Here is a 72,089-nt window from a genome sequence, read left to right as displayed (position 1 = left end):
TGATTTGACAGAAGCAAAAAGCTACTCAATGTAGATTTTGGACAAATTTCAATTGATCTATTGCACTGAATATCTGTTGATGCACAATTAAAAAGAGCTTTGGTCTATCAATACTACAGTATAGTATTTGGAGATTAAAACAGTGGAGAATTTTATCCTGACACCAAATGCTGTCCTGATCTTACATTTGTCAGTATTATGAGCAACAAGATGAGAAATTTCACTGATAATGCAAAATTTTCTTTTCCCAAGATTAGCTCATTTCCCCCCCACACCCCCCCCCCACACACTTTATAATATATAAACAAAGGAAAAACAAAACTTTTCATAGATTTTTTTTTTAATGTTTAAAGGTTTTCCTCTGCTCCTTGAAATGACATCGATTATATTTAAGAGCAACTTGGAAAAGTTTTGTTTTGTTCCATTTATTTATTTAATGCTATTTAGCTCCTGTGTCTTTAAAAGCTGTAGCCTTTATGATATTGATAGATTGGTGTTGCCAATATTATCTTAGACCACAGTGACCTGTATCAGTGGCTAAAGTATCAGAAATAGCAGGGCGAGAATCACTATGAGGACTATCACTAGGTTTGGAGACTCCAGGAGCACACAAGGAACAACATCAATGACCGCAACATCATTCACAAGTTATCAATCATCTCTTTATTACAAGCCTTATTATGCAGATTATATCTGTGGCATTGATTGATACATCAATTAAGATGGAGAGAAATCAAAGTGTCCAGCATTCATGTTTTCATACTCACATGAGTGAGTGAGGGTACCATAGAGATGGGTGGATCTCCCAACAGGTGGCCATCTGTGGAGGGTCTCCTGATGGGTTCTTCCTCCCTTATTCATGCTAGGGAAACCCCTTTTATCCTGTGTTACATTCACACCCATAACCCTTATGCATATGCTTGAGTGTTCCAACCCCTTTTTCCTTATCTGGGCTGCCATATCCCATAAATGTTCGGTTTATTTTCATAGGCTATCCTCTTAGTTCCCCCCTTACTACTTTCATTAACATTCATATCAACAAGTCCCCATGGTAACTTGCAGTCATTGTAACATCACAGGAAATTCTGCAGTCAGGAATCTTGCAGCAGGGACAGACATACACTTTCCCAAACATCAACCATTAACACATATTTACTGATATAGGGTTAACCCTCTTTACACTAGTCATGTCAACTTCTTTCAGACCTAAGGCCTGCTAAGGTTAAGCTGAAATTTGACAGGCCTCAGGCTGGTGGACCTTGCTTTAGATCCTTATCTTACTTATATAAGTAACACGCTTACCAATAATATATACTTATCAACCCTTTACCCCATAATACTATCGCCTACATATTCCTACACTAATGCTTACAACTTAAATCTATTCATCACACATTCATTGTGTATGGGTTAATCACAATAGATAATTAAATTTATATATGATTAGCTACAAAGCTTTTAAAAAAAAAAAAAAGAAGAAGAGCAGTGGAGAGCTCTCCTTAATTCCCTAATTTGGGAGCCTTCAGATAACTGGGCTTGTTGGACAAATAAAGGACTTCGTTTGGTTGAAAGAAAAATGATAAAATGCATTCAGTTCTACCCCCAGTCTAGGGGCCTCACTATGCTCCCATTAACAACAAGGAGTCTGGTGGCACCTTAAAGACTAAGGCTAGGTCTACACTACAGCGGGGGTCCGACCTAAGATACGCAACTTCAGCTACGTGAATACCGTAGCTGAAGTTGCGTATTTTAGGTCGGCTTACCTGGCGGTGAGGACGCGGGAAAGTCGACCGCTGCCGCGGCCTCCGCTGCCGCCTCCTGCCGAGGTGGATTTCCGGAGTCGACGGCAGAGCGATCAGGGATCGATTTTACCGCGTCTTCACTAGACGCGGTAAGTCGATCCCCGATAGACCGATTGCTACCCGCCGGATCGGCGGGTAGTGAAGACAAAGCCTAACAGATTTATTTGGGCATAAGCTTTCGTGGGTAAAAACCTCACTTCTTCGGATGCATATGCTCCCATTAAGTCAGTCGCAAAGTCCAGATGACTTCAATGGCTGCAGGAGCAGTCCTTTAACAGGCTTGCAATCCAATGCATCCGCAAATAAATTCTGGAGTGCAGCTATTATACAATCAGATTAAACAATGGTTCAAATATGGGGCCATATATCCAGTAAGAAGTTTCTCTCTGATGGTGTATGTAGTCATCAGAACGCCAAGACGTTGAATGTGGGGTTACACAACAACCCTTTATTATTATTATTTTTTAATATCACAAGGTTCTATATTTCTATTTCCATATAGGTTTTTATGTCATGCTCATCACCATAGCAATCTGACCTACATCTAAGCCCTACATGTAATATTGCTCCCTATCACCCACTCTCATCATGGCTGCCTCCATCAATCCTCACCATACCACTTTCAAGCAGTCCCACTGAAATCAAGGCCTATTATGAAGATCTGCAGAATTTGCTATGAGTGATACCCTATTCAGTTGTCATAAATGACTGGAGCATCTTATTTGCCCCCCACATCCCACCCCTCTCCTGCTGCAATTCAACCTGTCTATACAACTTTCATTATTTGAACGCCCCTATGAAGTCTCCTTTTATTTATTCCCTCTCCAGGTCAAACACTCCCAATATTCTTCAAAACAGAATTTTTTCCATGCCACTAATTTTTTTGCTGTTCCCTTAACGCCTCCACTATCTCTCCTCCATCACTTATGAGATAAACTGATTGGAGCTGCACACAGCATTCCAAGTGGGGGCAGGGACAGCAGGGATTTATATAATGGTGCTTCAGGTATTATTTTATTTCCTATCCTATTCCTTCTGCACCCTAATATTTTGTTCACTTTTTAATGACACTCAGGTGTTTTTCCTAAGTAGCTAAAATTAATTTCTAAATTAACAATGTATATAAACAATTAGGATTAATCCTTCCAATGTTAATAAATGCAAGCTAATGAACAATCAGTTTAATCTGTCATCTGCTGCCCATTTCATCTTGTTTTTCTAGATTCCTCTGAAATGCCTTGGTATTTTCTAGATTTTTATTATTTGTATTACAATAGTGCCTTTAAGCCCCAGTCACGAATCAGGATGCTGTTGTACTAGGCACTGTACAGACACAAAACAAACTCTAGTTTGTTGAAACATACTCATGTGAAAGATGAATGCAAAAATATGACACTGTGAGGAAGAAATTGGAAAGCAAGGGAAAGCAGATAAAAGGTCTGCAACAAAGCAGAAGCAAGACTTCAAGCAGTTGCAGCACTGAAAAGAAAGTGCTTGACAAAACTCAAGGCCATGGGAAGGGCGGGGGGGATTATGTTTTTACAATAAAGGAAGAGTGAAAAGATGCTAAGCCAGCAGAGACTGAGGGGAAGTAATACCTAGTGGCAAAAAGACAAAGGAAAAATTAAACTGCTATTGGTTGTGCATTGATAGTACAGCTAGCACAGCAAGTGTGACACGCTTTCAAGGGGTACCCAGGGTTACAAGGCACATCGCTACCACCTGCCCTTAGCATGAGGGAGCCTTGTCTGTGCCTGCCTGGGGTCAGCTCCCAACTCCACTGGTCATGGGCAACACAAGCACTCCCCTCTAGGCCTCACAGACCCTGCTGTCACTGTACAAGGTTAGCAATAGACACACTCCAACCCTAGGGCCCTCCAGGTGTCTCCCTGGAGTGCCCAGTCCCGGTTCCAAAGCAGCAGTACACGCCAGCAGTTCCCCCTCAGATCACCACTCCACTTTACACGGGGCACTTGATTTCACTATAAAGTATAAAAGTTTATTTAATTAAAAGCACAGAGATTAAAATAACAGCAAGTCCTGGAAACAAATGGTTATATACAAAATTAAATCATAACACACATTCCAGAACCTAGACTTAATTATCTAGATACTCTTATGCCCTGTAGAGTAGTGCTCACCCAAAGCCCTTGCAGCTTTTTATAGCCAGGCTTGACTGTGATCCTCCTTTCATGAAGAAGAAGAAAAAAAAAAAAAAAAAAAGACACTGTCAGCATGTCTCCTCGGTGAAGGACCCAGTGTATTCTTTTGTCCCCCAAGATAGGAGTTCTCAATCTTTTTCCTTTCTGAGCCCCCCCCACTATAAAAACTCCATGGCCCACCTGTGCCACAACTGTTTTTTTGTATATAAAACCAGGGCTGGTGTTAGGGGTACCAACCATGGCAATTGCCTATTGCCCCACGCCACAGGGAGCCCCACAAAGCTAACTTGCTCGGGCTTCAGTCCCGCTGCCGCTTTGGCTCTCTGCCCTGGACCCCCATGAGTCTAATGCCAGCCCTGTTTGGCAGACCCCCCTGAAACCTGTTCATGGTCCCCCCAGGGGGCTTATAGACCCTCAGTTGAGAACCATTGCCCCAAGACAGAGTCCTATCTTTTGCCTTCATTCATAAATATGACAAAACATGCTGTTGTGAAATCTACAGGAGATGACAAAATCTTTCAACTGACACGTGGCTTAGTATACAAATGGGCCTCCATTGAGAGGCAGACAAACTGTTGGCTACTGCAGCTCCACTAATAAAACGGTATTAATCCTGTTCCGGGGGGGGGGGGGGGTACAGAGTTACCTTTTACAAAGCCACACTCACCTGCCTATTTATAAATACAGTGGCAAGGCACCTCCCTTGCCTCCACATTTCTCTCTCTCTGGCAATGGGGGGAGACCTAGAGTGAATCAATCCCACTCTGGAGCCTATTCAATCTTTTCACTCTGATTTATTTTTCAGTATTTATACAGTTAAGCCCAGTAGTTCTCTTAAGCCAAACAAAACCCAAACTTATAAAAAGAAATGCCTCACCCTGTCCCCTCTCTGGGGTGTTGCCTTATAGTACTGGCTTCTGGTTGCCAGCCCTTCCCTAAACAGCAGTTAACTTGGATGTTTTCACTGTAGGGAACAAAGCAGCCTTCCATCCAGGAGAAGCCTTTTCTACCACTAACCCTGCTGCAGTTTGTTTCTTACCCCTCCTCTCTGGGGAGGTCACTGGCAGGCCTTAATTGGCCTCAGGTGTCTCTCATTAAGCTGAAAGGCAGTTATCTCAGGTTATAGGGAACACAGCCCTCACCATTCCAGGGCAGATATATCTGTGTTCCACTACACCCCTAAAGTTGTCAGGTCTGACTTTGTCACAGTGTATGTTAGATCAAGCCAGCTATATTTGTGAGACCACACATAAACACCCCAAGCAACACTAGGATTTCACAAGCATGAATACTCCTGATAAGTGCAATGAAGTGGATCACTGCATATATATTCCCTGCTTTGGTAACTATCTGGCCATCTGACACATGCATTCTTGGTGTCCGTATTCCACAGAGAAGGCATAGAACACAGCTGCTCTTTCAGCATTATGTGAGCTTGTGTCTCTTTTGTTGAAGATTTTTCAAATGAGGAAACTGGTAGCAGCGGGCGGGGGGGGGGGGAGGAATCAATGCCGCTATTAAGCAGCTTGTGGCTTCTTCATTTCTTTAGATGCTGTTGTGCTACTCACTTCATAAAAACATTTAAGGTTTTTGTTTTTGGAAGAGTCCAACTCTTTTGTGACTAAATTTTATCATTTTCATTACTAAACTAACCCGAGAACCACTTTCCTAGCAAGTTCTTGAAACTTAGGAGTTTTGTGATCTTTTCTTTCCCAAAAGCACTGGACCTCCCTCCCTCTTTGCAATCATGAAACATCTCTGTGGCAATGACTATCGCTTAGGTGGAAAAGTAGAATTAGGAACATTTTTCATGTATCCTTAACGGTCTCTTAAATGCAGTTCAACAGATGGAAATAAGGCAAAAGAGCCAGCACAACAGACCTGGTGGCCCGGAGAGAGCTGGCTAGAAGTCCACAAACTACAGATTGGGACCTCTGTGCTAGAGAATATTGACACTTACCCCAAGTGGTGTAGTTAGGTTCCCATGCATCTTACATATGTCAGAGAGCAACCATTACAGTATTTGACTGACTGTCTTGAGCAGAGGACAAATAATCTTTGCCCTAATACAGAGGTGATGAACAGATCCCCTAAAATAGACATTTGTGAAAGCTGTCTGAAGAGCAACAACAACAACAAAGAAAAGAAAAAAAAATCCTTGACTCCAATCTCTCAAAATGTCCATTTTGCCATTAGAATCTCAAGAGGTTCATTGAAATTCAATTGTCTGGCAAAGAGCAGATATGCTGAATAGATTCTGTCATTCTTACCACATCTAATGTCCTTTTGGAAAAGAAGCTGAAAAATAGATAGGCAAAAAATCCAAATGGTGATGGGAACAGATGTCCTTTACATTTTTAGTCTGCATACATTTATTCTTTGAGGACAGATCCCACCAGCCAGCCAACAGCTCACTCTGCCAGGCAGACATCCAGAAGAGATCTAGGGGTGTTTGTAGGGAATTATCAAGGATTATCTCCCTCCTCCTCAATTCCCAGGCCACTCTGCATCACTACAACCTCAGGGCTGCAGGCCCCAGACTCCCGTCTCTTCCCCATGACAGAGGAATGGTCAGTGGATCCATATAGCAGTGGATTCACGAGCCTCCCCCTGCTGACAACCCTGAAACACATATGCTCAGGCACAACCCCAAAGTCACGTTCTCCCAAAATCTCCCCTTTCCCCCCCCCCCCGCCCACCACCCATACAGCAAAATGAGTCTTGGACTTTTTTAGGGGATTTATCCCCTATGTACAGCTCACAAGAGACAAAAATGACAGCTCATTTACATTTATCCACTCATAATTCAGGAGTTGGGTGTTACACACCCGATTCAATGAATATTCCATTATTTCTAATATGAACATATCAGTCACAGACCCTTATAGGGTGCATGGTAGAAGGAGCACGCAAAGGGGATGCCCCTCTCCCCCTGTGCATGACCTTTGCAGTGGAGTACAAGGACTGCTCTTTTGATGCAGCCCCAGTGCACTTAGTGCCCTAAGTGGGGAGGGAGGGCCCAGCCCTGTTTTTCACACCATGGGGCAAGCTAGTTGCACTGGGGGAACGGATAGGCTGCAGCATCATAAAAGAAGGTTTAGTATGTGCAGTCCCTTTGCCTATCAGGCCACTCAGGTACAGTACAAAATCCCTTCTCAAGCATACTGTGTCCTACTCTCGCCACTGGCAGAAATCTGCAGTTTGGCCCTGATTTAAAATTATGTTGCACAGTAAATGACGTGGTAGAGAATTGTTAGAATAGAACACCATTAGGTACATTAGTACTATGGGCTTGTCTACATGAACAATTAGACTGTGGCAAACTAGGAATCTACCTGAACTAGGCTGCCACATTTTAACTGTCCACATGCACCCTGCTAATGTGTGTTAACAAGTTGGTTAGGACACTTTGATCTAGTCCTGTTTCAAGGTCAAAGCACTCTAACGCACATCAGTAAGGTGCAAATGGACAGTTGGTCCGTGGCAGGCTCCTGTGGGGTAGAGTCACACCCCAGCGTGCCACAGTCTATACTCCTGAGGGAATTCTGTACACAATATTTTAAAATTCTGTAAACTGCATATTTTATTTTTAATTATTTGCTGACAAGTATTTTGAAATAAATTACCAAAATAATTGAAAATGTAGAGATGGTATTACTGTGTTATTTTAACAAATAAAATATGCAAAACTTCGCAGAATTTTAATTTTTTAATTTTTTTGGCACAGAATTCCCTCAAGAGTACTAGGATTCTATGTGGCATAATCTGGGTGCGGGCAGCTTGGTTGTAGGTCTGGGTGCAGGGGGGAAATCTGGATGCATAGGAGCTCGGTGTGGGGTTCTGGGTACAGGGGAGTCCAGGTGAAGGTGGTTAGGGCTCAAGGGGGGGGTCTGGGTGTGGGGAGCTCCCAATGAAGGGGGTGAGGTTCAGCAGAGGAGGTTTTGGGGGGGGGCTCGGTGGGGAGGTTCTGGGTGCGGGGAGGGCAGTCACTGCATGGGGAACTGCCCGCCCCCCTGTCCACCCAACCCCTGTGCATCCAGGACCGCCCTGCATCCAACCTCACACCCTCCCCCCACCCCCAAGCCTCAGCCCCTGCACCCGGAACCCCACCCTGAGCCTCACCCTCCCCTGCACCCAGACACCACCCCAGGGCCGGCTCTAGGATTTTTGCCGCCCAAAGCAAAAACAATTTTGGCCGCCCCCCCCCCCGTTTTTTAATTACCCCACCCCCGGCCCCGCCTCAACTCCGCCCCTTCCCCAAATCCCCAGCCCTGCCTCCTCCCCCCAGGCTCTCAGGCCTGGGAGGGAGGGGGAGCAGCGGCGCGCGAAACAGGTGTTTCGCGCACCGCGGCCGCTCAGGATCTCCCCCTCCCTCCCAGGTTTGAGAGCCTGGGAGGGAGGGGGAGACTCCGAGTGGCCGCGGCGCGGGCGCCGCTTCTCCCCCTCCCTCCCAGGCTCTCAAGCCTGGGAGGGAGGGGGAGCAGCGGTGCGCGAGCGGCAGCGGAGGTGAGCTAGGGCGACCGGGGCACATTTTTAGGGGCGGCATTCTGGCGCCGGCCATGCCGCCCCTAAAAATGTGCCGCCCCAAGCACCAGCTTGTTTTGCTGGTGCCTAGAGCCGGCCCTGCACCACCCCCTGCCAGCCCACTCCCCAAATGGTGCAGAGCTTCCTGCAGCCTGGGGAAGTTTCTGGGGGTTGATCTGACCCAGCCCTAGCTGCTCTGTGCAGGGAAGGGAAGGGAAAGAGGGAAACTAACATCCCTGGATGGCTGGGGAATCCCCAGACCCCCCACCCCTTCTCCTCAGTGATTTACCTCTCCCCCGGCTGCCTGAACAGATGCATCTGAGCTGCCAGGGAGGGGTGAGTTAGCACTGGTGCAGCTTCTCTTTGCTTCCCCACAGAAACCATTTTCTGCAGAAAAGTAAAGAGAATCTGCCCTGGGGGGGGGAGAGGGGGGGCATTGTCTGTTGTACCACAAAATTCCAACCCAGGAGTAAGTCTAATTGTTTATGTAGACAATCTATAGTAGGGTTACCATATTTAAAAAATAAAAAAGAGGACACTCCACGGGTCCTGGCCCCGCCCCTTTCCCACCCCGGCCCCGCCCCAGCTCTGCCCTTTCCCCCGCCCCTTCCCCAAAGTCCCCGCCCTAACTCCCCCTCCTCCCTCCCAGCCACGCGAAAAGGGCTGCCCGAGCGCTACCGGCTTTACGGTTTGCCGGGCAGCCTCCAGACCCTGCGCCCCCGGCCAGCGCTTCCCCAGCGCAGCTGGAGCCCGGGAGGGGAAGCGCCCAGCCGGGGGCGCAGGGTCTGGAGGCTGCCCGGCAAACCATGAAGCCGGTAGCGCTTGGGCTTCGGGCAGCCCCCTTGCCTCCGGACCCTGCGCCCCCGGCCGGGCACTTCTCCTCCCCAGCTCCAGCTGCTCTGCTCCTCCCCGGACTCAGACTTCGGCTCTGTTTAAGAGCCAAGCTGCCCGAGCCAGCGCTACCGGCTTCGGGCAGCCCCCCTTGCCTCCGGACCCCAGCCGCCGGCCGGGCACTTCTCCTCCCCGGCTCCAGCTGCCTCTGTTCCTCCCCTCTCAGACTTCGGCTCTGTTTAAGAGCCAAGCTGCCCGAGCCAGTGCTACCGGCTTCGGGCAGCCCCCTTGCCTCTGGACCCCAGCTGCCGGCCGGGCACTTCCCTTCCCGGGCTCCAGCTGCCTCTGTTCCTCCCCGGACTCAGACTTCGGCTCTGTTTAAGAGCCAAGCTGCCCGAGCCTGCGCTACCGGCTTCGGGCAGCCCCCTTGCCTCCGGACCCCAGCCGCCGGAGCAGAGCAGCTGGAGCCCGGGAAGGGAAGTGCCCGGCTGGCGGCTGGGGTCCGGAGGCAAGGGGGGCTGCCCGAAGCCAGTAGCGCTGGCTTGGGCAGCTTGGCTCTTAAACAGAGCCGAAGTCTGAGAGGGGAGGAGCAGAGCAGCTGGAGCCGGGGAGGAGAAGTGCCTGGCCGGCAGCTGGGGTCCGGAGGCAAGGGGGCTGCCCGAAGCCGGTAGCACTGGCTCGGGCAGCTTGGCTCTTAAACAGAGCCGAAGTCTGAGTCAGGGGAGGAGCAGAGCAGCCGCGGGAGAGGAAGTGCCCGGCCGGTATTTTTCCCGGACATGTTCGGCTTTTTGGCAATTCCCCCTGGACGGGGGTTTGATTGCCGAAAAGCCGGACATGTCCGGGAAAAAACGGACGTATGGTAACCCTAAATAGGAGTGCATTATCTGCTGAAAAACTCCCTGTACACATCCTCTTCTATTTAGGTTTTATACCACACCCATCATCATGGGATCAGAGTGCCTTCCAGCTTACACAGAAAATAAAATCCAGACAATTTGAATATGATGGCTTTATGGACTTAATTCTGCTATCAGTTCTTAGGATAACTAGTGAATTCAACGGAGGACATGTGCATGAATCTAGGTATCATAGGTACTTATATGACCCCATAACTGTAGTATCTGAGCACTTCATAATCTTTTCATTTTATTTATCTTCAAACCTCCCTCTCCCCAATAAAGTATCATCCCCATTTTACAGATGGGGAACTGAGGCACAGGGAGACTAAGTGACTCATCCAGTGTCACACAGCAAGTCTGGGACAGGAAGAAATAGGACCTGTGTCTCAAGTCCCAGGACAGCACCCTAACCATGGAACTATACTGCCTCTCAATGGTGGAGCCCTTAAAATTGTAACACTGGAAAAAGAGTGGAAATCTGAAACAGATGCTTTTCCAAGTGTTCTAAGGCAGTGATTTTCAAAGCCGGTCCGCCGCTTGTTCAGGGAAAGCCCATGGCGGGCCAGGCCGGTTTGTTTACCAGCCACGTCCGCAGGGTCGGCTGATCGCGGCTCCCACTGGTCGCGGTTCGCCGCTCCAGGCCAATGGGGGCTGCGGGAAGGGTGGCCAGCACATCCCTCGGCCCGCGCCGCTTCCCGCTGCCCCCATTGGCCTGGAGCGGAAGGTAAACAAACCGGCCTGGCCCGCCAGGGTCTTTCCCCGAACAAGTGGCGGACCAGTTTTGAGAACCACCGTTCTAAGGGTATGGCTGTTTGGTTAAAATCATGTCCAGGGTACACAGAAAAACAAATCACATGGACACAGTTAATATTATACAGCAATAAGAGAATCGTAAAGAAAATATTCTGACAAATAAAACCCACATACAAAGAAGAGATAGTAACATCATAAATCACTGGAGTACAAGAAATATCCATATTCACATCACCACATGATCGGACCTAACTTAACGATTGAGGTTTACTCAGAGTGCACAAAATCACCCATTGAAAAACTACAATAGGGTAGGATGAGACCAACAAAATGATCTTACATGAGCAAGAAAACTGATCATCTGGGAGGTGTCAGCAGAAACCTGTCTGCCTTAACAGACCCTTGAGTCAGTTGGTAATAGAAGCAAGTTGCCTGTCAAACTGATTCCCAATTTGCAGCTGCTGGTTTTTGTAACAGATGCCTCGAGAGAAACTCCTGCTAAAAATATATCTGTTAGAGATGCACCAGTGTTGTCTGGAGCATCAAAAACAGCCGGTTTGGTTAACTCACTTTTAGGCTTCACAGCTGAGAGGCACAAGACCTATGAGTAAGGCTACGATTCTGTCATGGATTCTGTGATTTTAAGAGATGGCTGAGAGTTTCTGAAAATTCCATTAAAAGCATTGGTTTTGAGAAAAACGAGAGATCGGTTATTTCCTTTAAAATCTGCAGTACATGTGTCGAAAGTACCGTTAGGTGCACCATTGTTGCTTAGCCAATAAGATTTGTTGTAATTGAGCAGTCAAGTATGAGGAGCATGCGTGAGGTTTAGTTAAAGAGTGAGGAAAAAATGGCAATTCCAAGAACACTGAGGAGCAAACTGGCAGACACCACTGCTAACCAGAGGAGGAAACATTTCATGAACATAGTGGATTGATGTTTTGTACAGCATGTAATGTTCCTGTGTAGTTTACAATCCAAAAGCAAACTGCGACAAATGTATAGAAAGTGCTTTGCATAAATGAGAGGCACAAGGCCCTGAATAGAGTGTGAGCGAGAAAGCTAAAGTACAAAAAAAGGCAAGTGAGCTGTTTACTGAAAAGACCGAGGAACAGAGAATCGCAGGACAGAAGTTTACCAATTTTCAGTCTTTCTGCACCACTAACGTTTCACTACATGTCCTAGAACATCCCTGATATGTTATACCTACCTCGGATCATCTCTGAAAAACATACCGCAAAAACTTTTTGAAAGCCATGTAAGTGACCTGAAAGACCTGCTGAATCAATGTTTTGGAATTAGTCTCATAGCAGATGAAACTACTGATGCTGAAGGGTGCAACATACTGAATATCCTGGCAGTGCCTGGTTTGTCTTGTACAGACATTTCAAGCTGACAAGGGGAAGGTAGTTTGGAATTTAAGTCTTTGCTGATGGAGTGTGTATGTTTGGAGACTGTTAACTTTAAAACAGTGAGTCACGCAGTGGTGGAAACAGTTTGGGAATATGGAATTCCTTTTGATAAAGTCACTGCTTTTGTCACTGACAATGCTGCATAAATGAACAAAACCTGGAAATGAAATCTCAAAGTGCGTTTTCTGAATGCAGTGCATGTAACATGCACTGCGCTTCTTCACAATTTAGTGGGCGATACCTGGAGAAAAACATTTGAAAAAGTAAATGAACTTGACATTGCTGTAAAATGTGCATTCACTGCCTGCCCTGCCCGCAAAGCATAGTTCCATCAATCATGGGGGGGAGAGGGGAGGAGGAGTGCCTGCAATTCCAGCTTCACTGGTAATCAGCTGGGGGGAACAGCTGGTTTGAAGCTGTCCATTTTCATACCAGTCACCTGCAGGATTGTGTGGATTTAAAAAAAAAAAAAGAGAGTAGTGGGAGCGAAGCTGTAGTTCATCTATTGAAGGTGTAGTCACTTTAAGTAAATCAAGAGAAATAAAAGCAGATGTTGCAGCAGTAGAAGCATTTGCACCAAGAATAATGGCAACTGTCACTGCTTACAAAAAAAACCAGAAATCAGATCGCATAAAGTGGCAAATGAGTTGGCCGATCTTGCCAGTTGAACAAAATCCTCAGTGGCACAACTGACAACCTGTTAGCTAAAAAAGTCCTTTGCGAAAACAGCAACAAATATTGAAGCCTACATGACTGAGTCTGAATGGTTTTGTTAATACTGCCAGTTTTTTGAAAGCCTGCTGAGTGTTTGATTCCAATCAGGCCAAACTTCTTGACCTTGCATCACTAAATATATTTGAGTCTATTCCAGGGGTGGGCAAATTTTTTGGCCTGTGGGCCACATCGGGGTTCCAAAACTGTATGGAGGGCCGGGTAGGGAAGGCTGTGCCCCCCCAAACCCTAACCCTATCTGCCCCGTCCCACTTCCCACCCCCTGACTGCCCCCCTCAGAATCCCCTGACCCATCCAACCCTCACTACTCCTTGTCCCCTGACCACCCCCTCTAAAGCCCCTTTCAGAATGTGGCTCTGCGAACATGGGCGGAGGACTCAGGAGGAGCAGGGGCAGCCGCACAGCTGGAGAGAAGCGGTGGTTTCCCCTTCAAAGCGCAGCTTCTCTCCGGCCAGCTGCGCGGCTGCCCGGTGCTCTTCCTGAGTCCCCCACCTGCATTTGCTGTGCTCCCGCCACCCGCACCACCCACCTGCTCCCCTGAGGCTGCAGGTGAGCCTCCCTTCCTGCTCTCCCCTGCAGTGCAGCCCCCTCCCGTGCTGGCGTCGCGTCACACTTAGGCTGCAGGGGGGGGGGGGTCGAGCCTCCCCAGCTGGGAGCTCAAGGGCCAGGCAGGATGGTCCCGCAGGCTGTATGTGGCCCGCGGGCCGTAGTTTGCCCACCTCTGGTCTATTCTCATGCTTGAAGTCAATGCATTGGCAAAAGCTGAGTTTTGTAGCTACAGCAGTACAGTTTTGAAAGGGAGTGCCTTGACTTCGTGGAATTTGGGTGCAATTTAAAAGATCACTTTCCAAGTCTGGCCATAATAACTCTGATGTGTTTATCAGTGCCCGTTAACAGTCTGGACGGCAAGAGATCATTTTCATCTTACAAAAATATCTTATGAGATGACAGACACTCAATGAAAGATGACAACCTGGCAATGTACAACATGCTGTTTCAGAATTGTGGAAAGCTCTAACTGTAAGTACATGACCTTTTTACACTCTAACAATTAATCTTGTCAGTAGTCAAAATTATATTATAAGGTTTAATTGGCAATTTAAAAGCTTCTGTATTGATTTAGTGAAAACTGCATTATGTGTGTACATTTCCGTGATTTATTGTTTATTGCCTGCATCCTGTCCGTGACTTTTATTAAAAATACTCATGGCAAAATTGTAGCCTTACTTATGGGATGTTAATTCCCAAAAGTGAGTGATTTTAAAGCATTATTCATTGTTATATGTTCAGTTACACAGCAATAGAGCTGAAGCAACTTGAAGAATCCTTCACCCAAAGGAAAAAAAAATCACCTTGCACATATGTATAGCTCTAAGATGAAGTGTAGGAAAGGCTGGGAAACAGTTAAAGGAGAACTTCTGGACAAGCACACTGACTAAAAGGTACTCAAGCATAGATTTAGACACAGCAAGTCCTGCTTTTATCTGGGGAATCTCTTTAAAGGCATCACTGCTGCAAAATATGGCATATTCAGTAGCTGTAGGGTACACAGATATTAAAACACTATTGGAAAGGGTTTTCCATCAGAGAGAAAATGGTTAAGGTAAAGCCCAAGTCAGATTATTATTATTTATATTGCAGTGGTGTTTAGAAGCCAGGTTGGGGCTCCATTATGCACAAATTCACAGTAAAGGACAGTCCTTACCCCAAAGAGCTTACAATTTAAAGCATCTGACATCAGATATAAAATAAGGGGACTAAAGACCAGAAGATGGAGATGTGAACTTTTTCAAGTTGGAATGGCATTGAGTGGAGCACTTCAGACAGAGTATTGAAAACATGATATCCAAGTTTGCCCATGAACAAAAGATCAACAAGGTTGTATGACTTGAAGGAGGTTGAAGAAAAGAAATCTGTTACAGCAATGACTCTAATTTAAGGCTTTCAAAAAATTAGTTACCCGGGGACTGATGATGATCCCGAAAGCAGGTGCCATCACTGCTCCCCACAGGAAACAAAAATAGAAGAGAGGGGAGGGAGGAAGGAGAAGGGAAAAAAAACAAGAAAGTTAGAGCATTGCATCATGCTATGTAGGGTGGGAGTTAGGAGAGGCACACGGTCATCACATATTCTTCATATCCGAGCAAAATATCAGATGCTGACTGCATTTTTTGTAGTTGATGGAACAAGTTCACATTAGAAAGGAAGGCCACAGCATAATTTAAAGCAAAATAGTGGGCTCCATCTCACTGGTCTTGACTCAGGTAGGAATTAAATGGAAGCTTTGTCTGAACCAAAACTGCAGAATCAGTCCTTATTGGTATGTCTACACTGCATTTAGACACCCAAAGCTGGCTTGTGCCAGATGACACAGGCTCACAGGGCTCAGGCTCATGGGCTGTTTAATTGTGGTGTAGACATTCAGGCTTGGGCTGCAGTCCAAGCTCTGGGATCCTCCTCCTTCACAGGGTCCTAGAGCCCAGGCTCCAATCTGAGCCTAAACATCTACACCACAATAAAACAGCCCCTTAACTTGTTTCAGCTGGCTCGGGCCAGGCATAGGTTTTTAATCACTGTATAGACATACTCTATGTTTCCCTCCCCTGCCCTTTAAAAAAAAAAAAAAAGAGGGTGGGGGACACTTTTCCTCTCCATTATGGTGACACTTTCAGTGACTTGTTAACTTTGGCCACATGTATTTTGTTCATCATCTAATCATTCCACTCTGTCTTTGGGGGATTTTTCTTCAGTCCGACTTCTTACTCACCATACCTCTATAGTCCCTCCTCCTTCCCAAACAAATGCATCATGGTGGATCTGATCCTGCATTCCTACACATTACAAATTCCCTCTGTTGTCAGTGGGGGTCCTTGGGGATGCAAAGAAAACGGTATTTTGGGCCTACGTTTTTTCTTGAAATAACATATGTTTGTCACTCCACTAGCTTCCCCTTGAAACAGAAGATTCAATGGATGTAAAAGCAGCAAAGAGTCCTGTGGCACCTTATAGACTAACCGACGTATAGGAGCATGAGCTTTCATGGGTGAATACCCACTTCTTCGGATGCATGTAGTGGAAATTTCCAGGGGCAGGTATAAATATGCAAGCAAGAGTGAGTAAGGCTAGAGATAACAAAGTTAGTTCAATCAGGGAGGATGAGGCCCTCTTCTAGCAGTTGAGGTGTGAACACCAAGGGAGGAGAAACTGCTTTTGTAGTTGGCTAGCCATTCACAGTCTTTATTTAATCCTGAGCTGATGGTGTCAAATTTGCAGATGAACTGAAGCTCAGCAGTTTCTCTTTGAAGTCTGGTCCTGACTTTTTTTTTTTTTTTTTGCTGCAGGATGGCTACCTTTAAATCTGCTATTGTGTGTCCAGGGAGGTTGAAGTGTTCTCCTACAGGTTTTTGTATATTACCATTCCTAATATCTGATTTGTGTCCATTTATCCTTTTACGTAGGGACTGTCCAGTTTGGCCGATGTACAGAGCAGAGGGGCATTGCTGGCATATGATGGCGTATATTACATTGGTGGACGTGGAGGTGAATGAACCGGTGATGGTGTGGCTGATCTGGTTAGGTCCTGTGATGGTGTCGCTGGTGTAGATGTGGGCAGAGTTGGCATCGAGGTTTGTTGCATGGATTGGTTCCTGAGCTAGAGTTACTATGGTGCAGTGTGTAGTTACTGGTGAGAATATGCTTCAGGTTGGCGGGTTGTCTGTGGGTGAGGACTGGCCTGCCACCCAAGGCCTGTGAAAGTGAGGGATCGTTGTCCAGGATGGGTTGTAGATCACTGATGATACGTTGGAGAGGTTTTAGCTGGGGACTGTATGTGATGGCCAGTGGAGTTCTGTTGGTTTCTTTCTTGGGCTTGTCTTGCAGTAGGAGGCTTCTGTGTACACGTCTGGCTCTGTTGATCTGTTTCCTTATTTCCTCATGCGGGTATCATAGTTTTGAGAATGCTTGGTGAAGATTTTGTAGGTGTTGGTCTCTGTCTGAGGGGTTGGAGCAGATACGGTTGTATCTCAGTGCTTGGCTGTAGACAATGGATCATGTGGTGTGTCCGGGATTGAAGCTGGAGGCATGAAGGTAGGCATAGCAGTCGGTGGGTTTTCGGTATAGGGTGGTGTTAACGTGACCGTCACTTATTTGCACTATGGTGTCTAGGAAGTGGACCTCCCGTGTAGATTGGTCCAGGCTGAGGTTGATGGTGGGGTGGAAGCTGTTGAAATCGTGGTGAAATTTTTCCAGAGTCTCCTTCCCATGGGTCTAGATGATGAAGATGTCATCAATGTAGCGTAGGTAGAGAAGGGGTATGAGTGGACGAGAGCTGAGGAAGCGTTGTTCCAGGTCAGCCATAAAAATGTTGGCATATTGTGGGGCCATGCGGGTGCCCATAGCGGTGCCACTGGTCTGGAGGTATATATTGTCATCAAATTTGAAATAGTTGTGTGTGAGGATAAAGTCACAGAGCTCAGCAACCAGTTGTGCTGTGGCATCATCAGGGATACTGTTCCTGACAGCTTGTATTCTATCTGTGTGTGGGATGTTTGTGTAGAGAGCCTCTACATCCATGGTGGCTAGGATGGTGTTTTCTGGAAGGTCACCAATGCATTGTAGTTTTCTCAGGAAATCAGTGGTGTCACGGAGATAGCTGGGAGTGCTGGTGGCGTAGGGTCTGAGTAGGGAGTCCACATATCCAGACAGTCCTTCAGTGAGAGTGCCAATGCCCAAGATGATGGGGCGTCCAGGATTTCCAGGTTTGTGGATCTTGGGTAGTAGATAGAATAACCCCGGTCGGGGCTCTAAGGGTATGTTGATTTGTTCCTGTGTTAGTGATGGGAGTGTCCTGAGTAGATGGTGCAGTGTCTTAGTGTATTCCTCAGTGAGATCTGAGGGAAGTGGCCTGTAGAATTTGGTATTGGAGAGTTGTCTGGCAGCCTCCTTTTGGTAGTCAGACCTGTTCATGGTGACAACAGCACCTCCTTTATCAGCCTCTTTGATGATAATGTCAGGGTGGTTTCTGAGGCTGTGGATGGCATTGCATTCCGCACAACTTAGGTTATGTATGTACATAACCTCTGCTATGTACATCGGCCAAACTGGACAGTCCCTACGTAAAAGGATAAATGGACACAAATCAGATATTAGGAATGGCAGTATACAAAAACCTGTAGGAGAACACTTCAACCTCCCTGGACACACAATAGCAGATTTAAAGGTAGCCATCCTGCAGCAAAAAAAAAAACGTCAGGACCAGACTTCAAAGAGAAACTGCTGAGCTTCAGTTCATCTGCAAATTTGACACCTTCAGCTCAGGATTAAATAAAGACTGTGAATGGCTAGCCAACTACAAAAGCAGTTTCTCCTCCCTTGGTGTTCACACCTCAACTGCTAGAAGAGGGCCTCATCCTCCCTGATTGAACTAACCTCGTTATCTCTAGCCTTACTCACTCTTGCTTGCATATTTATACCTGCCCCTGGAAATTTCCACTACATGCATCCGAAGAAGTGGGTATTCACCCACGAAAGCTCATGCTTCTATACGTCGGTTAGTCTATAAGGTGCCACAGGACTCTTTGCTGCTTTTACAGATCCAGACTAACACGGCTACCCCTTTGATACTTGATTCCATGGATGTGTTATCCTTCCTCAGAAATGTCTCTGGCTCAATTCCTTGTTTCTTCTTACTTTCTTCATTTTTATCTTAGGGTGTCCCTAGGTTATGATCCCCCCCCTTTTTTTTTATTAAAGAAAAAGTATCAACTTTATGTTTAAAAAAAATATTTGAATTACTTCTGAAAAACAAAAAGTTCAGAATCATTACTAAATTACAGTTTTCAAAAAATCCCCAGCATCTTGCAGTGGTATAATCCTAAGGAGCATACACACACACACACACACACACACACACACACCATAAACCCTTGGAAGGGAGAACTTACATTGGAAAAATTGTAAGTCACCATAAAGGGTCTCAATGTGCAAATGAGGAGATGGTACAAGGAGATTTATTAGTCACTGTTGGGCTTATTGGAAAGGGATGCCTATGCATAAGGGATGGGCTCCTCATTAACCAGAATGTACCTATCGTCACCATAGCAAATTAACAAGGTTTGGGTGATTATTTAAACTAAGAGCAGCAGGAAAGCCAGTAGGGGAGCACTTTAGCCAAAGACCTGGTAGGGCTATCAGTAACTAAAAGGCAACTATCTGGCAAAAAAGAAAAGGACCAAAATTACTGCCAACACGGAAGGAGAGAGTGAGATCAGAAGCACATTCTGGAAAGTAATATGGTGTCAGTCAAAGAAGCTAAATACAAATAGGCACACAGCCAAAACTAAAAGCTGTATCTGTATATCACAGAAAGCAACTAGAAGACAAAAGTGGGTGGAACTAAGAAACCTGGCATTGAAACATAATAAACATTACTAAAACATGTTGAAATGACAAAAATCAATAGTGTACTCTAGCTCCTGGATTTAAATGATACAGGAAGTCATATACAGCAGATGTGGCAAAGTAGTACTGTACCTAAGATTTCACTGACTCTAATAAGATCAAATTCCTGAATGTAGGAACCACACAACAGAATCTGCAGATACACAACTTCCAGGTCATAAGAATACAAATAAACTAGAATGATTATGCTGCTGACCTTCAGATCAGGAAACAGTATGTACAGCATGGAAGATGAAAAAGAAACAAAGTGTAATAAAACAGCAATAATGGACTACAAGGCTACTTACGCAGACGTTAATAGAATCCCAGAAGGCAAGCATGCCCATCACCAAAAAAGGAAGCAATAAGGCAAGAAATAATACTATGGCTAAATGGCAAGGTTCAAGAGGATTTTCAAGCCAAGTAGTCATCCATCAGAATATGGAAATCCAGCCTAAGTGAAGCTAATAGAAAGAAACAAGCTTTAACAGTACAACATAACAGAAATTCAGAAAGAATTTGAAGAGCAAGTAGCCAGAAAAGAACAATATGGAATTTCTTTAAAAGTCTACCAGGGCTCTTCTGGAATACCAAGGAGCGAAGGGAACAATTGAGAAACTAAATAATTTCTTTACATGATTTCAGCACAGAGGATGTTGGGGAGATACCTACTCTTTTCAGGCAATAAAGATGAAGCATTGGCAGAGACCAAGTTTGTGGAATATTAGTGTTAATCTCATCTATATCACTACTGTCAGTGATCCTATTTGATATTAAGATAATTATAAAAATGTGAACAGTTTAAATTCAGATGCAAGATAGAGAGCAATTTGGATCCAGGTTAACACCTTTACCCAGGACAATTAGCCTGTAAAAGCACAATCCACTTGAACAATTTACCAAGGGCTATGCAGGAAGTCAGACTAGATTATCACAATAGTAACTTCTGACTTTGAAATCTATGGGGAAAAAAAGTCTTTAGATTAATGCAGTGGATCTCAACCTTTCCCATACCATGACCATGTGTTACAACTGAAAAGTTTCAGGACCCTCCATCCAGCTAAAAATGAAGAAGGGGATGTTGATTGTGATCCTCCAAACCCATATGCACTCTCACCTCAGTCATGGCTCTTACGGTGAGAGCACATAGACTAGAACAAAAAGCAGAAGGCCCTTGGACTAGAAGATGCATATCTGGAAACAAAACAGGATAGGGCTCTGAAAAACACATTTCTGTGTTTCAGTAGAACTTTCCAAACTGTAAAATTGGCACAAGGAAAAACAGGACTGGAACTATTTATCCAAAGCAATACATACATTCCTGAATGGATATGGGATACGAGCAAAGGACACATTACAACGGAGGTGTTCAGCTTTTCAAAAGTCTGCAATACTAATCAACACTTTTTTCTGTATTTTGAGACAATAAAACTTATTCTTGGCATTTCAGTGAGAGTAGCATCTAGGCTGTAAAGTATGCAGATTTCACGCCCAAAGATGGGGGAGCATCAAAAAGCTCCCCAGAATAGACATTTCTACCAATATTGCTCTAGTGAACTGTGACTAGATAACACATAACTTTGAATACTGTAAATATAAATTTTTCAGTCCAACGTTTTCTTCTTGTGATATGCACAGGCGAAATCACAGTTCAGTAAGACATGAGATAATGGACAATACAACACATGTACCATCATCTTTATTAATCATCTTACTTAGCATTTTGATTAAAGATACACGTGCAAGTATTTACTAGCTCATTTTTCCCCATTAATTGGCTATTCCTGTGCTGTACAGAGGGTAGGAAAATATTATAGCTGACTCCACTGCAGGGCGTCACTGAATGCTGTGGTACCCCAGACCCCACTAGACAGCTTGCTAGCATGCACTGTGTACCAGGAGGTTGAAGGGAAGTGCTTTACGTGCTCCAAGCTCTGAGTGCAATAGGCTCTAGCCCTTCAGGGGTTCCCATAAATACACTTTCACATAGAAGATTATTTTACCAGGGCTACCAATAAATAAACAGAGCAAATAAAGGGTACACAGTGACTTCCAGTTACTATGGAAGTTCAGAATACACCTCTACCCCAATATAACGCTGTCCTCAGGAGCCAAAAAAAATCTTACCACGTTATAGGTGAAACCGCGTTATATCGAACTTGCTTTGATCCACCAGAGTGCGCAGCCCTGCCCCACACCCGGGAGCGCTGCTTTACCGCGTTATATCTGAATTCATGTTATATCAGGTCGCGTTATATCGAGGTAGAGGTGTAGTTCTTATTCCAGCTCTCTGAGGCAGTCCAGTACAGATCCCATGAAACTCCTCAAGCCTAGTGACTAGGGTACTTCCCACTAGTCCATCCCTCTCCCATTCAAGCCCTGGCCTACAGACTGCACCAGCCAGAGCTCAGCTCCTTTGCCCGTGATTTTGTTGGGCCCCTTCTGGTGTCACACCAGCAGTTGTCCCATGCCTCCTTTTTGAAGGTGTTTCCCTGTATCCAGCTGCTGTTGCTGGCCCTTCTACCAGAAACAAGCTGGTTCTCTGCCCAACTCTTGGCTTTCCACTCGCAGCTCAGGCTGTCTGCTGCCTGAAGCTTACTGCTCCATGTCACACACATGCCTTCCTCTCTCCCAAGTCTGATCCCATCTGTCCTAAGGAGGTACCTTTTCCTGTATTGTAGGATAGGGGGGCAGGGAAGGTCTCAACCTGAGGGTCACAACCAACTTGTCCTTCCTGTGTTGCTAAATGTGGGGGAGAGGGTTCCTACCATGGAAAACGTTGAGAACCATTATTCTGGGGATTATGAAGCCCCTATTGACTAAATGTTTAACTGGGTAACAGCCCCCCTCTCCTCATTAGATTGTTTCCCTTCAACTCATTCCAGTTGGGGGAAAGTCCACAGTAATGAAGCAGCCAGTTCATTAAAAAAAAAAAAAAAAGTAGAAAAGGCCCTGAAAAACTGCAGAGGGAGGAGAGCTGCGATACTCCCCTTCCCTCAGAAACTGCAGAAGTCTCTCCACTGACTGTGGGGCTGTTGTGTGCAACATTTCTGGGCAGGCAGAAGTTTGGACAGAAATCTGTCCTGAGGTCAAAGCTGACACTTGGTACCCCACACAGGCACAAGATGCAGGCATAGAGTGGTCTTGTCAGCACTGGCACAGCTTCCCAAGAGAGCCATCCTACAGAGATGGTGGGGAGAGGGCAGCCATGCCCTCCTCAAGCACAGCTTGTGATCCTGCATGGTAATGGTATCACCTTTACTGTCACAACAGGCCCTTAGGAACTGTGGAGCTTGCAAGCCCTACCCCTATCCTCCTCTTTAATCTCCCAGACAGAGAAACAGGCAAAAATTAGATGGAGTAAATTCAAAGGGTTTTTTCCCTCCTCTCACAGGTTTTTGTCCCAGGAGAGCAGCATGGAGGTTTGTGCTCCCCCTGTTACTTCTGTTAATTTTACTTTGGTTTGTCCATCATGCCATGTATGCTGCTTATTTATCTCTGGAGAGTCACATATTCACCTTAAACAATGACCTGATTTTGTGTCTCCCCAGCCCCTCTCCCCATTTTGTTTTGTTAACAGCCCAAGGTAAGAGTGGATGGATAACAGGCAGAAGTCTCAAAAAAAAAGCACCCCTCCCACACAAACACTTAAGAATATGGTCATTTTGGAGATAAATAGATTTGAACGATGTTCCACCACCCACAGCCATTGTGAGGCAAGAATTACATTAATTTTAAACTACATTTCTTGCCTGGCTGGTTTAAATTTTTATAAAAATACAGTATGCTACAAAATGTTAAAAATACAGTATGCTACAACACTCTCCAGATAAGCACTTTCCATTTCTACAATGAGCTGGTCTTTTTACATAATGATAAACTGTCACAGATCAAATTGCTTTCAAAACTCAAAATAAAGGAAATAATGGTAGGCTGCTGTCAATCACAGCTTCCTTTTTTACATAACCACACCTTTGACCAACTATACTTCAAATGTGTTTATCTACAGGTCTGACGCACACAGAGGTGTTCATGCACTCAGACTGGTACTTTTGTAAAACTGCACAGATTAAAGGGGAAAAAAATCCTACCATTTAGGGAAATCACACACACACACTTTGAATAGCAGATGGTTGGTTATAGTTACAATCGAGCTAAATAAAGTCAGTTTGCAAAATTGTGCAGCATTCAATAACTGGCAGAAGTGAAGGCTTACCGGCCTTTGCAAAGAGCCAGCACAAGGGCTAGGCACACTTAAGCTGTCAAATTAGATCTTAACTATGATTTAAGTAATGCATAGCTAGCTAGCCCCATTGAACTCTTTCTCAGTAGGACCAATACCTGCTACAAGAGTGGAATATTTAAGGCAAAAACTGCCAGCTCATGACAGTAAAGTAATAGACCATAAATTCAGTGTAACTGGAATGGATGAAGATTCATCTCTTTCACATAAAAGGAAAAATAAGAACTCCAGGACCAGCAAGAAAACAGAAGGAACTTACATTTGCTTTGTGTGTGGTGGTCTTCACCAAAGTACAAGTCAAAGTTGTAAATGTAATTCCCATGTGTGGGAGCATTCCAAATAATTTGGCTCTGACTCAATGCCATGAATTCATTTTTATTACACTGGTAGAGAGAACACTAAACAGAGATGCCTTTGGCAACATTCACATCTTGGATTTAGCCAGTGTGTGTAGAATATCAAGAAACTATCTGTCAAAAGGGGGAAATAATCCTGTTTTCAAAGTTTATTAACTCAATATTGGATATAAGAATCATTTGAAGAGATCCAACTCTAATCATGCATCAGAATTAATTTTTGGACTAAATCTTTATCAGCTATTTACTTTGATCCAGGACAGGAATCCTAATGGCAAAGATATTTTCTATCAAAGTCTCATTGAGAATGATTCACTGAAACAGGTAATTTCAGCCCCCAAAAGTATTCCCTTAAGAAGATGATGATATTTTCCTCTATTTCCTCTACAGCTGGGTGATTACTGCATAAAGTAGTAGGTGTGAACATTTGAATAAAAGCTGGAAAATTCACTTAGTAACTCCCCTCTCCCACTTTTCACAAATATGCACCTGAGGGAGAATTTGTTCACAGAAATGTCCAAGGAAAGGAGAAGTGTGACTAGTAATCCTGTGAACAGGGTTTCAGATCAAATATCTCCAACACAATCATGTGTGCAGTTTGAGGGTTTGGGAGTCATCAAGTCAGGGAGCAAAAATACCGTATTTCTTCAATAACCAACCACACAGCTAGCTATGCCAAAAGCAATAGTCAAAGCAGAGAGAACATGATCAGATTAATGTCAGAACTCATCTCTGTTTATTGCACCTTATGGTAGTGTGTCTGCCCCACCCCCATGCTAGAGGGGGCTGCAGCAGGCCAGTATGCCTGTGCAGCCCAGCAGCCAATAAGAGAAGGGCTTATTGGGAGCCAATCAGGGCCTGGATTGGAGACAGCCAATCAGGGCCAGGCTCAGCCCTATAAAAAGGCTGCTCTGAGAGAGTAGAGTCAGTCTGTCCCAGACCTTCAGGGAGGAAGGCCCGTCTCCTGAGCAGGAGACCAGCACCCAGGGCAGGGCAGGCTCAGGGAAGCAGAGTGGAGCTTCAGCCTGATACCTGCCAGACTGCTGGCCCTGAGTAGAAGGGCCTAGAGGGTGCAATGGGGTCAGAGGGGAAGTGACCCAGGGAAGGCTGAAGGCAAGGGGAGAGAAGGAGGGCCAAGAGGCTGCCGTTAGAGGGCCCCTGGGTCGGGACCCAGAGTAGCGGGCGGGCCTGGGTCCCCTCCTTTCCCCCTTGTGCTGCACCGGGCCGTGGAGCAGTGGCCGAGTCAGGCTGCAACCTGCCCCCTGATGTAAGAGGGGCTAGTCTTGGGGGTTGTGGCAGGCCGCTGAGGACTCCTGTTAGTCCATCCACACCCCCTTCCCGGGGGGGGGGGGGGGGCTAAGGGGCACTGCCAGAGGGCAGTGGTCCGGAAGCGGACGTCGTAAGCTGGAGAGCGATGTGGGTCCACACTCCAACCGAGGGTGAGACAACGGATGGGACACCACCAGGAGGGGGTGCTCCACTGGACAGAGCTAATTCCTGAGACAACCAGTAGGAGGCACCAGGGGGTGAGTCCCAACCCCGTCACACACCTGTATTGGTGGGGAGTCTGCCAGCATGCTGGGCCCTCCATTGTATAGTGTAGTTTCAGTTCATGATGGCTGCACACTGTGCTCTTTCATGAAGACTTTACACTTGCTCCTTGGTTTTGTTGTTTTCTTTAATATTGCAATGAATTGGCTGAGCAGTGAATCGCTGATTTTTCTCCCCTTTCTTGAGATACTCAGCTGGTCATAGGTCAGGCGGGGAGGAATTCACTTTGGGGGAATCCAGCAGCAGCCTGAGAGTTGGAACAAAGAGGCTGGGAGAGAGGCTGTTGGCATGTTGTCAGCAGCAGCTGGATACAGGGCCGGCTTTAGACCGATTCAGCCGATTCGGCTGAATTGGGCCCCGCGCCAAGAGGGCCCTGCGCCACAGCTCTCCACCCCGCCCCCAGCTCACTTCCCCCTCCTCCCCTTCCCTGAATGCTCCGCCCCCTGCTCCTCCCCCGCCCCTGCTTCCCGCGAATCAGAGGTTTGCGGGAAGTCTGAAAAGAAGCAGGGGCGGGCAGGCAGCACCTGGTAAGCTGAGTCAGGGGTGTGGGAGGGGGACGTGAGAAGCGCTCCGGGGAGGCGCGGCGTGGCCCAGTCCGGCCCCGGCCGAGCGGCGCCGGCCCCGGTTCTGGCCGAGCGTGCCGGCCCCCGCGGCTCGGCTCGGGCCCGGCCCCCGCGGCTCGGCTCGGGCCCGGCCCCCGCGGCTCGGCTCGGGCCCGGCCCGTGTCCGGCCCCCCGGCTCGGGCCCGGCCCCCCGGCTCAGCTCCAGCCCGGCTCCGGCCAGAGGCTTGCGGCAAGCCATGCCCCCAGGAATCGGGCCCCGCTCTTGCTAAAGGCGGCCCTGGCTGGATATAAGGGAGGTGGCCTGTAAGCAAGTGGTATGGAGTAATAAGCATGGCTGGATGACAGGAGAACAATCCTGAGGGCCCCAATGAGACTAAAGATGATGGCATTGAATCCTGGTGGAACCTACAGGCCAATATTTAATTGCCCATCACCTTCCTCTGATAAATCCTTCTCACCACCTGCCTCTGCTGGGAGCCTAGTATTGATTAGCCTGGTGGCCATTTTCAGCTACTACAACTGTGGCAACTAGCATAAACTCTGACACCACTCTTTTATGCAAAGACACCCATCTATTACTATTACCTCTCCCATACTCCACCACCATTTGCAATGTCTTTATCCACCTATTGAGTCTTGTCATAATTAGAACAAGTTGAAATGTTTCATGCACTAAATTTTCCCCTAAGATACAATTTCCTCAAACAACAAGTGTAGGCCGGTGGGGCCATTCCTCCACATCTGCATCTAAGGGGGGTGGGAGGGCATGCCTCCCCGCAAGTTGGTCTGTGACAGCCTTCTCTAAGCACAACAAGAGTGGGGGATTTAGCAACTTACATGGGGTCCCTGGGGACCTAGAGTGAGGCAGGGCTGGGGAAAGTCCTTGGGGGCAGGGAAGCCCTAGGCCAGCAACTCCCCAGGCTGCAGGGCCTGGTCCTAGGCCCACATAGGTATTGGGGCTGCAGAGGGGCGGTAAAGGCAGCCAGTCCAAACCCCTTGTTGCCTGTGATGATTGGCTGATAGACTGCAGTCTGCCCCAGGACGTGGGGGCTAGATGGTGACTGGCAGTAGCCATGACTGAGGTGATGTGGGGGTTCCCCTGGGTGGGGAGACCCAGAGAGAGTGGGGTACTGCCAGGTGGGCAGCACCCAAGCCAGGGGCACCAGGGTCCGGGAGGGACACGGGAGCCAAAAACAGGTGGGCCACCTAGCCTGCAGAGGGTGCTCGGATGACTGGTGAGCTAATTCCCCGAGATGACCAGCAGGAGGCGCCGCAGGGGTGAGTCTGTGCCTGATTACAAGGAACCATGACTTGACTGTGGTATTGCAAGTACTGGCATTTTTTATATCATCCCCAGAGAAGTTGCCCCTGAAAATTATACCTCTAGAAATAAACCTGATTCTCCTCTCTTGCACAGCAACACAACATATACTGAGTTTGCAGATACACCATTTGTACATTCACTAGAAGGTAGAAGATATTATCCCTAATAAATAATTATTGACATTTTAGACAATATAATCCATGAATCAAAATACAGCAGTAAGAAACCCTTAATTCATATTCTATCCAATATTTCCATGAATGCAAGAGACCAATTTTGGACTATTAGGCTCTTCAGAATTACATCCAGACACTTCCCTGAGCCAGTCTTGACAACTCAGTGGGAGGGCTACTCTTAATGAGCATCAGCCAGTCAGATAAAATATTCAAGAGGGCTTGTTGAGTAATTGGCTGGAAAAACTCTAGGGAGAATTCAAGTGATTGTGATTTAGTAAGTGAAACTATTTCCTTCAAGTCATTAATGAACCAGTGCCACAGCATGGTGTGGGTCAGGGGCAGAAGGGAATGGTGTTCAATTTTGACCAGAGGCAGGCTAGAGCCTGTAATGGCCATGGCCTCCCCTTCCTGGTCCAACCGTGCAGAACACAATTAAAAACACATGGGGGGAGATTGTCTTGAAGTTTCTCTCAATGAATCTCATGATGCAGCCCTCCCTTCCATAACAGCCCTGTGTTACACGCAGCAATTTGCTTCCATGGGAAAGTAATATTAGGAAATTATTCATTGTATTCATTGATTTAAATGCAATTCAACAGCTGGCAATGAGGAGCTAGTGCCATGTGACTAGCCAGATCTCCACAGACTAACAGCAAGGACTCCATGGACCACCAGTTTGTGAACCAAGATCTTGACTGGGAGCTTTCCATCATAAAACCCATTCACATCCCAATCTGTTTTGAATTTGCTTCTGAAGTCTAATGTACTGATTTAAAGCAAATGGTCCAGGTAAAAAAATAAATAAATTAGGTCAGGAATCTTTAAGTGCTTTTATAAAATGTTTCCATGAGCAGATATACATAATGACACTCCTACTGAGATCATTCTTCAGTTATTCATTTTTTTAAACCTTTCAGTGTGTATTTTTTGGACAAAAGTGGGAGGCCTTTATATGTTGGGCCTAGGTTATGTGAATCTGCGTTTTTACAGTGGCTGCACACTACCATTCTGCCTCCCAATGGGCTGGAGCGACAGGGGATGTCTACACCACAAAGAAAAACCCCATTGTGCCGAGTCTCAGAGCTGGGTCGGTTGACTCGGGTTTGCAGGGCTAAAAATAGCTGTGTAGACATTCCTGCTCAGACTGAACCTGTGCACCAAGGCCCTCCCCCATCACCAAGCCTCAGAGCCTGGGCTCCAGCCCAAGTGGGAGCATCTACACTATTTTTAGCCCTCCAGCCTGAACCCCACAAACCAGTCAATTGACCCAAGCTCTGGGACTAAGTGATGTGGCTTTTCTTTGCAGGGTAGATATATCCTCAGAGACCTGAGGGAACAACCACTAGGGATTTTGGAAGTGTGGAATTATCTGTTTTAGGGTTTGCCTTCTAGAATAATATTTTGTTTCTTTCCTTTGTCCCTTTCTCTATAAATGTAATGCCCTAAAGTTTCCCAATAGGAGTTCTTGCAGAATACAGATAAGCATTCACTAGTGCATTGACTCCTTACAGTAAATTACAATATGTTGCCTATTCTATATACATCCCCATTAGGGCTGGAGCCACTGAAAGCACAACTAACTGATTATCTGAGATCCTATAGCCTATTAATAGACAATATTACAGTCAAGGTCAGTACCATAATGACATGATCCTGACGCTTTTCTACATATCAGCAAGAGCCATGTAATGGAATAAGAATTACACAGGTTTCATTTCTATAGTTTAAAAGTCACCATTTATGTTGCATTTAAATTTTAAAAAATCCTCTCATTTTAAAACACCCCTTATTCATTCTCTCTTATTCCCTGCCCATCATTCTTGTCTCCTTTCTTTGAAGTTACACCTGATCCTTCATTATGTATGGACATTAAATTTACACCTACCTTTTTTCATTTTCAGTCCATAAATACAGCAAACTTAGAGTTATCTACATTTCTAAAGCTTCAGCCATTGAAAACATTAAGATACGTATTAGATGACTCAGTCTTAGTACTTCAGACAGGACTGGTGTATTTAATCTGCTTGCTTGAATCTTAAAATAGCACTGCTCCCTTGATCAGTATCTGTTAGATCACAGAGCTACTTCTTTCATGTACCATAGACATCAGAAGAATAAGCAAAAAACATTTTGTTCTGATTTTTTTTGTCCTATACAGTTAAATCACCCTCCTTTAAAACATAATAAAGCTTCAGAAGTCCTAAGCAGCATGATGACGAGGTGTGCTTTTTCAGTTACGTATTCCCTACAGAATGTGTAATTATTTTCACAAAGTCTTATGTTTAAAAACCTGAATTTTAAATTGGGGGAGAGGGGAATGGTTACATTTTTCCTGGTCAAGGAAAATGGCTCTATTGCATGTGAAATTCTGAACTCACATGGGTGAAAATGGGACATTAAATAGAAGTTTGCAAATAAAAGATGTTGTTTGAGTCATTGCAGAGGGCCAAGAAACTCTTTCAGTCTGATAAAGATATACCCAGTATTGAGGATGGGGGAAGATCCTAAAATTAGTTAATCTTAGAGCCAAGAGACACGTAGTCTCTTACCTCACTTTGATTTAAGCTTCCCAATGGAAGGAGATAAGGGTTTAAAAAGGGAAATCCCTGGTGTAGCTCTACCTTTTCTTCATGGCATCCAGACCTCTAGAGCCTAGGGACCATACCCTGGCCCCAGCAGATCAAAGGTACCTCTGCATTGTCACTGGTGAGAATTCCCCTTGTGTGAAGGAATCCCCCCAGGCATAGGAACAGTAACCCCCTTGGTATGAGGAAGAATGGGCTCAAGGCACACAGTATTCGAGCTTACCCCAACTGGAGGACAGCTCTTTGGGCTCTAAGCTCCATTGATGTCAAAGCCAGTATTAGGTCAGCCAAGGACTGGGGAGCTTCCCCATGCTCTGTCACATCCAGAGACTGAGCAGAGGAAGAGATCTGGGCCACAGAGTGCTAGAGAAGATCTCAAAGATAATGGACAGTAAGTTTTAATAACTCACTCTACCTTGTCCTTCACAGAAGGATTTCTTCCATATTATAAAAGCCTGCAACTACTTTTCCCCAACACAATTTCTGTCTAATCTACTTTTAGATTCCTGTTTCCTCTTGATTTTAAATTTCTTGTACATAGTAATCAATACCAAACCTGATTTTGATTTCACACAAGTGAGAATCAACAGTAGCTCCATGTAAATAGTGGAGTTATACTGGGAAACTAGCATAAAATCTGACTCAAGCCCTAATATTAATAATCTTCTCTACACAGCATTACCATACAGGCAAATCTGTCCAATCCTCATTAGTTGAGACAGACAGGAATCTGACTATCAGACCCAGTGCCTAAGCAAAGCTCATGTTTTACATTGGCAAGAAGCCAGAGAATTTTCTCCACTATGGTGTAATCCAAGAAGTCTTACAGTTTTCCAGTCATTTCACAAGGGTGAGGATGGAATAAGTTGTGGTGACTAGAGGAGAACTAACACTGAGTTCAAGTAATATGAACTTGAACTCCTGTTAAGTGCTATTGTAGCCAATGAAGATACAATAAGGCTAAAAAGCAACTCTCAAATAATAGCCAAATGGTTGCGGTTGTGAAATAAAGAGCTTGGTGTCAAAGGTATTTCTTCTAGCAATGAAAATCTTGATCTTATAACAAAGGAGAGAAGATGTGGGATTTTAAATATCTTAGTACTGTATTGCAATAAATCAAGCTTTTTTTCAACATTAATTGAGGTGTAGTACTTCATAGGCTTGGAACTTTGTAGCATGATATAATTGGGTGCTAGCAGTTGAAAAGTTAGTACTCATTTCATAGAACCTTTTAATTTTTTTCTTCTTTCAAGCCTTTGTGAACAGTAATTCCGCAGTGTGACAAAGACAGTTACAATATTTAAAGACACAGACAACCCTTATCAAGGTTATGTACTTTCATGGTAACTCTGCTTCACATGTTGATGGCGGAATGTAACTCAAATTTCAAAAAATATGTGATAGAAAATTCAAAAGAACCACAGTAGCATTACAGCACTGACTCCAATGCTGCAAAAATGCAAATTAAAATGCACAAACTTCAGTGTGCATGTGATTCCATCAGTGTGACTTGGATGTATGCTGGCATTAAGTTAACCTGTATGAAAAACACAAAACATTTTATTAGATGAAGGGGAATGATATTTAGGTTTCTTTTGTCATGCTAATGGCTGTGAAAGAAACAAAATGAAGCTATTAACCTCTTAGTGGAAAGTTCAGATTTTTATTACAGACATCTTAGAAGCATCATTACCTTCAAAATCTGTTATATTAACCTTTCAGAATTCTTTTGATTTTTGTAGTTTAAAAATGTCTTCTCAAAACAGTACTTTAAAGCACTATATGGCTTCATTTCAGAAAGCAGAAGTACTGTATCTATCACCAATGATAGAGGCAAGAAACATGGTTACAGCCATGTCTTCCTCCAATGGCAGTTATAATTCAAGGTAATGAGTCGCTAAGCCAACTAATATAGTCTTAGATTCACGCAGCGCACAGTCAACTTGTGGAACTCCTTACCTGAGGAGGTTGTGAAGGCTAGGACTATAACAATGTTTAAAAGGGGACTGGATAAATTCATGGTGGCTAAGTCCATAAATGGCTATTAGCCAGGATGGGTAAGAATGGTGTCCCTAGCCTCTGTTCGTCAGAGGATGGAGATGGATGGCAGGAGAGAGATCACTTGATCATTGCCTGTTAGGTTCACTCCCTCTGGGGCACCTGGCATTGGCCACTGTCGGTAGACAGATACTGGGCTAGATGGACCTTTGGTCTGACCCAGTACGGCCTTTCTTATGTTCTTATGTTCTTATTAGGTAATACAAAAGACAAAATAAGATGAGACAGTAGAATATGTATATGTGACCATACAGCGGGAAAATGACTAGCCACATTACACACGACTGCTTGAAAAAAAATGCTCCAAAAATGTCTTATTTTCTAAGTTCTGTATTATAATAAACCAAAAGTCTGCAACAGATGCTGTTTATCCTCATCATATGACAAAGAATAAGATTTTCAGTTTACTCAAAGTTTCTTTAAGAAAAATAGAGTAATTTGGTATTTATAGAGTGAATGTCTGACACTAGCTAGTGACAATTAGAAGCAAATTTTCAGTGGCTGGCACCACCTGCCATGAATCAGGGATGCAAATCTTAGCACTTTATAGGGCTGGATGAACAATTGAGTTTTCAATTAAACTAAGTTTTTCAGAGAAAGTATCTGCTTTCCACAGAAAATTTCAACTGTTTGCTAAAACCAGACAGCTAGAAACCAGAATGTTTCTAGCCAAACCCAGAAATATATAAATTTTGAAGTGCCTCATGGGAGTTGTAGTTCAGATACCTCACATGTCCCCATTCTCTCTTTAGGCCAGGCTCCCCAGGCTGACTTCCATTTCCTAGGATGCACCACAATAACTCTTCAAGGGGGGGAGCCCATGGTGCATTATGGGACATGGAGTACAGCCAGAGAGCATGCTCTATAGAGACAAATAGTGGCATGAGGCACACATGCTACACATCCCATGATGCACCACAGAGGCACTTCCTAATTGAAGTATTTCATCTTGGGTTTTGGCTGAAATATTTCATTTTTTTTTGTTCTTCGCTGAAAAAGCTGAAATGCCCTCCCCCGCCCCTTCCTTCTTCCATTTTTCTTGAAACTTTCCGATGAGCTTTTGGAGCAGTGTTTATATCTTTTACTACCTGACAGCAGGCACAACTCAAGTAATTAGAGGTGTAACTAAGGTACGTGCCCCCATTAATTGTGGGTGCAAATTGCACTAGCAATCAGGGACATAGAGCCTCAGGACATCTAAGAAATTAGCACAAACAGTGCAGGCAGATACTAGACAAAATTCCTGATACAGCTGCATTAATACAATTCAGCCATAACAACTCCTTTTCTAGTTCTAATAATCTGTGGTGGCAGCTTCACCCACCATGCTGAATTATGTCATTTGTGAACTGGATCAGTAATTAAGCCTCTCTTCTTGCTCTATGAATTTACATTCTCCACAAGGCTTGTTGAAATTTTGCCTCCCTCAGTGAGCTATTTTCTAGCGCATCAGCTTCCTGCAAAGTAGTCCCTTGCAGCAAAAGATTACTTTTGAATTCTGGACAGGGTGGAACATTCATTTTACAGCTTTAATCTATTTAGCATGGTAAATCCCCAACCTGTTTAATAATCTTGAGTTGATGCATAGAAATTGGAATTTCTTCTTGCTCACTTAAAATATTCTTGACCCATATTTCTTCTTTAAAATGTAATGTATAAACTGAAAATAGGGTGCATCTTTTAACATCTTAATTATCAAATTGGCAGGTTTTTAAATCTTTTGGTACACTGATTTGTGCATGTGAAATATATCATTCGCCATGGGGTAGACAGGATCGTTAGAGCTCTTGGCAGAAGCCGCACTGGGCTCAAGGAAAGAAAATGTAAATATTGTTCCACTGTATTCATACACATACACCAAACTTATATGAAAACAAAAGGCAAACCAGAAACCCCCTATAAATCAATTAGATTATCAAACTAGCCTTAAAGTAAATTTCTACAGGGCCTTCTTCAAACAAAGTCTCCACAACACTGATTTCTTATAGTAAGACAGGTCTTTATACCCTCAAGATGCTTCCGATCATGTCTTACTCTTAAAGGAAGAGCCCTCTTCCATGGGCTGTTCATACAGCCTTCCCCAATGCAGTACAATGAAGAGCAGAGCAGAACACAGCACAATAGAAATCAATGAGCCACCATGTTTAAAAACAAAGAAAAAACAGTACAATAAATGGAGGTAATTGCAATTGCCAGAACAAACAGAGCCAGCTATTCACCTCCACTGATTGAATCAGAGGAGAGCCTAGAAGGCTGATCCAATCATATCCCTGAAACAATCCCTTCCCTTACTGGGGAGGGGGGGAGGAATTGGAAAAAGTAATCTATTACGGTCATTTTATCACATGCTAGGTTGACTGTCCGAGCGACACAAAATCTTGTTCTCCACAGAACCGGCACAGCAACCGCAGTGTCACGAGTGAGCTGCTGGAGGCAGAACACTAGTGATTCTTTCAGCCTTGCTAGTTGTGATGAGATAATGGGCATGACTCAACAAAGGAGAAATAGCCATCATCTCAGGACTGCTAAAATATGTGTCCACCATAACTGCTCTCAGTGGCCATTCCAGGAGCTGGGGATCACCAGAGCATAGCAGCACATCAGCCATACTGCTGTGTTCAAGGGGAGATGGACTATAGGGGATAGGCTACATTACCTATGGATTCCCAGAGTAGCACAAGGCATCTTGCAGCATGGGCTGGAATCTGGCCAATGGAAACAAATTATGCATCAGCTACGTCGCTATGTAACTTCTACTCACCTTTAATGGGAATTCCAATGTATCTGTGTAACAGAGCTGATTTTTGTCCAATAATGCACTCTTGAGTGTCAGAGGCCACCCAGCTGTTAGGCTACTCACTGAAAAATTACAGTAATTTATTCTTACTCCTTTTACCATAAAAGCTTTCACAACTTTGGCTGCCAAGAGGTGTGAACTTTTGTTCCTTTCTCTGTATCGTAACAGAGAGGAGAGAGTAATGTGGGTTACTTTCATAAACAAACACCAAAGGAGAAGGTAGCTAGCAACTAAAATCTAGACTTCTCATGTACTGCATCCGTGAACCATAAGTGAAGCTTCCTGAAGGATAATGATACTTGCACTATAATATACACTGATCATCTAATCCCATGTGTAGCCAGCACTGTGACCCTGCACACCCCTGTATTCACACCCTACACAAACTGGATAAATTCATGGTGGTTAAGTCCATTAATGGCTATTAGCCACGATGGGTAAGGAATGGTGTCCCTAGCCTCTGTTTGTCAGAGGATGGAGATGGATGGCAGGAGAGAGATCACTTGATCATTGCCTGTTAGGTCCACTCCCTCTGGGGCACCTGGCATTGCCCACTGTCGGTAGACAGGATACTGGGCTAGGTGGACCTTCGGTTTGACCTGGTACGGCCGTTCTTATGTTCTATGTTCACACTACTGCAATATTTGTATAAAGTATGCCTTATGGGGTATCATTTTAAGACTAATATCACACTGGTCAATAACATTATGAAATGTATATGACAATTCTGGATATGAAGTTATGAATACTCACTGATATTACGCTTTCAAGTCTGTGACTAAAAGGTATTTAAAGCAGGCATGTCAGGGGAAGCTGATAAACAGGTTTTCCCCAAAGGAAAGAGGCCAACACTTCAAACCAGAAGTGGTCAAATTCAGTGGGATTTGTACTAAAGATGCAGGGAAAGAACAGTAACTTTGTAAAATTGCAGCAGGAAGCATCACATTGGAAGATACCAGAGGACACTTTAATCCAAATGGAGTCAGCCCTCTAGAGGATAAAGGAGACTGAACCCCAGGGAATCAATTTTCCCTTGAAACAAAGGCATTTTTTGAGATATAAGGGGACACAGAAAGACTTTGGATTACTCTTCACTTGAAAAGACAAGGAAAACCTGCACCTTGGACTCTGTGGGGATCCTGGCTAAAAGAGCCAGCTATTGCTGGGAAAGGAAGATCGGTGAAGAAACTACTTTGCACAAAGACTGCAGTTTGTTACGTTAGATCTTAGCCATTAGAACAAATGTAAAAATACACTTTCTATCTTTATTCCTTTTACTTGGCATCATTTACCCCATGTTGTTTTGCTAATAAACTTGTTTTATTTTACTGTAAACCAACTCAATGCTGTGTTTGAAGGGAAGGGTGTGTTTACCCCAATTAAGTTAATGTAATGAACTGACTCTTTAGAAGAACAGCAAACTTAATATCTTCTGTGAATGTACAGTGATAGAAGCTGCACATTTCAGAGAAATATCTCTGAGGCGGCCAGGGGCTGGAGTTCACTTATTGTTACCTACTAGGCAAGGTTTGGGCTGGGAGAGCCTCGGAGTTTGTTGGTGAGGAAGACAAACTGGTGTGGTAGGGACTGACACACAGTTTTGTCTCCAGCAAAGCTCACTCTTGCTGAGGTGGAGAAGTAACATAGTGGCTCACAGCTCTGGGTGTTTCCAGCAGTGTGTTACAATGACAAATCTGCAGATCACCATTAGAAAGGGTTCATCTTAGCATGGTGGGATTCCTACACTCTTCCAAAGCACAATTAAACAGTACATGTGATTTAAAATTCCTTTGCTTTTATTAACACAAAAACCTCTAGCCCAACCTTTCGCCCAAAGTTTGACTGTTCTAGGGTTCCTCCCTCAGGATTGCCCAACCTCAGACTCTAGATCCCTCTTTTCAGATGGCAACTCCCCCACCTCCCTTTTATCCAGAGGAGTTAGTCTACATCTGGCAGTGAGTCATCATGAACCAATCAGCATCTCCCAGCAGGGTTGCAACACCTGCCAATCCCAGGTCACCAGGAGAACCCAGCCAAGTTGTTACTGAACCAATTTTCCCAGATACCTGGGAATCAACACAAGAACCCAAGTGAGCAGACATTTCTTTAGATAACAAGTCAGAAGGGCAAGATTGCTAGACATCCCTGGCAATGAATGTCTATTTTGACTTCCCACACTTAGGAAAAGTCTTTTCACGTAAGGGCCAGATTCCAGAATAAATAGAAAAATTAGCTTCTGCCTTTACCTTCCTTCCTGCAAACCGAGTTTGTGTGTCCAGTCAACCTAGAGAGAAGATGTAACGATCTCTGCAGAGTGCTCCAGCAGAACTAAACAAACAGGGGCTATGTGAGATGGCCATCTTTCATCTGAACACATGCAGAGGCTTTCTAGCCCTCAACAACCTTTTTTGCCTCCTGAAAGCATAGGTAACAAGTTCTACTCAGAAGAGGCTTGTGTTTGTTTGGAAACCCATTAGCTATTCTAGTTCATCCTTTTCAGAACATTGGACAGCAGCCAATCCTCACACAGGTGTGCCTTTCATGCTTGAAACACCACTCCCCCACAGAAAACATTTCAAGTTCTGAATGAGAACAAGGTCAGTTATGACACTTTATGGGTCACTGAGACAGAGAACTGTCCACATGTTGAAATCACAATTAAAAATAATTGAGTAGCTAAGTACGTTAACAAATAGCGTTCATGTTACTCTGAAGACTTAAAGGTCTGATTTTTTTAAAATAAAATCTATTGGAACATTACACATTTTAATATAAAGCTTTTAAATATATATTTATATCCTTATATTCAGGTTTATTCTGATAAATAAGAATATGGGCCAAATTCATTCCTGCAATTACATCACAATGAATTTGACCTACTGAATTTATCTTAAAACATCCCAAGGTTTTGACCATTGTGCAATATTCCAATAATATTTATCTGTATAAATGAAAGTTTATAAACTAATAGAACACGCACCTCTGTGCTTTTGCCCACACTGCCTCACATTTGGAAGGAGCGCTCCATAAACACCCACAAAACCACAGATTTGTCCTGCTTCAAATTCCTCCTTTAAACTCTCCTTTGATGTGATGCCTACAAAACATATGACAACCGTTCAGCAGCTGGTGTGCTGAGACCACAGCCTACCATACTGATAAATACTGACTTACTGTTTTCTTGTGCTCTAAAGCTATACTTAGAATGTATATTCCTTTCGGCAGGGACCAGCTTTTTGTTCTGTGTTTGCACAACACATAGCACAATGGGGCTCCTAGGTGCTACCATAATACAAATAAATAAAATAAGATGCAATGAGCAGAGCTAGTCAGGAAAAAAGGTAATTCCCTGCATTTAAAAAAAAATCTGTAGTTGGTTCAAAAAAATGGGGAGGGGGGCACAGAGGGGACAATTGAAGTGATTGGGTTTTTTTAAATTTCAAAACATTCAAAATATTATTGAAATTTTGAAGTACAAAATATTTCCACTGGTTGTATCAATACCCTTTCCTAGGACTGCACCTTGATGTGATGGGAAAACTTGTATGTTCCAATGACCCTATGAGCTATGCTGGTGGGAGTTTTAACTCCTCATAGGGCCACCCAAGCCAGAGAGGCCAAAAGGCAGGGACCGGGTGAAAAGCAGTCCATCGGTCATCTAGGTTGGGGTTGAGCAATAGATCCAACCACCTATCCTCACAGAAAAGTTATAAAAAACATAAGGTAGCCATTCTGGCAAACAGCATGGCAGACAGGAATGGAGGACCCTCATTTGTGCTCTAAGCAACCTCTAACAGCTCAGAAAGGATTTGGATTGAATTAATGAGGCAAATCCTATGATGATAGTGGATTACACCCATCAAAGTGTTAGATATGATCTAGGTAAACCATTAACTTTAAAAAAAATGAATTTAAGTGCTCATGAAAGGTGGTGGCTTGACAATTTGCGAGGAAGAAGTTATCTGTTTCAACACAGATCAGGAATGGCATAGGCAGTAGCTAGGCAAGTTTCCCCACACATCACTACAGTGATCCAATCCTGTTTTGCTCTGACCATCACTGGGGGTAGGGGAAGAAGCTTAGTCTAGTCTTCATGCCTATTTAACCCTTGGCCTCTGTGAGGAGACTGGCAATAAGGGTGCCAATATATAGTGATAATTTTCCATGTGTGGGTACTTTTTCACTTGAACATAAATTGACACCAAACACTCACTTCAGATTAGTCAACAATTATCTGAATCTTGACATATCAAAGAAGGTTCAAAATTGAAATAAAACTTGAAAAAAATCACTTTTTTTATTTAAACAGGAATTTTTTTGGTCAACAATTTTCACAACTCCTTCCTAGCCCACCACCCTTTTTAGGGGGGCGGAGGGACAGGTCTAACATTACAGCTAACAAAAAGTTACTAATTACCTACCTATAGTTACAGACACTTTCAGACATAGAAGTACAAACAATGAACGCACACCGATGGATGACTAACATAAGCATTAGAGAACAGCACGGGGCCTGGTCCTTAAACTGTGTATCACAAAGGAAGAGAGTGGAACAGAATACTTTTCCACATTCATTCCACTCCAGCAGATTAGTTACCTTGGCTTGTCACTATGCAAACAGCCTGCTACTGTTTAAGCCAAGATTTGAAAGAATAACAATGGTCTTTCCACTTACTGAACAAAAAAGGCACCTCACCAGTTGTTCATCCCACACTCCCACTCAGGCTTTTTCTCATAATACAATTTTTAAAACCCAAGTACGTTACCAGTTTGTAGCACTAGGCTAAGTAGCCTTGACTCATCAAAATGCTGTTCTACGTCTGAATTATTCAACAGTACATTTTTACTGTTTTCCTTTTTGATTTATATAGAATTTAATTCCACTTTTCAGCTACTCAAGTGTCCCCACACCCACCCATTATTCTTATACTCCTTGCTATCTTACCAGGGATCGTATCAGCACAGAGAGATCCACACACAGAGGGAGCCCTTCATGCAGAGATCTCCCATGTTCTGCAGGTAGTGGGAGGGGCTGTGGTAGTGCATCCCTCCACAGTTCCCTGAGGATGCCTCTCTCTGGTGAGGCACCATAAATACTGGGGGCAGGGCTGGGAGTTTGTGGACAAGGGAAGAGGCTGCTTTCTGTGGCACCATCACTTGCTCTGTCTCCAGATTCGATGCAGAAATCCAGGCTTGAGGTAGTCCAGTACAGAGTTGTATTGCTTCTATCTGAGTACTCTACAGAAGCTATTCATTAGCTGGAGAGGAGACGCTGCCAGAGACAGTGCTGTTATGGAGGATGGGACCCAGAAAGGCAGCAGATGACTTGAGTCTCTGTATGGTGGTAGGGCAGTTTCCTTTAAAGCAGATCCCCTATATCTCTGAGTGGGAGTAGAGCCTCAAAAATTCACAGCCCTCAAGCCATTCTCAGAGGGGAATGGTTCTGGGGAAACTGCATGAAGGGAACTTCACAATTTCTTACCCTCTGGGCACCATACTATTCTCTGTGTGGGTGGGGGTAAGCTAGGTCACTGTCTGGTATAAACCTCTAAGTGGCATAGATTTGAAATATAGGAGGTCCTATTGTAAAGTTACTGCACAACAGCACTTGTTTTTATTCCAATGGTTCCCACTGCACTTTATGGTTATGATTCTCAAATATGTTTTAAAGTGAGCATAAGTGTTCTCTGATTACACAAAGTCATTACAAAATATACCTGAACTAGTTTGCATACAAGATTCTAAGAAAGAGCTGGGTTTGGCAAGGCAAAGAACAAAACCAATCATATTCTGTAATTTGTGTTACTCTTGATCATTGACCATAGTCTGGACCAATAAACAGAAGTAAATTTACAAAAATATTCAGTGAATGATGTTCAATAAAGAAAGAAAGTAAGTAAGTTGAAGATGCCAAAGGTCTGGCTTTTGTGTTTTTTAAACACAGGTCTGTATGGATGCACAGGAGAAGAAAATAAAAATCTAGGATCCCTTTAGTTGAATCAAATCATTTTTACAAGTTCAGAGTTCAGCTGACTTTTCCCCTCAATTACTTTTATTTCAGCACTACCCTCCATTCCTTTTGTAGCAGGAGCTGGAAGCAGAGTTACCAAAAGGGAGATTTTCCTTTCACAGTACTTCCAAGCTGGATCAGAAAGTAGGCATATGAGATTTCCTAGCAGTTTTACAGGCTGAGGGAGTTTGGATAGTCCTGATGACTATGCTATACTATTAGAGGGTGGATTACTACAAAATGAGTGCATAACTGGTCAAAAGACTGTACTCAAAGAGTAGTTATCAATGGTTTGTTGTCAAACTGGAACTATCTAGTAGGGTCCCAGGAGTCACTTCCCCGGGAGCCAAGTCAATGTTTTCACTAATGATTTGGATAATGGAATGGAGAGCATGCTTATAAAATTTGCAGATGACACCAAGCTGGGAGGGGTTGCAAGCACTTTGGAGGACAGGATTAGATTCAAATGATCTTGACAAATTAGAGGTTGGAGCTGAGTTCAACAAGATGAAATTCAATAAAGACAAGTGCAATGTACTACACTGAGGAAGGGAAAAATCAAATGCACAACTAAAAAATGAGCAATAAATGGCTAGGTGGTAGTATTTTAGAAAAGTATCTGTGGATTACAGTGGATCACAAATTAAATCTGAGTCAACAAAGTGAGGTAGTTATGAAAAAGGCTCATATTCTTGTGTGTATTAATAGGAGCAGGGCCGGCTTTAACAGGTGCGGGGCCCCACGCCGGGATGCGAATTGTCTCGCCGCCCCAGCTCCGCCCTGGCCCCGCCCTCTCACTGGCCCATTGGATCCCTCCCCAAATCCCCACCCTGGCCCCGCCTCTTCCCCAAGCACGCCGCATTCCTCCTCCTCACCCCTCCCTCCCAGGCTTGCGCTGATCAGCTGTATGGCGGCACAAGCGCTGGAGGGAGGGGGGAGAAGCAGGACGCGGCTTTCTTTTTTTTTTTTTTCGCTCCACCGACAGCCCCGGACATTGCGGGGCCCTATTAGGCGGGGGGCCCCATTCCGAGGAATTGGCCGAATCGGCTTAAAGCCGGCCCTGAATAGGAGTGTCATATGTAAGACATGGGAGATAACTGTCCAACTCTAATTAGCACTGGTGAGACCTCAGCTGGAGTACTGTGCCCAGTTGTGGGCACACACTTTAGGAAAGATGTGGACAAATTGGAGAGAGTCCAGAGGAGAACAAAAATTATAAAAGGTTTAGAAAATCTGACCTATGAGGAAAGGTTAAAGGGACTGGGTATATTTAGTCCTGAGGAAAAAATATTGAGTGAGGCCCTGATAACAGTCTTCAAATATGTTAAGGATTGGTATAAGGAGGACAGTGATCCCTTGTTGTCCATGTCCACTGAAGGCAGGACAAGAAGTTATTGGCTTAATCTGCAGCAAGGAAGATTTAGATTAGATATTAGGAAAAGCTATCTAACTCTAAGGGTAGTTAAGCACTGGAACAGGCTTCCAAGAGAGGTTGTGGAATCCCCATCATTGGAGGTTTTTAAGAGTAGGTTTGACACACACCTGTCAGGGATGGTTTAGGTTTATTTGGTCCTGCTTCAGTGCAGGGGGCTGGACTAGATGACCTCTCAAGTTCCCTTCCAGCCCTACATTTTTATGAGCATTTAAACTTTAGTCCCTTACTCGTCCCTCTGAACTGCAAAGTTCTTTCCTCACTAGCGTCAAGTTTACAAAGAAAATATTTTCAGGGGACCGACAGTGTTTCCATTTAAGTCAATGGCAAGACTCCCATGCACTTCCATGGGAACTGTGTACAGAACAAGGATGTATTTTATTAGTCGGATTACATAGAGTGTAATTATACTAATGAATTTAACAGACAACTTGAGATTCCAGAGAGTACAGATTGAGGCATGTGCAGTTGACAACAAATGTAGAAAAACTTGACAATAAAACAGGCAAAATATTGAATACAAAATGCAATGTTTTAAAAAAACATGTTTTAATTAGACATGCCACATTAGTTCATTGCTATTTTGGTAAGTAAACTAATTCATTACTAGAACAAGCATCCAAAACTGTTTGATTGCAAAGGAGGAATCTTTTGCCATTCTCCTCAATGAGGTAGCATTAGATTATGTGGTTTCCTGTCATTTTCTAGGGAAAGAATGCTTTCTAATATGTAAACTACATACAGCTTGTGGGTGCACAGTTTAAGTATGCACACACATGACAACATGCACTGTATATCACTTTATTTATATTAGTAGTAAAGTCTTACCTCACAAGCAGCAAAGTGAATTACATTAAGTAAGTAATAAGTGACGATAGTTTGTCCATGTCCAGGTCATTGGAGAGTGTCTTGGGAGCACTGCAAGACTGCTCAAAATACCTACAAATGGATACAATCCAGTATGGCTTCCTTTTTAAAAACATACTTCACTAACTCACAAAACACTCTCTTTCTATAGCCCCAACTGCTGAGCCAAAGTTTAAAAAGACAATTACCTTAAATTTAAGGCTGCTGTCACCAAAAATTGAGGTCCTCTCCATATAAGTTTTCACACTGTGCAGGGTAGCTAGGATAATATTGATCAAAAAGAGATATCTATTTGTCTCAGAAGCCAAATATATGCAAGTGTCACCCAATTGGTCATCTTCCTCCCCTCACAAGCAAACCACTCCATACTGGAAAGCAAGTCTAATACAAATGTACACCATCGGGAATACTTGTGTACACAAGCAAGGTGCCTGACAAGTGCATGGGGAACTAAAAGATTCTAGGAAGGATCAGACTTGGTCTACGCTGGAGAAGTGTCGCTAAAATTTCTACCTGGTTTTGAAACTGCTTAGAGAAGCCTAACCTAGATTTTAAAATTGTTGGTTTCTATCCTTGTCTTTCTATATAAACTTAGAGCCATTTCCTCCCATCAGAGTATCCCTTCAACGCTTCCATTGAACTTGCTGTGAGCCTAATGTGAGCAGAAAATGAAAGAAAATTTATAGGATGTCTTTTTATGATGGTATGACCAAAATATAGTTAACAACGTGACTATACTTGGAAGATATTAATCTTTACTGTCCTTAATCCTAAATGAAATTAGCATTGAAGAAACATGATTTTTTCCAGTCATGGAGGAAAAAAGATTTTTCACATTTACCTTCGCTAGCATTGCTATCTCCTGACATTGGAAACTGATGGAATATGTATTAGATGGAGATTCATGTATTGTATGATAACAAAGCTCTCAAATATATTCATCTGCCAAGATACCTATTTTGCACTTTATCCATGATATGAACTGAACAGGAAAAGAGATCCAAGTTTTCTCAAGGTAACAGGATCATGGGTGAATGTTTTCCCATTTCCCAAAGGCTATCTGTTGAGACTAACATTTTGACTACACAATTTTGTCTAAACATAACAGTAGTCATTTCGTGGGTGGGAAGCTTGCATAATCATGTAGTCCTAAAGTAAGGAAAGAAATGTATGTCTGTACAAGGAAGTGCTCAGTTAATTAATTATATTAATTATTCTGCTTCTTTTAGCATCATCGGGGGAATGATCATTTGATAAACACACACTCTGAACAAAATATATTAAATGAAACCAGTTTCCCTCTGAAGTATTTGGTTCAGTTTGCGTGGGTGCTGCCATGCTAGAAACACGGAACCAAATTCAGTTCAATGGCACTGCTGTCAGTCTGCAGCAACTCCACTGATTTCACTGTAATCATTCTATTGACACCAGATTAACTGGAGGAGAATTTGACTCACAGCCTGGTACTCCCAGAGGCAGCAGGGAGCAGGCATGTGTGGAGGCAGCATCTCTTCTGGGGCTAGAATGAGTCCCTCATATTGCTTTTGAAGAGACTCCCATGAGGGAACTTGGAGTACTACCGAGTGACTCAGAAGGCAAAGCTATTTACTCTTCTTAAGCCAATACTAACAACACTCTTCACTTTATCTCCAGTTATCCCCAGAGGAAGTGTCCTCCACCGAACTGAAGTCAAAATAAAAATATATGGTGCAATAAGGTCCTAGGTGATATTGGTTTGGTGTTTACAAAAACCAAGATATAAGGACTGCAGAATGCTAAAAACAAAAGCAGACAGCTCATCTTGGCTCATTTCTAGTAAAAACCTCACAAACCCATTTCAGAATTCAGATATATTTCCTCTATTAATGTTATGCTCAGCTTCTATGGACGTTTGGTAGATCTGTTGCTGAGATTAATGCTCTGTGTAGTATTCTGTGTGCACTGAGCAAGGTTCTTATATATAACTCACAAAGTTACTCAGATATGTTAAATTCAGTAAAGGCTCAGAAAGCACAAAAGGAGAAAGGGGGTCCTAGGACTTGATCACAAGATGGGAAAGAACAGGATTAAAATTGGCTCATCAGTTATTTGTCAGTTCTGATTAAATCTTTTGACCATCTCAGAGTTGAAGTCAATCTACCAAAGTCAGACTTTTATAAATATTTGCAGTTTAGATACTTCTGTAACAAAAATTAGGGCTCTCTACAAAAATATATATCTAGAATAAGGAAATTCTTCCTCTAAGTACAAAATAGTGCAAATCCAAATATATTTCTTAAAAAAATTCTATTGATGTTTTATTAAGACTCAGAATAGAAATCTTTTTCTACATAAGTACAAGAATTTCAGACAGATTTTATGGCAGCACCATTCGTGTTCTACCCATTTTGTATCAAATGTGGAAAATTCAGATACAATATGAATTTTAATTTCTATTTTGGTTTTGCCACTTATACATTTCTGAAAAATAAATGTTTAAAATGCCTATTGAAATGACAACTCTGGTGTTACCTTATATTATGGTGGCCTGATAGTGACACCATAGTTGTGAAGACATTGTCCTAGCTTCCTCCTCCTTTACAGATCCACCCCTCATTCTTCATCTGCAAAAATTCTGCTAAATCCTATCCCGAGTCTTTCTTAAGCAAAAGCTGCCAAAATGTTCCAAATTGCATGTTGTGAAGAAGTGAATTGATGTATTTACGTTATGTCACCAATCAACCCATCTCTGGGTCTGCTTCACATAAGAACGGAGCTGCTACTATCAAACTAGGTAATTAAGAACATAAGAAAGGCCATACTGGGTCAGACCAAAGGTCCATCTAGCCAAGTATACTGTCTTCCGACAGTGGCCAATGCCAGGTGCTTCAGAGGGAATGAATAGAACAGGTAATCATCAAGTGATCCATCCCCTGTTGCCCATTCCCAGCTTCTGGCAACCAAAGGCTAGGGACACCATCTCTGCCTATCCTGGCTAATAGCCATTGATGAACTAGATAAATTCATCGAGGTTAAGTCCTTTTTTGAACCCTGTTATAGTCTTGGCCTTCACAACATCATCTGGCAAAGAGTTCCACAGGTTGACTATGCATTGTGTGAAGAAATACTTACTTTTGTTTTAATCCTGCTGCCTATTAATTTCATTTGGTGACCCCTAGTTCTTGTGTTATGTGGCATAATTAATACTTCCTTATTTACTTTCACCACACCAGTCATTATTTTATAGACCTCTATTATAGCCCCCATTAGTTGCCTCTTTTCCAAGCTGAAAAGTCCCAGTCTTTTTAATCTCTCCTAATATGGAAGCTGTTCCATACACTAAATCATTTTTGTTGCTCTTTTTCTGAACCTTTTCCAATTCTAATATATCTTTTTTGAGATGGGACGACCCCATCTGCACACAGTATTCAAGATGCTGGCATACCATGGATTTATATAGAGGCAATATGATATTCTCAATTTTCTCTTTTCCAGACTAAACAAACCAAATTTTTTCAATCTTCCTTCATAGGTCATGAGTTCTAGATCTTTAATCATTTCTGTTGCTCTTCTCTGGATTTTCTCCAATTTGTCCACATCTTTCCTGAAATGTGGCGCCCAGAACGGGACACAATACTCCAGGTAAGGCCTAATCAGCGTGGAGTAGAATGGAAGAATTACTTCTCGTGTCTTGCTTACAACACTCCTGCTAATACATCCCAGAATGAGGTTTGCTTTTTTTGCAACAGTGTTACACTGTTGACTCATCTTTAGCTTGTGGTCCACTATAACACCCAGATCCCTTTCCACAGTACTCCTTCCTAGGCAGTCATTTCCCATTTTGTATGTGTAAAACTGATTGTTCTTTCCTAAGTGGAGTACTTTGCATTTGTCCTTATTAAATTTCATCCTATTTACTTCAGACCATTTCTCCAATTTGTCCAGATCATATTGAATTATAATCCTATCCTCCAAAGCACTTGCAACCCCTTCCAGCTTTGTATCATCTGCAAACTTCATAAGTGTACTCTGTATGCCATTATCTAAATCATTGATGAAGATAATGAACAGAACTGGACCCAGAACTGATCCCTGCAGGACCCCACTTGCTATGCCCTTCCAGCATGACTGTGAATCACTGATAACTACTCTCTGGGAATGGTTTTCCAAGCAGTTATGCACCCACCTTATAGTAGCTAGGTTGCATTTCCCTAGTTTGTTTATGAGAAGGTTGTGACGGGTTAGGTCACAGAGACCCCCTTGGGACTGTCACCTGATGTGCTGAAACTACCTCTGAGCCCATTTTACCTGTCAACTTGGGACCCCAGAACCCTGCCTTGTTGAGCCAGACATGCAAGCCTCCTGCAACACAGACCCAGGGTCTGAACCACGTCCCCAAAGCTGCAGCCTTTAACTGAAAACCACTCAGCAGGTACTCCTGTCTCCAGCACCCAGATACCCAGTTCCCAATGGGATCTAAACCCCAAATAAATCAGTTTTACTCTGTATAAAGTTTATACAGGGTAAACTCATAAATTGTCCGCCCTCTATAATACTGATAGAGATGTGCACAGCTGTTTGCTCCCCCAGGTATTAATTACTTACTCTGGGTTAATTAATAAGCTAAAGTGATTTTATTAAGAATAAAAAGTAGGATTTAAGTGGTTTCAAGTAATAACAGACAGAACAAAGTAAGTTATCAAGCAAAATAAAACAAAACACCCAAGTCTAAGCCTAATACAGTAGGAAACTGAATACAGGTAAATCTCACACTCAGAGATGTCCCAATAAGCTTCTTTCACTGATTAGACTCCTTCCTAGTCTGGGCCCATTTCTTTTCAGACCAACGTTGTGGTTTATGGCCTGGGTCCAGCAATCACTCACACCCCCCGTAGTTACAGTCCATTGTCCCAGTTTCCTTCAGGCATCTCTTTGGGGTGGAGAGGCCATCTCTTGAGCCAGCTGAAGACAAAATGGAGAGGCTTCCAGGGCCTTTTATATTCTCTCTCTTGTGGGTGGAAACCCTTTGTTCTTCTGTGCAAAATCACAGCAACAAGATGGAGTTTGTAGCCACCTGGGCAAGTCACAGGTCCATGAATGATTCAGCTTTTTGCAAGCCAACGCCATTGTTTACATGTTAGTTTGAACATTCCCGGGAAAGCTCAGTTGTGGATTGGCATCTCCCAAAGTCCATTGTCAGTTAAGTGTTTCTTGATTGGGCACTTACTGAGAATAGTCTTTTCTCAAGAAGCTGACCAAATGCTTCACTGATGCTACTTAGAATCAAACACATTGAGATACAAGTACATAGCCAATATTCAGAACTTCAAATACAAAAATGATACACACATAAAGACAGCATAATCATAACCAGCAAATTACAACCTTTCCATAGACACCATACTTGACCTCCTTTGTACAAGATTTGGTGCAACTATAGGACCTTGGTTGCAACAATGATCACAGTTCATGTCAATAACAGCTGTGATAGACCCAGGCCAGTTGGGTACAGCAGAATAGCAGAAGGCAGATATACTGGCCACTGGATTAACAGTTTTCTGTTCCCTGACTGACCAGAGCAGGGGCTGCTCCAGTCTAATGAGAACACCTGACTCCAATTAACCTGCAAAGAGTCAGGTGAGGCCATTGAGCTAATGTGACCACCTGACTCTAAGGCCCTGCTGATACTATAAAAAGGGCTCACTCCAGTCAGGCAGAGGAGAGCCAGGGGAGAGGAAGTGTGGCTGAAGGGCTGATTAATGAAGACACCCTCAAGTTATTGATAAGGGAGCCCTAAGGTAAGGGGGAAGAAGCAGGAGAGCTGTGGGGAAGTGGCCCAGGGAAATGTAGCAACTCTGGCAGTGAAAGGTTGGCTGCCAACAGCTGCTACCATTAGGGTCCCTGGGCCAGAACCCGGAGTAGAGGGCGGGCCCGGGTTCCCCCCAACCCACCACTACAGGAACACCTCCTGGGAGGGGAAGTCAGGCCCCTGTCAGGACAGGAGGCTAAACTGTTCTAAAACAAGCCCTAGGGACAACAGAGACTGTGGGAGTTCTCTCACCAACCTCCTTGCTGGCTTATGATGAAAAGGGCTCAGTAGACTCTAACCCTGGCCCTAGAGAGAAAAGGGCTATGTGGTGGGTCAGAGAGAGCCACTGAGGCTAGCATATACCGCCTAGAAGCGCAGGACCCACGGGGACAAGGTCAGAGCTCTGCCACACACCACAAAGGTCATGAGAGACAGTATCAAAAGCTTTACTAAAGTCAAGATAGGCCACATCTACTGCTTCCCTCCACAAGGCTTGTTACCCTGTCAAAGAAAGCTATCAGGTTGGTTTGGCACGATTTGTTCTTGACAAATCCATGCTGACTATTACTTATCACCTTATTAACTTCTAGATGTTTGCAAATTGATTGCTTAATTATTTGCTCCATTATCTTTCTGAGTACAGAAGCTAAGATGACTGGTCTGTAATTCCCCGGGGTTGTTCTTATTTCCCTTTTTATAGATGGGCAAATATAGTGCCATTTTCCAGTCTTCTGGAATCTCTCCCGTCTTCCATGACTTTTCAAACAGAATCGCTAATGGCTCAGATATCTCTTCTGTCAGCTCCTTAAGTATTCTAGGATGCATTTCATCGGGCCCTGGTGACTTGAAGACCTCTAACTTGTCTAAGTAATTTTTAGCTTGTTCTTTCCCTATTTTAGCCTCTGATCCCACCTCATTTACAGTGTCATTCACTATGTTAGACATCCAAGCACTACCAACCTTCTTGGTGAAAACCAAAACAAAGAAGTCATTAAGCACCTCTGCCATTTCCACATTTTTGTTTTGTCTCTCCCTTATTCCTGCTATAACAGCCCATGCTCTCCCCCTTCCCCCCACCCCCCGAATTTCAACCTTTCTCTTAGGTCTCCATGTTTTTGACTTACCTGTGGGCTTTGGTCACCTGCCCTCTACAAACCTAGTTTAATCCCTCCTCCATAGGTTAGCCAGTCCGTATCCAAATATGCTCTTCCCCTTCCTCAATAGGTGGACCCCATCTCTGCTTAGCAGTCCTTCTTCCTGGAACTGCATCCTGTGGTCAATGAAGCCAACATGTAAAACTGCCCACTATTATGTGAATGTGGATTAACCTAGTACTGCTTTGGATTTTTTTTTTAAACCAACAGACCCAACCACAGCAAATCAAAACTTTCTTGTTATATAGGAGCTGTTTGCCCTTATACCTATATTTCCATGAGTTTATAATTCCAACTTTAACACTCCATTACATAAGTTTTTACACTTCATTTCAAATTCATAAGAACTTAGCTTTCTCTAAAAATTTCTTCATACATCCATGCAATATACCTCTTCACACAAAAAAAACCTATAAACCAATCAAATATTTCTTCTATAGGCTGGGAAGGAAGAAAGATTGTTATTAGTGTCACAGTTCAGAGCAACTGTACCTGTATTCCCCCTCTGATCCCTTGAGGGCACCACTCTAGGCACTTGGCTCCTCAGCCATCACCTCACTTGGGCAGAAACCTGCATCTCTTCCACTCCTGACTGGGGATTTTCCAGATTGCATAGTTCCCTGCCTGTGCTGTGATATCCCCAGTAAAGCCAGACCACCTAAAAGGCCAGCATCTGCACTTTGCTTTCTTTCCAGAGGCTACAAACAGCATAATTGCCCGCAGTTACAAGTTACCACAGAGCTCTTTCTGAGCGAGCATGTTTATTCTTCAGATGAAAGCATTACAGAGAACCATGGGCGGCAGGTGAACCACAGGCTCGGGGAGGCTAGCCCCTGGCTAGCCCACCCCTTCTGCCTGGGGCCTGGCTACTCCCGCTCCCATTCCCCTGTTGGAGCCCAGAGCCCCCACCAGCCCTGGGCCGCCCGAGAGTGTCCCCTCCCCACCAGCCCCGGAGCGCCGTGCGGGCAGGCAATGCAGCCCCAGCCCTGGAGCGGCAGGCAGGTGGGTGGGCAGGCAGGCAGCTGAGCATGGCCCCCAGCATGGTGGGCGGGCAGGCAGGCAGTGGGCGGGCGGGCAGCGCAGTCCCCCACCTCACCCCGGAGTGCCGGGTGGGTGGGCAGCACAAGCACCAACTCCATCCCAGGGCAAGGGCACCAGAGCCCTCCCAAAAGTGTGGAGTCTGGGCCCCCCCCATCTGAGGTGGAGGCAGAAGCAGCCCCCTCCCATGTACCAGGCCCCCCGGCAGGGCAGGTGGAGGGACCCAAGCTCCACACAGCTGCCTGTGCAGCTCTTCCCAACCTGGCTCTGGCCAGTGGGCCTGGCTTCGGAGCCACAGCCCGGCCATGATAAGAGCCAGGCGGGCAGCTGTGGGGAGCCGCGGCAGACCCTCCATCTGCTTGTGGCATGGGGGGTCCGAGCAGCCCCTGGCCCGTGTCCCCGCCCCCTGGGTTCCTCGCCCGCCCGGGGCACGTGGAGGTTTCGAGACTCCGCAGCTCCTCACAGCTGACCGCAAGGCTCTTACTGTGGCTGGACTGCGGTTCTGAGGCCCCCCACCCGGCTGGAGCCAGGTTGGAGAGAGCTGCATGGGCAGCTGTGGGGAGCCGGCATGGAGTCACGGACCCTCTTCCTGCCCCGGGTGGCTGGGGAGCCCAGGGGATGGGGACAATAGTCAGGGCTGCTCTCAGCCCCCCTGCACCCCAGGCAGGTGGAGGGTCTGCTGCAGCTCCCCACAGTTTCCCAGGCTCCCCAGCAGGGCTCCACACTGGCCTGGCTGGGGGTGAGGCCTCAGGAGGAAGAGGGCAGGGTCCGTCCCGGTGAAAAGTGGATAGGCCATTGGCCTGGGGCCCATCCATATAGGAAGAAGAGCCGCAGAAAAGTGCAGCAGGAAGCCTGGGGTGGAGCGTGGGCAGGGCCACGCAGGCAGTTTGGGTAGACTCAGCCTTCCCCTGCCTTTGATACCCACCACCCATGCAGAGAACACAAAGCCAACAGAGAACCTACACACATGCTTAAAAAAGACTTATTAGAGGTCACTCCCAACTTCATCCTCGAGCTTTGGTAGAAGTCAGTCCTTCAAAACTCAGAACTGGGTTTTCCCTGCTATTACAGGTTCATAATCATCTCAGGCCTTGGCTACACTTGAGAATTCACAGTGCTGCCGTGGCAGCGCTGCCACGGCAGCGCTGTGAAGCGCGAGTGTAATCGCGCTGCCAGCGCTGCGAGACCTCTCTCGCAGCGCTGCAAGTACTCCAGCTCTCTGAGGGGAATAGCTTGCAGCGCTGCGAGCGAGCGTGCAGCGCTGCAGGCGCTGATTACACTGGCGCTTTACAGCGCTGCACTCGCTGTGCTCGGGGGGGGAGGGGGCGTTTTCACACCCCTGAGCGCAGCAAGTTGCTGCGCTGTACAGCGCCAGTGTAGCCAAGGCCTCAGATTCAGAACCGGAACCACCATAAATAGCTCAGTCTTTCCTTTATATAGCTTGGGCCTTTGATCTTGGCCTCATGTAACAGGTGATCAACAGACAATGGCTCACTCCTCAGGGCATAGCTTCAAAAGGTTGGGGTTTTGCATAACCAGAGATGGGGAATTTGCATTAACCTCTCCCTAGATATTCCACAGGAAAAGCACTTAACACTTTTTATTCCAAAAATCCATTCTTATCTGGAACATTTTCAATATAGTTCTTTGAAAACCTGGCTCTCACATCTCTCCCTCTGCCTGCCCCCCCCCTCCCCCCTCCCCCCCGGAGAGATTGCATACAATCCTGGTCCACAATAATACATAAAACACTCATTTAATACAATGGACCCCAAACATACTTAAGCTTAATTCAGTGACATCCCCAGAAGATATGGCAGAAACTTGCCATCTCGGTCAGTTTGCGATTTTTAAATATTTGGCAGCACTTGGAAAACCACAAGTACCTAGAGATAGAGATCTGCATTTCCTTTGTATGAAGCTAGTGTCCCTAACACACTCTACAACTGACATGGGAGGAAAGCAGCTGCTATTCGTGCTATAGCTGCTGCAGCCCAGTGCCCTTCCCCTGATTTGAAAACATGGATTTTACCTTCTCAATCTCCTCCCTCACTGCACAAAGCGCCATTACTCTGACTTTGAGGGTGAAATGACATAACCTCTAGCTTATATCAGATTCCCATATGATGTCCATGAGCGGTTCATTTTGTATTTACCTCTGCAACATAGTAGACGCAGATCGGTTCTTTCACAGATATGCCAACAGCGCCTTATTGGTGATGCCTCTGGGCAGGCTCATGTGTGTTCATTCTAGTAAGCATATAAACAGGGTCACATTTTCTACATCGTCAAACCTAAGGAAAATTAAGAATGGGATCTCCTATTGTCCATTCAAGGCACCATAGAAACACCTTGGCGAGAAAGGCTGGTATGCTAGTTTCACTCAGGAATATGTCCTAAACCCCAGCTATTTGCAACCACAGACGTTTAAGACCAAAACTAATGATTATGTTAAGCACCTCAGTTGATTTGGTGAGTTTACCCCTTTCATCATGATGTAGTTTTTTAGACATGCACTGTTGTTTGACAAGCCAATTTAAACACTCAAAAATGAAGACTTTGCTGCTTTTTTGTTCTTTCCACTTGCATGTGATGGCTCATAAAAACCCCATTGAAAAGACCTGAGTCTCAATATATGTTGATTATCTGTGTCATCACAGTATACACTGATTCTTCCCCCTGCCGTGTAACTATCACTCCCTCGTGGCCAATGTGGAGTCCACTCTGCAGGTTGGCTCCTGCCAAGAAAAGGCACACACAGGAATTCAACAGGGAAACTCCCTTCCACCCCTGGGGTACCTGTTCCAATCTCCCCAAAGGAAAAACACACAGACACTGGAATAGTACAACAAATATAAGAAAGGGGTGGGATGAATGGAAAAAGACAGCAGGAAAAGATAGGGGAGCAGGAAAACAGGGTTACATCCAACACAGGGACCCATGGTTCCAGTGGTACCACCATATAAATGAATAGAGCTGAACAACACCTCTCAACTCAGAGTTCCAGTGTGGCAGAGAGTCTTGGGGGCTTCTGGTCATCTTTGGTGCCAGTAAACTTTCCCCTACAATGCCCTCTTCTGTTGCTCTCTGTGGGTTTGTGGAGAGCAACAATCTCCCTCCTTATTCTCAATGCAAAGTCACAAGCCCAAGTACAGTACTCACAGCCCCATACAGTTCTTGGCGATGGTGACACTGGCTCTGGCTACAGTTTATCCTTCTCAAGTGATTCCATCCTGGTATTGTGTTCTCCTCCTGCCTCCTGTCCTGGGACATCCAAAGGCAGCTGCTCTGTCCTTCCCAGGATTCAGGCTGGTTCTTGAATGCTTCAGTACAGGAGGGCCTGCTTGCCATACTGTCTGGAGCTACAGATACCCAAATGCCTGTCACTCTCCCTCGCCCAACACCCCTCACCCTGGAACAACCAGCACTTCCTCTCCCTTAGGGTGGGGTTTTAAAGGAGCTGTCACTAAACCCCTGATATTACACCTGATTTTCCTATGGACCACAAAGCAATAGGACTGTGATCCATTTATTTCCTTGTCCATATGCAAACATAAATGGTATCAGCACAGCTCTAGCAATGATTTGATAGTGCATTTGTGCTCTCTCTACAGCAGCCGAGCACAGAACATTGTAGTATTACATAAGCAATTTCTTTTAATAAGTTCTCAGTAACTAAGTAGCAATTTATTACTTAAAAGCAGCAATTTAAGAATTGAGGTTTCTGAGAAGGTCAAAATGTGTGACTAAGCTACTTGGCAAAATGTGTCCCTTTTAATACTGATCCACTTAACATTTTAGAACTTTACTGCATTGATTATTGACATTTATACACATTATACATTATCAGACTGGATATTAAAAATGTTTTCTTCTAGTTGGTGTAAATGAAAACATACCGCTTGTGAATGGTGCCAGGTTAACATCCCTTTGGATTGAGGTGCTTTGTTGAGCCACAGCACAGTCAAAAACCAGTGAAAGCTTTCTCCATGTTCCCCCGTCTGTCTCAACCAAGTTTGAGGGACTCCTTCAGAGAAGTTCAGTCCCCATACCCAGGTAATCTACAGACATTGCTTATAGAGGTGCCAGTTATGATGGCAGCTTTTGTAATGTGATGCGTCCACTGGAAATTGGACAGAGGCCAGGATGAGTTCATTTCACATAAGTGATATCATCAGTGCAGTGAGAACTGTAAAAGAGGTTATCCTTACTGGCAACATCCTCTCTGAAGATATTTCCCCAAAGAATCTTAGAACTCTGACCCACCTTTACTGGAAGGCAACCAGCATTAGGCAGCCAGGGTTTTGTTTTGTTTTTGTCCTTGCTTTGTCTGGTTGGTTTTTCATTTTATTTTATTGGGTCAGTCATTTTAGTGGTCACTTAAGACAGGTTTCACCATATTCCTCTTTACATGTTTCACAAGTGACAAATACTGGGGAAAATGAGCAAAATGCTGCCTTCATTATTTATTACAACTTGAAATGATGCTGCTTACAGAATTGCAGAGCTCTTGCAAATCCTCCCTTCTGCTTAGATTATTTACAACCTGTTGATGCATATTCAGGAACACTCCCTGAAATGCCAATCAAATGATAAATCTGGTTTTAATCACTGTAAGATCATTCACCCCCTGTGATATTTTCAGTTCTGTGATTTTTCCTCTACTGACCCAAAGTAAGCTATATTTTTAATAATACAGCAATTGAGTTGTATGTGCATTATGCTGAGATGCTTTTGTGATGCTCTTTGCTATGACGTTAATGGTTATGAAACTAAAAATATAGCCACTACTTCAACTCTAATTGGAAAGGGAGCAACACAGGATGCAGCACAATACGGATGAAGCATATGTACCATATGACTTTTAAGTAGATGCACAAGTTTCAGTTGGAAGATAATGCCCATTTCAGTGTGACTAATTAAATTTGGATTTGCACATGGCAACATCTATAAACAGGTCCCACCAGTGTAAGAAAATCTGTTTTTCTTCTTGTCGCTAATCTCTATGGTATTTGCATAGAAACACTGCTGTTACCTAAAGCTATGATCGAATTCTTCCTCTCTGTCCATTAAATTGCAAACTCTTTGTATTTCTGCAAGTGGCCATTTTACCTTTATTGATTTAATTCTTTTATTTCTTCCTTACTTCATCTTAAATGTCTAGTTTAGATCCCATCCTTGCCACCCTCATTGCCCTTCGTGTGTCTTTTTCCATACACAAAGGGCAACTACATACTTTCAGTGAGGATGTCCTTTATTTTATGTTGAATTAATAAAGCACAAGACAAGTCCCCATGGCAGCATATAGTGTGTCCCTCTCGTCAGTAGCAGCTGACTTGCGACCACAAAATGGCAGCAGCGTCTGCTGCAGCGAGGGGGACTTCCTTCCATTTAAAGGAGCAGCATGTGGAAAATACCATGAGCTATTTACATTGTGAATATTATTTGCAAAATATTGTAATGGGCTTCTCCTCCCCCGCAGTGGCAGAGCTGCTGGTGACTGTGGCTTGGAAGAGACACTGGGGGAATAGGACTAAAACAAAGTGTAACAGTGGCAGGAGGGGCAGCGTGCCACCAGTTCTTGGCAGGCACTCTCCTGTCAGACCTTCGCCTGGGCAGGAAACTGTTTTCTTGTCCTGGGAAATTGTTTGAGATTGCAAAAATTTTTCCTGTTCCTCATTAGGATGAAACAAAGCTCCTCTGAATTTTTTCTATGAAAAACTAGAAAGACTCTCACCCCAGAATGGCCAATACCCTGGAAGGTTAGGGCAATCTTGTGAGGAACCCAGGTTTCAAGTCCCTGCATCTCCTGTATCCCAGAGGAGTGTCCTAACTACTGGGTTACAGAGTCAGTCACTCTCTCTGGCCCAATGAATATTTAATTTATATAAAGTGGAACAGCTCTATCAAGAGAGACAGAGGCTCGCCACAGAATAGCCCATCTCCTAGTGGTTAGGATACTCATCTAAGATGGAGGAGACCTGGGTTCAAGTCCTTGCCCCAAATCAGATGGAGCAGAGACTTAAACCTAGGTCTCCCACAACCCAGGTGAGTGTCCTGACCACTGGGGTGGGTGTGTGTGTGTCTCTCTCTCTCTCTCTCTCTCTCTGGTTTGACCAGAAATTCCTTCCTGGACTTGAGAAACCCTCATATAAGTTTCATTGAAGCCAACCCTTTCCCACCAAAACATTTTGTTTTGATGAACTGGCATTTTCCAAAGAAAAAACTTTTGGTTGAAAAATTCCCGCTCAGTTCTTGTTAGGACTCTGGCTAAATTAAAAGTTTGTTGGGTTTTAGACAATGGGATCTTGCCTCATTCAGTCAGATACCCCCGATGTTATAGTATTTTGCACAGCCATATAATACATGAGAAACAAAAACCTGTATCTCAAGAGGCAAGGCCAACAAAGCCAGCATTATATTTAGAAATGTACCAGTCAATTTCACAGGTTCCGGTGAAGATCAAAAGACACAGCTAAGAACAGCACGCTGCGTTTTTGCTGTGGAACAGCTGAAGCAAAGGGAATTTGCCTTCCCTAACAATGTCCCTTCCCAAGGTAATCTTTTATTCCACCGTTACCTTTCATTCCCTTCATCAGGTCTGTGCAGCAAAGAAAGGCTTTCAAGGCACCACACTAAACCACAGAACCATACATGGAGATTAACTTGGGATACTTTCGTCCCAGCATTAATGTTGCTTAAACAAAAGTACAGTTTAAAACTCTACAGAAAATAGTGCTGCTATAGGCTTCTAATGGGAAACCACTTTTTCCATCTGATTGAAAACTTCCTCCTAAAAAATATTCCTTGTCCTCCATAGCATGACTAATTAAGCCATGTAACTACTCCTCCACAGCAACACTGAACTCTGGCTTCGTAACCAGGCAGCAACCAGTGATTTGATTGTGCCGCATCTACCCACTTGAAATGTATGTGCTGATAGAGACTGCAATGAGCTAACCTCATTCCAGACATATCTCCATTGACTTTAATGGATTTACACCCTGGATGGATTTGACCCACAGTTCCCCATGATCAGAGAGCAGTGGAGATTTTAACCACATCCCTGAACCACTGTGACACTGCCCTGCTAATGTCCATGTCCCTGAACTTGCAAAAAGTCACGCACCTGTTAAATGGTTTACAGGATCAGGGCCTGAGGCTGCAGCACATTTCAGGAACACAGTTAAAACATTGTACAGTCCTATCAATCTTTGTTTTAACAACCTCAGGGAGCTCCCGGGGTAAACGGCATTCCAGCTGGGTGCTGGGCAAAGGATGTTGCTGCAGCATTGTAACAAGGATCCAAACCCAATTAATTATATATAGTGCAGACGACACCCCAAGAGAGGGTCAGACATATCAGCACGAATAGGAAAGGTAAGATTTGAGCCACATAGCTGAATGGCTGCTTTGAAGAGTGATCACTAAACAGAATTCCCTTGCACTTCACCCCAGCCTATGCTGTTTTGTAAATCAAGAAAATTACCCTCAAATCTCTTTTCTAGTGGCTTGTTCTGTGCATGGTTGAGTAATCTTATTGAATTTTTTAACAAAGAGATGTAGACTCTTATTTGGAACTGATAAAAAAGGACTTGAACTTTTCAGGGGCAAACGATGTGCTGGTATGAAGACGTATTTTAACAGCATAGTAAATTTAACACCACATGTGTTAACAAACATGTATATGTATAACCCATAGCAGCCATAAAAGGGTGCTACACATTGTAAGAGCACCTCAAAATATTTATAAAGCTTAACATGAGTTAACATTCTGAATAAGCATCTTTGATTATTATGATACTCAACTAGAAAAATTAAGAGCATTTTTTCTCTTTACTATCTTTGAACAGGAAATTTAATGTTATAATCAAATGACTGTGCAATTTGTACTCTGTATAATGACACATTTTATGTACTTCAGTACTCATATACTGTAAAATTGTGTAATAAATATTATCCATTAGACACCAGAAGGAAAAAGCTAAAGCCAATGAGGTCTGCTATTTGCACCCCATATTTATGAAAAGTCAGGCCTTATACAATTAACAACTAAAATTAAATAAAATATGTAGGAGGCAGGATTTTGATTACTGCACATCTTTGAATCACTTTTTAAGTTTAATGTAAATTATCTACATTCCAAATTATTGCTCAACACATTAAAATTCCTATAAAGGACAGTAAGCAGCATAGATTGCTATACAAATGCTTATTCAAAGCAGGAAGTCTAATCTAACAAATATATGTAAATAATTTGTTCAGTGATAAAAACTTGCAAATTATTATTTTTGCTTAAAGCAGGGAAACAATGAGATTACACTTCCCATAGTTGAGCATGGAGAAATTTGAAAGAAGTATTTCATTAGGGACTTTTAACTTCTGCAATTGCTAACTTTTATTGAGGAACTGAGTATTGCCATTCAGCATTATATCCTTTGCTAAATCAAAATTTTATTCTTGTTTCAGAATTCAGACTTCATAAAACTTTGTACAAAGATTATCTCTAGTGCATCAGAATTTGGCACTGAAGCATAAACTATACATATCAATTTCATTACTCCTGCACAAAAAAATAAAAATAAAAATTCTGACCATTATATTTTAGAATTCTGCAAAATTCTGCAAAATTCTGCAAATGTTATTTGTCAATAAATAAATGTTGAGGTTCCAGCATGGCAGTGGGGAGCACAGGCCACTGGTTGCACGGAGGTCTGAGATCACCCTGCAGTGACCCCCCTCCCCTGGGCCAGGGACTTGGCAGTGAGGCTGCACCTGACCCTGACACAGTGCAAAGGCTGGGGCTGTCCCACAAACACCCTGGAGCCCTGCCCCTCTGTGCCGGGCACACTCAGCCCAGCAGAATCAAGTATAGAGGGGCTTAGTATGGGGGGGGGGGGATCTAGATGTGGGGTGAGAGCGTTCAGTTACAAAATGGTCACTTTAGAGCTACACCTCCCTGTATCTGTAAACGTAAAGGGCCAGTCCCATCCCCCCACCAACCTGTCCTGAGGAGCATGCTGGGCAAAAGTTCTTATAAAAGGGCAGTATTGGAGTAGGTAGAGTTAGTAAGAACTAGCTATTTGGGACGCGGCATGTAAGGCACTGGGTTGCCTTGCTCAGCGCCCAGGGACCCTAGTGACTCTGGTCAGCACCGCCGACCAGGACGTTAAAAGTCCCATCGGTGGTGTTGCCCAGCTAAGGCAGGCTAGTGCCTACCTGTTCTGATACCACTCTGAGCCCCCGAAGTGGCCAGCAGTGGGTCCGGCTTCTAGGCAGGGAGGCCACAGGGCTCTGCGTGTTGCCCCTGCCCCAAGCACCGGCTCTGCACTCCCATTGGCCAGTTCCCGGTCAATGGGAGCTGGGGGGGCGGTGCCTGTGGGCGAGAGCCACATGGAGACACTTGCGTACCTCCGCCTAGGAGCCGGACCTGCTGCTGGCTGCTTCCAGGGCACAGCGTGGTCTGCAGTGCCAGGACAGGCCTGTCTCTGCACCCTGGCTGCACCGCTGACCGGGAGCTGCCAGACATAAGTCTGTGCCCCAATCCCCCACCCCAGCCCTGAGCCCTCCCAAACTCAGAACCCCTTCCCTCACCCCAAACCCCTCATCCCTGGTCCCACCCCAGAGCCTGCACCCCCAGCCCAGAGCCTAACACAATTGAAAGATACTGAAAAATCTTGAGTTTTAAGGTTCTGTAGGCTGAGCATGATGTGGGCCCGGATGAATCCAGAATCTAACAGCTGTCATACACAAGTCATTACTTAGAGTTAAGCGCCTTTCTTCTTGTGGCATTTATTATAAAGGCCTTCTTTTCTATAACCCTATCACCTAGAAAAAGATGCGTTTGCTATGAGCTCTAATGCACTCTCTTTCTGGGAATTGTGCCTGACAGGCTCAGGCTACGACACAAGCTGCAAGGTCACATAACATTTCTCTATACACCCAGTATCACAACAAAGCCTTTGTTAGGAGCTGAACTGAAGCTGCTTTATACAGTGATTTTAAGCACCCCTTTTTTGTTCACTTAGTTCAACTGCAAAATATTTTGATGGGATCATAGTAGTCAGGTACATTGTTGCTTTACAGACCGTTGAAGATTTTGATCAGCAGTGACTTGGTGAGAGCTGCTTGTTGTTCATGACCAATTCTTTTTCTTGAAAACCTCCTAGCAATTCAATGGAGAAAGAAATTTCCATCTTCTGGGGTTGCTGTACAAAAAGTACAAAGAACCAATGGCAATGATTTTAGTGGAGAGGGGTGAGATCAACTACATGGAACTGCTAGGAATTTGACTGAGTCAGAGCCTGAAAGTCTTGTGACCGTGGACAACTGACTTACTGAAGAACAGTTATGTTTAGGAGAATCTTGGCTTTTGTTTTGAGAGTTCACTTCTATCCCCCTCCTTTGAACTATAGCCTTAATCATACAATAAAAGTAAATAGATGGCTGAGGTTTAAAGTGACTGAGCTTCACATCTGCAGAAGACAACTGGGGCTGACCTAAAGATCCTCCAAACACTTGCCATATAAAATGAGTCAAGTTTGTGTGAGGAGGAGTATGTCCCAAAGAATCATTTTACTAACCCTCTCAAAAGTCCTTAGGCTGTTCCTGAACATAATAGTGTGAACATGGGGACCAGGATGTCATTTGGAGGCATGAAAATGGTTTCGAAAGACTGCCAAAGGTGAAGAGGTGTCCTCAAGAAGGGGAACGTGCGTAGGTGGGGTAGGAATTTGATGGGAAGAACATACCTCAAAGGGATGTCTAGAGGGGAGGAGGAGGTCTAATGCTTGGGGAAGCAGGGTACGTCATAAGAGACAGAAGAGGAAGCCATGCTGTGTGGAGGGAAGGAATGAATAGCAAGGTGGGTGTCATGGAAGTAGATAGGGAATTTACAATGGCTCATTGCTGAAAGGGAGCGCCCGGTGTGTCTCGAGACAAAGCATGGATTCTGATGGGGAGAGGTAATTAGTTGGGGTGAGTACTAATGAGAGAGTACATCTGGGAATGATGGGTGTCTCTTGGGGAAGGAGTACATCTAGTCTTGACAAGTACAGGTCAAGCTGCCTATAGCCTTCCCAGTCCTGCTAGCCTTGGAGGGAGGGGACAGCCACTAGCAGCCTCTCCTTTAAGATTTTTGCTATAGCAGAGGCTGGTGGCTCATGCTACCTCACTTGTAGTTGACAGCTTAACTTTATTGAACTGCTTGGAGTCTCACCAATCTTGGAACTAGAGCTCATTATACACAATTCACACGGGCTACTGGAATCTAGATCAGAACTGTTCACAAAGCCTTCACTCTCCAAAGCCAACAGTAGTACTTGATAACTTTGAATGGCTTATAAATTTACAATTAAATGCCTTTAAAAATAAAATATATATAACCTAGTGGTTTCTAGCATCAACGTGTAAAATCCATATACTGATGTCAACCTCTATTTTTTCCCCAGCCTAAAACAGACTTTTTATACTTCCTTTTTTTTAAAGGTTTGAGAAACATGCTTATGTAGTCACAGCAAACGTCATGCAGTTACTTTGGTGGTCCTAAAGGATGTTATAAACTTTTAGCAAACTAAGAAACTGATTAAAAATGTTAAATTGTATGCAGTTATGGCCATTGTCAACACCTCGCACCTTATCATCCACTTTTTTCAGAGGCAGATGCTGAGAAATCGGGCGAGGAGGCTACGGCAGCGCGGTGAGGACATTAAGTCTGAGAGGGGCACAGACCTCTCACAAAGCACGGGACCCTGCGCTGTGAACATCATGGTGGCAATGGATCATGTTGATGCTGTGGAACGGCGATTCTGGGCCCGGGAAACAAGCACGGACTGGTGGGACCGCATAGTGCTGCAGGTCTGGGATGAATCCCAGTGGCTGCGAAACTTTAGGATGCATAAGGGAACTTTCCTGGAACTTTGTGAGTTGCTGTCCCCTGCCCTGAAGCGCAAGGACACCCGGATGCGAGCAGCCCTGACTGTCCAGAAGCGAGTGGCCATAGCCCTCTGGAAGCTTGCAACGCCAGACAGCTACCGGTCAGTCGCGAATCACTTTGGAGTGGACAAATCTACCGTGGGGGTTGCTGTGATGCAAGTAGCCAACGCAATCGTTGAGCTACTGCTCTCAGAGGTAGTGACCCTGGGAAACGTGCAGGTGATCAGAGATGGCTTCGCTGCGATGGGATTCCCAAACTGCAGTGGGGCTATAGATGGAACTCACATCCCTATCCTGAGACCGGACCACCAGGCCAGCCAGTACATTAACTGAAAGGGCTACTTTTCAATGGTGCTGCAAGCACTGGTGGACCATAGGGGACGTTTTACCAAGATCAAAGTCGGATGGCCGGGCAAGGTTCATGACGCTCGCGTTTTCAGGAACTCTGGTCTGTTTAGACGGCTGCAGGAAGGTATTTACTTCCCAGACCACAAAATAACTGTTGGGGATGTGGAGATGCCTATAGTGATCCTCGGGGACCCAGCCTACCCGTTAATGTCCTGGCTCATGAAGCCCTATACAGGCGCCCTGGACAGTGAAGAAGAACTCTTCAACTACCGGCTGAGCAAGTGCAGAATGGTGGTGGAGTGTGCTTTTGGACGTCTCAAGGGGAGATGGAGAAGCTTACTGACTCGCTCTGATCTCAGCGAAACCAATATCCCCATTGTTATTGCAGCTTGCTGTGTGCTCCACAATCTCTGTGAGAGCAAGGGGGAGACGTTTATGGTGGGGTGGGAGGTTGAGGCAAATCGCCTGGCTGCTGATTACGCCCAGCCAGACAGCCAGGCGATTAGAAGAGCCCAGCGGGACACGCTGTGCATCCGGGAAGCTTTGAAAGCTAGGTTCCAGAGTGAGCAGGGTAACCTGTGACTATTAAGTTTGTTTAAACAGAAGCTGAACCTGCCCCCGTTTCTTTACCCAGTTAATGTTGACTATCCTCTCCAGTTACCAACCCCCTCCCCTCCCTTCCAACACACCTTTAAAAATAAAATAAATGAAACTTTGTTCATTAACACAGTTTTCTTTATTAAGGATTTCGCGGTAAAGTGTTGAAACTGGGACGCAGACTGTGGTGGGGAGCGGGTGTAGTGATGGAAAGGACGCTTCTAAACTCGAGGAATGACAGGCTCCTGCTCCTAGAGCGGTCCGCAGTGGTGGACTGGTTGTTTCAACGGAGCCTGCCACCCCTCCTTTTCGGGACTCGGTGTGTGGGGGCTATGTGACTTTGTGGCGGGGGAGGGCGGTTAAAGATCCCCTGCTGCGTGGCTCTGTCATCCAGGCTAAGGACCGCTGCATAAGATCTGTTTTTCGCCCTCCCCCGCCACAAACTCACATAGACCCCCCACACAGAACATGAAAACCACCTCCCAGACTGACCAGGGTGCCTAGTGACTGCAATGTGTGTGTGTGACCTTCTGCTGAACCTGCCCCCGTGTCTGTACCCTGGTAAAGGTGACTGTCCTCTGCAATTACCAACCCCTTTCCCCCCCTTCAAACACACTCTCCTCTAAAAGAACATGATGGAAACAGTAATTAACAGAAACGTATTTTTTATTAACAACTACACAGTTAGGGGATGAAACTGAGACGGGGGCTTGGGTGAGGTGCTTTTGGAGTGAAGGAAAGGACTTATCAAATCTTTGGGAATGAAAGTCTTCTGCTACTTGAGCAGTCTGCAGGGGTGGAGTGACTCTTTTCACAGCCCCGGCCGCCCCTCTTTCTTGGGACTTTGGGTGAGGGGGGGATGGGACTTTGTGGTGTGGGAGGGCGGTTAGAGATAGAATGCAGCGGGGCTCTGTCCTCCTGCCTCCGGTCCTGCAGAACATCTACAAGGCGCCAGAGCGTGTCCGTTTGCTCCCTCATTAGTCCAAGCAGCATTTGAGTCGCCTGCTGGTCTTCCTGCCGCCACCTGTCCTCCCGTTCGCTGTGTGATCGCTGGTATTGCGACATGTTCTCCCTCCACTGGGTCTGCTGTGCCGCCTCAGCTCGGGAGCAGCCCATAAGTTCTGAGAACATCTCGTCCCGTGTCCTTTTCTTTCGTCGCCTGATCTGCGCCAGCCTCTGGGAGGGGGATGCCGGGGTAGCTCAGGAGACACTCGCAGCTGTGGGATGGGAAAAAGGGAGTGAATTCCTCACAAAGATACAGTTTTGCGAACAATGAATATAGTCTTTCTCTGTGAACAAGACCATGCACAGTACCTATCACATGCACACTCAGTACAAGGTCGAATTTTCGGCCTTCCCATTGAGTGCCTGGGGTCTTGCTGTACAGATCACACAAGCGGGGCCGGACAACGGAATTCGGCTAGCAGGCGGACATGGTAAACCGTAGACTTTTGGCTGCTTAAAGCTTAATTTATAGCAGTGCTCTCCTTTCACGTTCCAAGCAATGCTCCTAGCGCTGGCCAGTTCCAGCTGCGGCAATCCGGCCAGCATGAACTCTGCCCCTGTCCCACCCCCCTCGCGGCTGTCCCCGGGAAAGATCCCTGCATGCTGCCCCTGTCCCGCCTCCACTGCGTGGCTGTAAACCGCCGGTTACAGTTATGTAAAAGAACAGGCAATCAGTCCCAATACTAACATTCCCCTAATTCAAAGCAGGTCACCATGAGTGATATCACTCTGATGAGGATTTCGGAGACAGAGAAAGACCGCATGCTGCGTGAATGCCAGCAAACACCAGGGCCGTATGCCACCATGCTTTGCGAGGCAATGATCCCGGAGTACTTGCTGCTAGCCTGACGCGGAAAAGTTTCCTACCATGGAGGATGCAATAAGGCCGCTCTCCCCAGGAACCTGATGCAAAGGCTTTCACAATACCTCCAGGAGAGCTTCATGGAGATGTCCCAGGAGGATTTCTGCTCTATCCCCGTACATATTGACAGAATTTTCCAGTAGCTGCACTGGCAAGGACTAAAAACTAAAGCGCCTAGGGGAAACTAATCATGAAAAACCCATTGTTAAGATACCATTCCTATTCTGTTCAAAATAAATGTTTAAAACACTTACCTACTGATCCTTCCCCTGATTCACGGTCCGGGTTACCACCTTGGGAGGGTTGGTAGGGGATCTCCGTGAGGGTGATGAAGAGATCCTGGCTGTCGGGGAAATCAGCGTTGAAAGCGCTGTTGACTGCCTCGTCCTCCTCATCTCCTTCCTCATCTTCTCCATCTGCGAACATCTCTGAGGAAGTGGCCGTCGACAATACCCCATCGTCAGAGTCCACGGACAGTGGTGGGGTAGTGGTGGCGGCCGCACCTAGAATGGAACGCAGTGCCTCGTAGAAACGGCATGTCTGGGGCTGGGATCCGGAGCGTCCATTTGACGCTTTGGTCTTCTGGTACCCTTGTCTCAGATCCTTGATTTTCACGCGGCACTGCGTTGCATCCCGGCTGTATCCTCTCTCTGTCATGGCTTTTGAGATCTTCTCGTAGATCTTTGCATTCCGTTTTTTCAATCGCAGCTCCGAAAGCACGGACTCATCGCCCCACACAGCGATCAGATCCAAGACTTCCCAATCAGTCCATGCTGGGGCCCTCTTTCTATTCTGAGATTGCATGGTCACCTCTGCTGGAGAGCTCTGCATCGTTGCCAGTGCTGCTCAGCTCGCCATGATGTCCAAACAGGAAATGAGATTCAAACTGGCCAGACAGGAAAAGGAATTCAAATTTTCCCGGGGCTTTTCCTGTGTGGCTGGTCAGAGCATCCGAGCTCGGACTGCTGTCCAGAGCGTCAACAGAGTGGTGCACTGTGGGATAGCTTCCGGAGCTATTCGCGTCGAATTCCATCCACACCTACCCTAATTCGACATGGCCATGTCGAATTTAGTGCTACTCCCCTTGTCGGGGAGGAGTACAGAAATCGATTTAAAGAGACCTCTATGTCGAAATAAATAGCTTCGTTGTGTGGATGGGTGCAGGGTTAATTCAAGTTAACGCTGCTAAATTCGACATAACCTCCTAGTGTAGACCAGGCCTAAGAAATGCAGCTTGCTAATGACCTTTAATAATAGGAACTCTTAAAAACCTCAAGGTGAATTTGTTCCATTGTCTGAAGATATAACAAACCCAAGCAGTTCATGCCCCAAGGAAGGTGAACAGTCAAACACCATTAATTAATGATGCAAGAACATGTTTCACAGGCTGGGATCTCTTAAACCAAGTGCTCTGATGGAAAGCTGCATTCACTTAGAAGTCATCAGAATTCTGCCTTCCCTATTCTCCCATAACTTTACCTACTTCAGCTTGACTAGATTGGTCAAATTATTTAATAGCAGATGGTTTTAGAGCCTTTCAATAAACATATCCATGTGCTACTCACTTCCATACATGACATTTAAATCTGAATCAATTTGGCAAAAAGTGAACCAGATATAATACAACTCAGTGAAGTTTGAGACAACCCAATACTTGTTTTATAAATAGAACATTACATGATCTGAACATTCTACAGACTTTAATCAGAGCCTGATAATAACCAGTGCTTGAAGTAGACAATGCATCCATATAGTGTTATGCTCTATTAGACACTAACAGTATGTCTACACTGCAAAAATTAGCCATGGCAGAAAATCTCAGAGCCTGGGTCCACAGACTCAGCCTTGTGCTATGGTGTGAAAAATAGCAGTGTAGATGTTCCCCCCTCAGGCTCTGAAACCAGGTCTCAGAGCCAGAACAGAAACATCTTCACTGCTATTTTTAGCACTGTAGCTTGAGCCGTAGACCGTAGACCTGGGCTCTGAGACCCTATGTCATGGATGATTTTTGCATTGTAGACATGACCTAAGAAATCACTTACATGTCTCGGCACAGGTAAAGCATGACTTTCAGAGGTGTTGAGCACTCACAATTCCAATGGGAATCACAGGTGCTGAGCTCTGGGTGAGATCTTATAGGTATTATTTGGGGGGAAATGATCATGGAATTTCAGTAGGAATCTTGGCTAGTAAAGAATGCAGGATTTGGTGCAACAGTTGAGTTTAATTGGGACCAATGACTGTTCACCCCAAATGTGCTTGACTTTTGTTCTTCTTTTAGCTCATTCCCACATTTTTTTTACTCTTCCCATCCTTTCTCCAATGAAGAGTGTAGGTGTGCCTTGAATGCACTGTATATTTGCCTCCTCCGCCCTTCTGATAACTGATTCCATGATTCCCATTCCCTAGTTCTACCCTGAATTGCCTATTTACTCATAAGATTGTTAGACCCCTCTTAATACTGGCAAGAGTGCAAAACTTAGGTACTGGCTTTATCAATCCACTTATTAATTTTGAAATTGTCTATTAGGTGACAAAGTCCCTGTCAAGGCTGTATCCCTACTTTGAACTTTAGGGTACAAATGTAGGGGCCTGCATGAAAACTGCTAAGCTTATCTACCAGCTTAGCTCTGGTCCCGCTGCCACCATTCTCGATGGATTCCCTCCCTGGGAAGCCTTGAGAAACCTTTCACCAATTCCCTGGTGAATACAGATCCAAACTGCTTGGATCTTAAACAAGGAGAGATTGATCCTTCCCCCCTCCTTCCTTTCACCAACTCCTGGTGAATACAGATCCAAACCCCCTTTGGATCTTAAAACAAGGAGAAATCAATCAGGTTCTTAAAAAGAAGGCTTTTAATTAAAGCAAAAGGTAAAAATCATCTCTGCAAAATCAGTATGGAAAATAACTTTACAGGATAATCAAACTTAAAGAGCTCAGAGGAATCCCCTCTGTCTTAGGTTCAAAGTATAGCAAACAAGATAAGCACTTTAGTAAAAGGTACATTTACAAGTTGAGAAAACAAAGTAAATCTAAGACGCCTTGCCTGGCTTTTACTTACAATTTTGAAATAAGAGAGACTTGTTTAGAAAGATGGGGAGAACCTGGATTGATGTCTGGTCCCTCTCAGTCCCAAGAGCGAACAACCCCTTAAACAAAGGACACACACAAAAGCCTTTCCCCCCCCCCAAGATTTGAAAGTATCTTGTCCCCTTATTGGTCCTCTGGGTCAGGTGTCAGCCAGGTTACCCGAGCTTCTTAACCCTTTACAGGTAAAAGGATTTTAGAGTCTCTGACCAGGAGGGACTTTAGTACTGTACACAGTATGGCTGTCACCCTTCCCTTTATAGTTATGACACGCCCCCCAAATCACAGATAGTGTTGGACGTTTGGTTCCACACTGGCTGTGATTTCTTCCTGGAGTTCTAGGAGAAAACAGAGTTAACAAGACACATGTACCTTTAGACATACTACTGATTATATAAAAACTAACAATATGTTTTATTACAAGAACAATTGTTAACCAGTTAACTCTGGGAAACTTTCCCGGGAGAGTGCATCAGCCACTTTGTTAGAAGCTCCCGAAATGTGTTGTATTTCAAAATCAAAATCTTGGAGAGCTAAACTCCACCGAAGAAGTTTTTTGTTATTTCCCTTGGCGGTATGAAGCCACTGTAGCGCAGCATGGTCTGTTTGTAGTTGGAACCGCCGTCCCCAAACATATGGGCGTAGCTTTTCCAGCGCGTACACAATGGCGTAGCATTCCTTTTCGCTGATTGACCAGTGGCTTTCCCTCTCAGACAGTTTCTTGCTGAGAAACACGACAGGATGGAATTCTTGATCCGGTCCTTCCTGCATTAAAACTGCTCCCACGCCTCGCTCGGACGCATCTGTGGTTACTAGGAACGGTTCGTCAAAGTCTGGGGCCTTAGCACAGGGTCAGACATGAGTGTTGCCTTAAGCTGGTTAAAGGCCTTTTGACACTTATCAGTCCACTGAACTGCATTTGGCTGTTTCTTTCTGGTTAGGTCTGTCAGCGGGGCGGCGATTTGGCTGTAGTGTGGTACAAATCGCCTATAATATCCGGCCAAGCCTAAGAAGGATTGGACCTGTTTCTTTGACTTTGGAACCGGCCACTTTTGGATAGCATCCACTTTGGCCTGTAGGGGATTTATAGTCCCTTGACCCACCTGGTGCCCCAGGTACGTCACTCTGTTTTGGCCTATTTGACACTTTTTAGCCTTAACAGTTAGTCCTGCCTGCCGGATGCGCTCGAAGACTTTTTTCAGGTGCTCCAGGTGTTCTGTCCATGAATCAGAAAAAATGGCCACATCATCGAGGTAGGCAACTGCAGATTCTCCCAATCCTGCTAGGAGACCATCTACAAGTCTTTGGAAGGTGGTGGGTGCATTTCGCAACCCGAAAGGGAGTACATTGAATTCATACACCCCTGCCTGGGTGACGAAGGCTGACCTTTCCTTAGCGGGTTCATCTAGTGGTACTTGCCAGTACCCTTTGGTTAAGTCTATAGTAGAGATGAATTGGGCATGTCCCAATTTTTCCAATAGCTCATCTGTGCGTGGCATTGGATAGTTGTCAGGACGAGTTACAGCATTTAGCTTACGGTAGTCCACGCAAAAGCGTATTTCCCCATCTGGTTTGGGAACTAGAACCACTGGAGATGCCCATGCACTGGTAGAGGGGCGGATTATACCCATCTGTAGCATGTCCTGGATCTCCCTTTGTATAGCCGCTTGGGCATGAGGTGACTGCCGGTAGGGTGGGGTTCTAATTGGGTGAGCATTACCTGTGTCAATGGAGTGGTATGCCCGTTCGGTCCGCCCTGGAGTGGCTGAGAAAATCGGTGCAAAGCTTGTGCACAGCTCCTTTATCTGCTGTCGCTGCAGACGTCCCAGGGTCGTGGAGAGGTTCACCTCTTCCACGCCACCATTCCTTTTTCCTTCATAGTAGACACCTGCAGGCCACTCCGCGTCATCAGTTTCCTGGGCTGTAAACTGGCAAACGTTTAATTCTCTAGAATAAAAGGGCTTAAGAGAATTAACATGGTATACCTTAGGCTTTATGTTGGAGGTGGGGGAGGCTATGAGATAGTTAACAGCTCCTAGGCGCTCCTGGACCGTAAATGGTCCTTCCCACGACGCTTCCATTTTATGGGCCTGGAGCGCCTTTAAGACCATGACTTGGTCTCCTACTTTGAAGGACCGTTCTCTGGAATGTTTATCATACCAGGCCTTTTGCTCTTCCTGAGCATCCTTTAGGTTTTCTTTAGCAAGGGCTAAAGAGTGTCGGAGGGTGTTTTGTAGGTTGCTTACAAAGTCTAGAATGTTAGTTCCTGGAGAAGGCGTAAACCCCTCCCATTGCTGCTTCACCAACTGTAATGGCCCCTTAACCTCGCGGCCATACACAAGTTCAAATGGTGAAAACCCTAAACTGGGATGTGGTACAGCCCTGTAGGCAAAAAGCAACTGCTGCAACACTAGGTCCCAATCATTGGAGTGTTCATTTACGAATTTACGTATCATGGCCCCCAAAGTTCCATTAAACCTCTCCATCAGACCATTGGTTTGATGGTGATGAGGGGTGGCAACCAAGTGATTCACCCCATGAGCTTTCCACAGGTTTTTCATGTTCCCTGCCAGGAAATTAGTTCCCGAATCTGTAAGTATGTCGGAGGGCCACCCTACCCTGGCAAAAATGTCTGCTAATGCCTGGCACACACTTTTAGTCTTGGTGTTGCTTAAGGGTACAGCTTCCGGCCATCGGGTAGCAAAATCCATGAAAGTCAGTACGTACTGCTTTCCTCTGGGTGTCTTCTTTGGGAAAGGA

This window comes from Emys orbicularis, chromosome 1 (assembly GCF_028017835.1).
Source record: "Emys orbicularis isolate rEmyOrb1 chromosome 1, rEmyOrb1.hap1, whole genome shotgun sequence".
NCBI classification, from domain to species: Eukaryota; Metazoa; Chordata; order Testudines; family Emydidae; genus Emys; species Emys orbicularis.
This window is presented reverse-complemented; position numbering follows the sequence as displayed.